Consider the following 64963-nt stretch of genomic DNA (forward strand, 5'->3'; position numbering starts at 1 on the left):
TGTTACTAGGAGCTCTGGTAGCAATGCCTAAGACACTTGACTGCTAACCAGAAGGCTGGCAGTTCAAACCCACCAGCCACTCCTCAGAAGGAAGGTTGGGCAATCTACTTCTGTAGTGATGCCGCCTCAGAAATCCAAGGAGGGGTCACTATGAGTCGGGTCCAACTCGACAGCTCATAACAAGAACTATGTTACTAAAATTCCCTGGCCCAACAGGCTCACCAAGCCTCCTCTAAAAGCCTATATATATATATATATATATATATATGCAACCTTGTAGGACAGAGTAGAATTGCCCCATGGGGTTTCCAAAGCTGTAAATCTTTATGGAAGCAGACTGCCTCCTCTTTCTTCTTCAGAGCAGCTGGTGAATTTGAACCTCTAAACTTTTGGTTAACAGCCACATACTTTAACCATTGCACCACCAGAGCTCCTTCTAAAAGCCTATAAAATTCAAACTCAAACTCACTGCCATAAAGTAAATTCCAACTCATAGCGACCTCCATTGGGTTTCCAAGGAGGTAAATCTTTATGGAAGTAGATTGCCTGGTCTTCCTTCCATGGAGTGGTTGGTGGGTTTGAACCACTAACCTTCCAGTTAGCAGTCAAATGCCTTAGGTGCTACACCACTAGAGCTCCTTCTAAGAACCTATATAGCACCTGGTATTCCCAGGCAGCCTCCTATCCAAGCACTAACCAGGACCAACCCTGCTTAGCTTCTGAGATCTGGTGAGACTGGGTGTGTCCAGGGTGGTATGGCCAATCAAGTATTTCTGCTCTGTGGTCTTTACTTGGTCCTCAGAAAGGTTCTCAATCAGGTTTGACCCTGTCACAGCCCTCACCTGGCCATTTTACACAAAGCATCATGAAGCTCACTCAGGGGTGGTGGGCATATGGGTCACATACAGGAAAGATGTCCAAGGGCAGGAATTAGTAAGTCAAGCAAAGAAAGAACCTTGCCTACCCAACTAACCAGAGGAAAAAAAAAAAAAAAACTCAAGCGTTGAAAGGGAAGTTGCCAGAATCCAAACCAAAAAAGTCATATGAGCCCCAAATAGCAGAGGGCTAAGTCCAAAATTTGCCTGGCTAATGGAATATTAAAGATTTAGTTACCCCACCCAAACTAGAAAAAAGAATTACAGAAGTCCATATACTTAGGAGAGTTGTCATATGCTGGTGAAAGAATGGCAAGTCAATGAGCACCATTTGCTTTGAAGTCAAGATGATCTTTCAGCCTGGGTGGAGAACGAAATGAGCCATATTGTCAACTCACAAGAGAAAAAGAAAAAAAAAAAAAAAGGTTTTTTTTTTTCCAATTGAAATTTTCCTATTACTGCTTATATAATGAAAACTATAAAAGACTGTTGAAAGAGATTAAAGAAGACTTAAATAAATGGAAAGATGTTCCATGTTCATGGATTAGAAGACTTATTATTGTTAAGATGTCAATACTACCAAAAATGATCTATAGATCCAAAGTAATCGTGATCACAATTCAACATCCTTCTTTACAGAAATAGAAAAACTAATTTTCAACTTTATATGGACTAGAAAGAGGCCCCAGATAAAACAATGTTGAAAGAGAGGAACAAAGTAGGAGGACTCACTTCTTGATTTTAGAACATTCTATACAGCTACAGTAATTAAAATAGCCTGGTACTGGTATAACAATAGACACATAGAGCAATGGAATAGATTTGAGAGCCCCAAAATAAGCCCATATATCTATGGTCAACTGATTTTTGATAAGAGTGCTAAGTTTGTTCAATGGGGAAAAAACAATCTTCTCAATAAATGCTGCTGGGAAAATTGGATTTCTATATGCAGATAAATAAAACAGGATCCATGTCTCACACTGTGCACAAAACAAATTCAAAATAGATTAAGGATCTAAATGTGCAAATTAAAATATAGGATTCTTAGAAGAACAAACAGGAGCAACACTGTCAGGCCTAGCTTTCAACAATGGATTATCTAATATAATAACAAAAGCACAAACAGCAAAAGACAAAATAAATTTCATAAAAGTTAAAAACTTCTGTTTATCAAAAGACTTTACCAAAAATTTGAAAAGACAAGCTACTGACTAGGAGAACATCTTTGGAAATCCTATCTCCAACAAGGATCTAATAACCAAAATATATATAAAACTTCAACCACTTAACAGCAAAAAGACAACCCAATCATAAAACAGGCAAAGGATCTGAAGAGACATTTCACCAAAGAGAACATTCAAATGGCCACCAAACACATGAAAAACATGATCAGCATCATTAGCCATCCAAAACTAAAATCTATTGCCCTCAAATCAGTTCTGACTCATAGTGACCCTGTAGAACAGAGCAGAACTGCCCCATAGGGTTTCCAAGCCTAAAGACTGCCACATCTCTCTCCAACGGAGCAACCAGTGGGTTCGAATCACCAACCTTTCAGTCAGAAGCTGAGTGCTTTAACCACTGCAACACCAGGGCTCCTCTCATTGGCCATCAGAGAGATGTGAATCAAAACCACAATGAGATACCACTTCACTTCCACTAGGATGACTGATTTAATAAATAATGTTGGCAAGGTTGTGGGGAAACTGGAACCCTTATCCATTGCTAGTGGGAATACAAAATGCTACAGCCACTATGGAAACAATGTGGCACTTCCTCAAAAACCCAAAAATAGAGCTACCATTTGACCTAGCAAGTCCTAGACTTGAAAGCAGAGTCTCAAAAAGAGACCTGTACACCAATGTTCATTGCAGCACTATTCACAATAGCCAAAAGGTGGAAACAGCCTAAATGCCCATCAACGTAAACAAAATGTGGTACATACATATAATGGAATACTACTCAGCCAGTAGGAGGAATGAGGTCTTGATACCTGCTACTGTATGGATGGAGATTGAAGACATTATGCTGAGCTAAATAAGCAAAGCACAAAAGAACAAATATTACATGACCTCATTTATATAAAAAGACAAGAAAAGGCAAATGTATAGAGACCAAAGTTTATTAGTGGTTTCCAGAGGCAGGAGGGAGTGGGGGAATGGGTGTTAATGGTGATGGAAAAATTGAATTGATTAAGGATAAGGTTGCACAGCTGGTTATTATAATAACTGTCAATAAGTTGTACACCTATAAAAAGTTGAATTGGCAAAAGTTGTGTGATAGATATATTTATAACAAAGACAAAAAGAGAGAGAGAGAGAAGTAGCTGCCAAGGCTGCTGGATGTACAAACACCTCATGGGATTTGGTTCCTTAGTTTGAAGGTTTAGGGTCATGGTTTCATGGGACATCCCAGTTAACCGGCCTAATAATGTGTTTAGTGCTTCTGTTCTACCTCCTAGTTTGTTGCATAGTGCCTGGGGTCTTAAATGCTTGCAAGTGGCCATTGAAAGCACAAAATTGGTTTCTACTCACCCGGAGTAGTGGAGGAAGAAGAAGAGTCAGGAATAGAAGGAGGATATAGAATGTGTGGCTAATTGCTTCCATGAACAACTGCCTCCTCTGCCATGAGACCAGAAGAACTGGATGGTGCTCAGCTACCATAACTAAACATGTTGATCAAAGTTTCCCTAGAAGAATCCTGATCAAAAGGGGGGCAATGCAGAACAGGATTTAAAATTCTCATGGACTTTAGACTTTCTGGAGCCATGGAGGGTAGATGAGATCCTAAAACTATTACCCTGAGATAATCTGTAAATCCTAAACCAAAAATATCCCCAGTTTTCTTAAAACTGAACAATAGTTTAGCTTAGATTAGTAAAAAAAGAAAAGAAAGAAACAAAAAAGAAAAGAAAAAAAGGTCTGCTTTGAGCATTATGCTCTTTTAAGTCCTTTCTATATGGGATCAAATTGACAACAGCAACTCAAAAGATTAAATAGGAACCTTAGGGAGCAATGAGTTTATGTTAATGAGGGAAAAACAACTCAGAATAGGAGCTTAAGAACGGTTGCACAACTTGAAGAATATAATCAGTGTCTCTAAATTGTACACGTAAAAACTATTGAATTGGTGTATGTTTTGCTGTGTATATTCTCAGCAGCAACAAGAAAATAAATAAAATTTAAGAAAAAAATTTGCCCATTAGCAATTACCTACAGACAAAAATCTCCCAAAACTGCATCTCTTAGCAAAAATAAAGCCATGATCTGAGTCTCCCCTGAAATTAGCCAAGCCATGACAGGGACGGGAGACATTGTGCCTCCAAGGTGAGGCCACTAAAATGCCAGTCCCACAGCTCTGCCACCAACATCAGCATAGGCTCCTACTCAGACAAGCCTTGGCTTGGAAAGTGGCCTGACCTCCAGCATCTGCTTGTATCCTCTTCCTCACAAACATACTGCATGGACCATGGAGCTCCTGTTCCTGTGGCTTCCTGGCAGATACTCTCTCCATGTTCTAGGAGGACTAAGGTCCTGAAGTTGCTTCAGGGTCACCAAAGGACACTGACTTCATTGCCTCTGGGTTTTGCCCCTCTCCACTCTAGACAGAATTTCCCCTGAGAATGCCTAGGTCTGACTCCTGACAGTCCCTCTGGCCTTCTCCAACTTCCAACAAACAATGGCTTCCAGCAGTCTTGGCTTTTTGGGGGCATGGAGAGCCTGGAAGTAGGCTGGTCAGAGGACCCAAATCTGATCTTTGGCTCTGTGAACTTGGAAGGGTTGAGAATCAGGATCTCTAAGCAGGAAGAGAAGCGCAGCAGAGTGAGCTGGTTGTGGATCACTCTCCTTGCCCAGAAAAGTCTCTGCAAATTATTTGCGCAGATCACTCTCCTTGACCAGAGAACCTGAAGCAGACTGCAGCTGCCTCACAGTTTTCCCAAGCAGAACTTAGGATGCAGATCAAAGTGGTGCAGAGGGTAGGCTCTGAAGTGGGTATCTTCTTAAACCTGTCAGTGAGACCTGAGCCAGATGATGTAACTGGTCTCTGCACAGCCCTCAGTCCAGTCAAGAATACCATGTCATTCAGAGCACTCTCACAGTGGCCACCTAAGTCAACATCAGGAAAGGGGGTGTGAAAACAACTACCCTGAAAACCGTTAGAACCCGAATAGGCACCAATTGAGACCTATAGCCTCTAGAAGCCTCCATTACCCTGACCATGGTGGATGCCTCTGTCACAGCAGAATAAACAAAGGCAAACAGTGACAGTCTTTGGCTGTGATGGACCAGAGATCATAGGCCTGCTGTATGTCAGAACCCCTCTCACTTCTTTTACTTACTTATAAGCCCAAGAGTTCAGAAACATACATTGCTCTTGAGCCCTGGACAGTGAAGGGTGAGAAAGGTCTGTCTCCTCAGCAGAAAGAATCCACCAAAGAAGTCCAGTCCTCCCGAGCCTGACCAGGCTTGGTCTTGTCTAGAGGACTCTACACGTCTGATTATTCCGGTAATAGGCAACACCTCCCACTTTGCTGTTTATTACTGAAATCTCTGTAGTGGATGCAGTATGGCTCCCAAATAAATGTAGAATCAAACGGCAAAGAAGAGCACTACACAGCTTGACAAGACTCGTCTCACACCCACAACCTGAAGAGAATGAGCTGAAAGGTGGGAAGGAATGGTCCACAGGATGAGGCACTAACTGCCAGTGCTCGGTCTCCTTCCAACTCTCACACCTGAGAGATGCTGTTGGTTAGGCGGAATGACATCCTTTTTGTTCTCTCATTCTCCTGAAAAGAAAAAATATATATATTTGGAATTGGAATGGCCACACGTAGAATTTATTAAGGTGAAAAGGCTAAATGCTGAGATGAGAATTTCCCAGAGTCAAAATGCTCTGGTAGCATAGTGGCTAAGGCATTTGACTGCTAACCAGAAGGCTGGCGGTTCAAACCCACCAGCCACTCCTCAGAAGGACGGTTGGGCATTCCTACTTCCATAGTGATACTGCCTCGGAAACCCAAGGAGGGGTCGCTATGAGTTGAGGCCGACTCGATGGCAAACAACAACAACAACAACAACCAGAAATGCAATAGCAAAACTCACAGAAGCCACTAACCAATGTCTGATAAACAACTGGGGATGGCTGGTCAAGCCCAGCCAAACAGTAGGCAGGTAATAAATGTCAGTGTGATTAATTATACAGCATTGAATTGGTGTCTACACAGGTGGGATCAGGATCAGCCAAAAGGCCAAAGGATCTCTCTTTGCTACAAATAACACATCTCCTTCCTTCCCTCCACCAAGGAGCAGGAAAAGATCCCTTCCTTTCTCCCTCAAAGCCAAATAGAGACCAAGAACTAAGACCAGATGTTTCTCTTTATGGCCATCATGGCCATAGTATAATAAGCACTGAGCTGGGAAGTGAGGCCTGGTTTCTCACCCTAGTTCTCTCATTAATTTGCTGGATGACTGTATGGATGGCATTGTGTCCCCCATTTGGGAATGGGTTGTCTCTGTTATGTTAATGAAGCAGAACTAGTATAGGGTATACAGTGAGTCAATCTCTTGAAATATAAATGAGATTAAACAAGAAAGCAGAGCAGAGATGGGGAAAGAGGGATGCCAAGCCACATGAAGATTGCTCAGGAGCAGAAGCTCAGAAGAGACAAGGACTTTCCTCCAGAACCAACAGAGAGGGAACCTTGTCCCCTAGAGCTGGCACCCTGAATTTGGACTTCTAGCCTCCTAAGCTGTGAGAAAAAAAGTTTCGGTTTGTTAAAGCCACCCATTTGTGGTATTTCTGTTATAGCAACATTAAGACAGTGACCTTGGGCATGCACATTCACCTCTCTCACTTCCAATCCTCATTGGAAACTGGAACTGATGATGCTTGCATTACCCTGCCTTTCTACAGGCTGAAGGATTGGAAGTGAGGGTTCACTGTTACCACTATCTCTCGTGCCACCTCAGCCACTTTACATTAGGTTGCTCTGGACATGTCGCTCAAATGCCCACTGACTGCCCACCCCCACCCTGTTTGCCAGCTGGCAGCAATTCTTTACCATATGACGCCGCCGCCTTTTGGGCTGGATGCCCTCTTGTATGTAGTGTGGCCATGGGAAGCCCTGGGGAGTGGAACATCCACTCTCACTAGACACCTCCTCAGAGTCTGAGTCCTCCTGCCTTGGCTGGGCAAACCGTTTATCTGGGTAGATCTCCTTCAACCAGCCCTCAAAGAACACTTCCAGGCAGCGGCCAGCCTCTGCAACCTCTGAGTCAGGCTGAGGGAAGAGAACAGCAATGATGGTCACCTCCTCCAGATGGCTCAAACCCTGGGCTGAGATTGATGGGACACCCGGAAGTTGGCGTTTTCACCTCAGGTCTCAAGATAACCATTTTGGCATCAGCTCTAAAAGCAGAAGTGACCCTGACAGATGGCCCAATCACTAGCCCCTCCCCATCTTTGCCCTGAGTCCATGAGATTCCCAAGTGTAGGAGAGAGCTTTTAAGCCCATAGCAGCCCAGGACCCAACCTGACTCCTCATCTAGCTGGGACAGTCTCCAAGCCACTGGGGAGTAGAGGCGAGGGAAGCAGGGCAGGACCTACGTAATTGAACTTAGCACAGTTCCAGAACATGAGGCGCACATCTGACACCACCTCCTCTGGGGTGGTGTAATGAGCTGGGTCCTTCTTTTGCAGCTTCCTTCGGATGATTGACAGATCCATGGGCCTCTTGATAATCTGGTAATAATGCCGGGCCTCGTAAAGAGAGAAGGGAAAGAGGAAGACAAAAGTGAAGGTACAAATGTGAAGGAAAAATGGGTGGAGAATGAGTTGGAATAGAACAAATGGAAGAAAGAAACAGTAAGAAGCAGCAGGAAATAAAAAAGAGAAAGAAGACAGAGAGAAAGGGCAAAGGAGGAATGGGTCACTTGACAAGTCAGGTCTGATGCTGTAGCAGTTGGGAGTATGGAGTGACCATGGTTCCCAGCTCCCCTGGACCATCCACAAATTAGTATTACTTCCAGAGGCCATGCTCTGAGTCTACCCAGGGAACCACAGTGACCCTACCAATGTCCTTGGGTCCTCTGAGCAAAAAGGACAGTAGCAGACAGAAACGGTGGGGTCTTCCTTACCAGGGGGCTGACGGGTTCATGGAAGGGCAGGCTGAGGCTATTGCAGCACAGGGACAGCACCAGCTTCTCACACTTCTGCAGAAATCAGAATTGGTGACAGTGTTATTTTGTTCTGGCCCTGTCTCAATAAGAACTAAAGCTGGTGACTCTGATAACTTTAGAAGGCTTGGCTGTCCCACAGGGTGTGAACCACCACACTAAGACACAGTGTAGGTTCCCAGGCCAGAGAAAAACAGTTAGCAGAAGGAAAATCATGGCAACCCCTCATGAGCCAAGTTGCTAGGCAGAGGCCAAAAGAGAGGTGCCAGAAAAGGCCTTCCGTTCCCTCGGAGAAGCCTCAGTCCCTATAGGCATAGGAAGGGCTGCCCTGAGCAGGAGACCCTGCTCCCAAAGACTCTTCCCTACCTTCTGGTCATACATGCTCAGTCCAGGAGGTGCCCTCACTCCAGGCTGGTTGTAGCGGGCATTCTCACAGTCGTATTCCATCTCAGGCTGGGTCAGGCTGCGGCATAAGGTACATACCCACTCCCCCCTGCATAGACAGATGAGGCCAAGGCAGGCCAAGTTGGTGTTAACAGCACCACCATTCCCTGTCCCTCTGCCTTAAGAGAGACATGGTAGCAGTGGCATGGGAAACTGAGTCCCTAGACCTGCCCTATAGGGAATGGATTCCTAGACACAAGCTTGAAAGAAATTCAATAATTCAGTGTTTAGTGAATCCAGAAAAACAGGAGTTATGAAAGGAGCTGGGGCAGGAGTAAGGGGACAAATCTATGTGCAGGAAGAAGCTGGGAACAGAGAAGGAAGCGACGACAACCAAATATCAAACATCCACCTGTCTGTGTGCAGAAGGCACACAGCTGTAAGGCCCACCAATTCACACATCTCAAATCCTGAAGGCCTGGAAAGGGGAGATAAGCTTGTCCTGGGGAGCTGTGTGGGGCTTGGCCTGGAATAATAATCACTGAGAGATAACTCTGCTTGCCAGGCAATGGCCCTGGGCTGGTATGACTCACCCTGGAAAGCTGAGCAAGGCAGGCACATGGCAGGAGAGGTGGTACACTTTCGGGCAGCGATCACAGCACAGCAACTCTCCCCCATTGAGGCACACAGCACAGAAGTCTTCATTCTCTATGGGTGCTGGGGGGCCCTTCTTGGCTACAGGGTTTCGAGGAATGAGTCTGTGTTCCTCAGAAGCTGCACTCTCCACATCCGGTGGCCTCTGCCCAGCCAGAGAAGTGACGGTGACCTTTCTTCCCCCGAGACTTGGGGCTTGGATGGCATCAGGCAGGTTGTCCTGGCTGACCTTGGAGAAGATGTGAGTCTGAGTGATTGGAGCACAACACCTACTATTTGTTGGGGGAGGGAAGGAGAACAGCAGGCCCTGAGCACCTACTGTGAGAACCACTTATTCCAGGACCCCAAGCCAGCCACACCCCATGAATTCTGGGACACCTCATTCATAATGTACATCTTACAGGCTCCTTGCAGTAAGGACAAAATCTGACCAAGCCGCAGCCCCACTCGGGGCCTTAGGCCAAGGCCCCTGAGCCAGAATTCTGGCAGCAGCAGAGAAAAAGGAGAGATTCGTGTGTTGGGTCATGGTTGAAGGCCAAGGCAGAGCAAAGTGGTACCCAGGGCTTTGAACCCGTTCAAACCGATTCAGTCATGGACAATGAAGTGAAATTGGAACAGATCAAAATTTTTGAAGTTTGAGTGAGGTAGAATGATAACCAGAATGGGAAAAATTATAGGTCAAAGCCCTGGAATGGGAGACTTGGAAGAAGCATAGTGAGCCCTTTCAAGGGGCTGACATGGGAGATTGGATTATTGCCAGGATTATGAAGAGCAACACACATTCAAAGTGGCCATAGTCAGCTGCCATCTTTGACTGAGGCACCATTGTTTCCTACTGTGCTGTTCAAGAGACTTAGTTGCTATGCAACATGCACACTGCCCTTGTTTTCTAGGAGGGAGATTAAGTTTCTAGCAAGACATTGACTTGTAATTTTTCCCATTCTAGTTTTGTTCTAGTTCACAGATATTTTACAAATTTGGATTCATTCTGGTTTCTCTTCATCAGCCATGACTTAACTGGAAGAACTGGTGGTACCTTAATAGACATGCTGGAGGACTCAGTGCCACACTCAATGATCAGCAGGAAGCTCCCATCCTGATCATTCTTCTGTGGTTTCAGCTTGAATACAGGCATCTCTCCCGAGGAGGCGGCACAAATCTTGAGTCGCTCCAGTCGCACATAGGGAATCTTGGGCTCACTGTTTAAGGCTCTGTGGGTAAAGAAACACCCCTGAGTCTTGGTGGGAGCCTTCTCAGTCTCTAAGCTAAACAAGAGAGTTCCCTGAAGAGGGAGGAGTGCACACAGAGTGCCCATCACACGGGGCAGGAGCCAGGATGCCCTCCTACAATCATCCAAGACATTCAATCACACACACTTGAAGGTCTAGGGGTTAAAGAAAGCAGTTAGAGGGAAATTTCTCTTTTCAGTTAAGTCATCAAAGATGCTTATTTTCTCTGCCAATCTCCCAAGACATGAAAGTTGAGGGTGAGGGAAGTTGGGCCAAGAGTTTGTTACCTGATGCTCTGGTTCTCATTTGTATCCAGCTCTAGGGTTCCTTGTTCAAAATTCTCATACTCTAAGGACAAAGACAAATACCTGTGCCATATATTTGTGACAATACATCTGCCACCCATACCTGTAATCACTTGTTAACACAGTTTAAAACCAAAAACCAAAAGCAAAAACTCACTGCTGTTGAATCAGTACCGACTCATAGCGACCCCTCCTTGGGCTTCTGAGGTGGTATCACTACGGAAGTAGATTGTCCCATCTTCCTTCCGAGGAGTGGTAGGTGGGTTTGAACTGCCAGCCTTCTGGTTAGCAGTCAAATGCCTTAGGCACTATGCCACCAGAGCTCTGTTTACCCATAACTGAACTAATAAAGCTGTAATCACATACCTTTCACTACTCCTGTCACCCATACCTGCTACTCATTTCTACTACTCACACTTTTAGCCACATACCTGATACACTACTATGACTCATTCTATAATCATCGGTAGTGGTGACCATGCTACCATGGGTCTCCTTGAGAGGGGAGTATGGCTACCTTGTTTTAAAAAGATGAACACTCAAAGGCTGGGTTGGGTCAGGCACAGAGGGGCCAGATTCTCACTCTTGAAATGAGCTAGAAGTCATTTATTCCCAGTGCTTGGGCATTGCCTGCTCTCGGGAGTCATCCTGTCTGGCCTCTGCCTTTTCTGTCAGGTACTGGGATTCTAGCAATGCCTGAATCCAGCTCACACACCATAGGCAATAGGGAGCCCAGCTGGTGCAGTCTGTATAGATGGGCAAGAGGTAATGGTAAGGAGAGAAGGGGGAACTAACAGTTATGTAGCACCCACTCAGCTCCAGGCAAAACCCTAGGCACTTTACAAGTGATACAGTAAAATCCAGCATATGGACAACCAAAGTCCAAAAATTGTAATTGCATAAAACGCATGTTTACATTATTGTACAGTTATTAAGAACAATAATTGTTCAAATGATCTTTCAGGCAGTGTAAGGAAAAAAAAAAAAAGGATCATTACAACAAACTAAACAGACATCAAACACTAAACTGGAAAAGCCCCAAATCATCACCAGGCAGTTGCTTCCTATCTCCCCAATTAGTCCTCACCTTCCACAGAAGAAGGAAAACTTAGCCCTGCTCCCTAGAGAAGGGGCGTGAATAACTGAGCAGATCACAGCCAATCTCCAATCCTCCAAATTCCCTTTACTATGGGCACAACGCAAATCCACACTACTGCCAGTGCAAGGCAAATTCTTGTTACTACAGAGTCAGTTACCAAGTGGTTTTACTATACTAATTTGTCCCAGTAGCCTATGAAGTAGACATGATTAGCCCCATTTAGAGAGAAAGAAAGGAGCTCTGGTAGCATAGTGCCTAAAGCATTTGACTGCTAACCAAAAGGCTGGCGGTTCAAACCAACCAGCCACTCCTCGGAAGGAAGGTTGGGCAATCTACTTCCGTAGTGATACCACCTCAGAAACCCAAGGAGTGGTCGGTATGAGTCGGATCTGACTTGACAGCAGTGTGTTGCGTTTAGAGAGAAAGTTACTGCGTTTAGAGAGAAAGAAACCAGTTCAGAGAGGTTAAGTATCTTACCTAGGATTGAACATAAAGAGAAAGAACTGGTTTTTAAATCAGAGTTGTCTGACTTCAAGGTTCATGTTGTTTGCCCTGTATTATTTTGCCAAGGCTAGCCCTTCTGGGGTGAGTTTTCCTGTTCCCCTCTACCTATAACCCAGACTTTCAGGAGTTCTTGCAAAGGGGACATCACAAGAAGGCCAAGTCCTGACCATGGCTGCATTAGCTGAGGCTACAGTGAGGAAAGTAGAACAGCTATTTACAAGTCAGTTCTGGAGAGGAGAACTGAATTAGCCGTAGAGACAAATGCTGCTCTCCAGGCTCAGAGCCTGTCTACTGGCCTGTCTTGTTTAGGAAGTGCAGAGTCCATCTGCTCAAGTCCATGGCCAGTGCAAAAGGCAGACTGCTTACTCGAGCCTCACCTTTTGGGTTCCGGTACTGCTGCAGAGCCATGGATGTGTTGACTGGTGGGGCCAATGGAGGTCTTTTCACTGACAGGTTAATTGGTTCCTCAAGTTCTGAGGGGACACTCAAGTCCTTGGGAGCATCCAGACTATGGATCGTGGGGCCTTGCACCAGAGAGTCAGTGAAGCGGGCGGGCTCCTCACTTTCCATCTTTCAAAAGTAAAAGGCCAACAAGAATCAAAGAAGTGAGATATTTTGCATTGTAAGTCTAAGAGCTGTTAAGCTAAGGCCAGAATAAGGCCAACCTTTTGCCCAGTGATAAGTAGAGGGAGCCGGATGTATTTTGCCAAGACTTACCTTACACAGGGCATTTCCCCGGGAGCGGTCTGCCTCATCCGTGGGGACCAGCGGCACAGCTCGGCAGGAGCCAGAGCTGGAGCTGGATCCAGTTTCTGGCTGCGTGTCAGAAGTTGGAGGCATGTTCTGTAGAGGGCAAGATGCCAGGCTAGGCACAGCCTGGGTGTGACCAGACATTAGGCTGGGCCTGGCCTGAGAGTGATCACTTGCCAGGCTTTTGGTTGCCTGAGGGGGTTCACTCATCAGATTAGGCATGGATTGATGGGTGCTACGCACCAGGCTGGGCACGGTCTGTAGGTGGTTAGTTGTCAGGCTAGATATGGGCTGGCTCTGACCACTTGTCAGGGACCCACTCAGAAGACTTGGTACTGCCTGGGGAGGGCCAGCTGTCAGGCTGCTTACGCTCTGGATCTGGGGGTCAAGGGTCCTTGTCAGCCTGGGAGATGACACCTCCATCTCCAGAGTATTAGAAAAGCCCATAATGCTCACCGAGGTGGAGTGCTGCAGGAACAGAGGCAAGGATAAAGTTAGGCTGTTATCTGAGAAGGGTGGGAAGGAGAGGAGAGACCCAACCCACAAAAGCTCCCAGGCTCAGATTTCACTCTGGCCTCAGTCTCATAGCTGCAGAGAATTCAGGTAGCACATGAAGTCCTGTTCCTATTACCTAGCACCAAAGAGGTTGCCAGACAACAATACAGAGAGGCAGACACAGGCTGAAAACATTGGTAAGTGTGTGTGTACGTGTGTATATGTGAGAGGGAGAGAGACAGAGAGCCTACTGCCTGGCCTGTGGTATTTGAGTTACACACTCATATACATCACCATCATCATCAGTAGCAGCAGCAGCAGCGGCAGCTATATCCCCAACCCCTAATCCAGTATCTAATCAAAGGATTGGACTGTGAGACTGCCCTCCCATTTCACATTCCCCTCTGGCTGTACCACTAGTGGTTTATCTTCCCTTCAGGAAGGCCCACTAGGTGATTTCTGTTACATACAGTGGCAAGGAGTTAAGAAGGCTCATACTCTGATCTACCTCAGACCTCCTTTGAGAGAATGCCAAGGCTTAGGTAGTCCCAAACAGTCCTGAGAAGCCTGGGTCAACTCCAAGGTCTTCTCACAGATTTATTCCCATCAACTCATCAGCATTGGATGAGGGCTTTATGATGATCTTAAGGTCTTGTCTAGCCCTGATGGACCTGCCAAAGCCCTTCCAGACCAGAGGCAGAGTAGCTCAGAGCAGCCAGGTTTTAATATCACCCAGTCTGTGCAATCACTGGGTGAGGCAATAATGTTCCAAGCCCAGGAATTCGAAAAGAATTCCTAACTACTTAGCAACATCTAACTACTTAGCAACCTAAGGAGAAGACACTTAAAAATTTTATTGAAAAAAGAATAAGTTGAAGCCATATAGACTTCTGTACTGAATCCATTTATGTTCTTTTCGATGAAAAATAAAACAGATTTGATGGAGGGGAGGGGGGGGAGGGGGAGTGGTTCTAAATGCAATCTTCAGGATTTTGAAGTTGGACAGCCCTTCTTCTTCTTCATTTAAAGGCTAAAGATATAACAATATGACCTCTTTTTAAAGTCAAAGGGAAAACAAGTAAGCATCTCTAAGCTTCCAACATCAAGTGTCCTAAACCTGTCATTCCTTTCCCCATGACTAAGATGTTCAAATTTCCACAGGAAAATAAATATGTCAAATACGCAAAATGCAAACTGCCGTAGAGTCGGATCTGACTCACAGCAACCCCTCCTTGGATTTCCAAAGTGGTATCACTATGGAAGTACATTGCTCAATCTTCCTTCTGAGGAGTGGCTGGTGGGTTTGAACCACCAGCCTTCTGGTTAGCAGTCAAGTGCCTTAGGCACTATGCCACCAGAGCTCCTAAATATGTCAAATATACTCTCAAATTTCAATAACAAGTAGACAAACTATTTTTCAGTGAAGAAAAGACTGTCCTTGTGTCAATGAATGTCATGTCTGTTCACCCAGTCCTGAAGTCAGATCGTAGGAGGCACCAGCACTACATCCCTCCTCCCTGGTCCAAGCTAACACCAAATCCCATCAATTCTATTGCTTAAATACCTCTCAAATACACTCACTAATTCCTCTTTTTACTGCTCTCACTCTAGCCTAACCTACTTTCATACCTTTCCAGACTACAGTAATAGCCTCCTCAGTGGAGAAATATTTCAAAACACAAATCTGATCATCTCATTCCCTTGCATAAAGCCCCGAGCGTACTCTATGGCTCTTAGGAAAACTTCAGAAATGCTTGACAAGGTTCTGAAGGCCCTGATGACCTGACCCCTGTCCTCCTTTGCAGCCATGGCTCATTCACTGAGCTCCAGCCGCTCAAATTTTTCAGCTCCCGAAACATGCCGAACTCTCCCTCTACCTACGACCCGCATCCCTTTCAGACTGCTTCCTCTACTGGTAACATTCTCCTACTCCTGCCACTTGATCTGCTTGTCCTTCTTCAGAACTCAACTCCAATGTCACTGTTTTACAGCAAAGCCATCACTCACTCTCTACGCCAGACCAGGTTCTCCTCTTTCATGCTTTCCTAACTCCTTACACCTCACTCTCACAGAACAATTTGTGATTATCATTTGCCCAATGTCCACTTCCCTCACTAAATTTTAAGCTCCATTAGGGTATGGATCGTGTCTATTTTGCTTACCCACTGTATACCTAGATTCAAGAAAAATGCCTGGATGAATGAATGAATGAAGGAGCTATTTAAAATATAAACACGTGACTGTTCACTTTAAAGATCTTAAGCCAAATGAGCAGCAGCTTAGTTCTACTAACAACTGAGTCTATGAGTCCCCTCTAATAAATGTTTTTATTACTAAAATAATTGAGAATTTATTATACGCAAAACCGTTTTCTAGGTATTTTACACACATAAGCTCATTTAATTCTCACAAGAACCATTAAAGGATCATTGTGAAGGTTAAAAGAGATAATCCGTAGAAACATTTAGAACAATAGCTAGCACATTGTATAGGTGCTCAACAAACCTAAGCTGTCACTCTGCTGTTATTGTTATTGTTATTATTGTTGTTGCCCTAATTTTACACTTGAGAAAAATGAGCTTCCGAAAAGCATAAGAAATTTCTTTATATTATTATAAAGGGCATCATTTTATAAATTTGTTTTCTTTACTTGTGCTCAGAAATAGAAATGCAATTGACTTTTATATATTGACCTTGTACTCAGAGATCTTGCTAAAATATATTAATTTCAATGGTAGTTTGTTTCAGATTTTGTGTGTACACAAATCATGTCACCAGTGAATAATGAGTTTTGTTATTCTTTTCCAGTCCATCCTTACATTTGTTTTTCTTGCCTTACTCTACTTCCTAAAACCTCCGGTGAGGTGTTGAATAGAAATAGTAATAACAGCCATCTTAGTCACATTGCTGATTTCAGGGTGGTGCTGTCAGTATTTCACCAATAGAGATGATAGTTAAGGTAGGTTTTTTGGATTCAGAATCCAGCTCTCTGGCACTGAACCCACATCTTGATTCTGGCTTGTTTCTGCCTCTCTCTGTGCTTACTCCTTTCCCCTGTCTCTCCTGACCTCTGTTCTTCAATCATTTTCTCTCTCTCTTCTTTCCTATTTTCCTTTCTCCTCATCATGTTTCTCTTCTCTTACCATCCTTTCCCTTATTATTCAACGGCTTTAATATAGCCTATATTTTCTAGTCTCAATTTTAAAAGCAGCTGAGTTGAGTGCCTTCTGTTTCTCTTTCCAAAGAAAGGCTTGCTTTTGAATTTTCCTTGGTAGTTTGATAATGTTCAATAGAAAGGCTCCAATTTGCTAAGTCCCAAAGTAAGAGAAATTGAAAAGATGGAGATGTGGAGAGAATCAACCCAAAATGAACAATAAACTACATGGGGACCCCAGCTTGAGGGACTGAGGCAGAAATCAATGGTTATCTATCTCAAACATGCCCTAGTCTATACTTCTTGGAATTCCCTTGTTGTTCTGCTTAGACACTGCCACAGCTTTCTAATGTCCTATATTTCCTTATCTATGGACAAGAATATACAATGAGTATTGCATTCCCTTTTGTAATATATGACAATGTAATCCTTAGGAGCTCTGGTAGCATGGTGCCTAAGGCACTTGACTGCTAACCAGAAGGCTGGCGGTTCAAACCCACCAGCCACTCCTTGGAAGGAAGGTCGGGCAATCCTACTCCTGTAGTGATACTGCCTAGGAAACCCAAGGAGGGGTCGCTATGAGTCAGGGCTGACTCAATGGCACATAACAACAACAACAACCCTTTGAGCTGGATTCTTTCACCTTTGCACTATCTGACACATTTAATGCAGTTCTGATGTTCACTGTATCTACTGATGCTTGACTTTGAGAACGGCATATGTGGTTTTCAATGAGCTCCTTGGTGCCGAGCATTTAGAACCAGCAAAATCCATCTGGGCACATCCTAGTGATAATGGACAGGTGCTATATGTCACAAGACATACACAAGATACAATTCCTAAGGACAAAATTTTCCAAATTGAGATTAGAGATCACATTTGCCCATTTGTCCTAAGTACTTACTGCATATCATAAAATGTTGGTTAATATAATGATAAAGGAGAGGAGTGCATGCAGACTAAGCAGTTTGTGGAAACTCTGTCAGAGTTTATTTTGACCTAGGCCTGCTGGATCTGCTCCCATAATACCCAGTAGACAGTATGTGGGCAGTCAAAAGCCTTAAGATACTGTGGACTGATCTCTTTCAGCTACAGATCTACAGCCAATTCCAAGAAGGCCAAGGCTATTGGAAGGTGGGATGAAGCTCTGTATGGTAACAAGAACCTGGGAAACTTCTATGGGAGAATTCTGAGAAGGAATCAGAGACAGTGCCATGGGTAAGCCAGCCCCAACCCCATTTCTACAAGATATACAAATGCAATGACATTTCTGGAACTTTTATATGCTCTGGGTTAGCTATTCTTGGTAATTTATCTGGTGCTCTGGAGTGAAGGGTTAGAAAATCTTTAAACAAAAGGTACTATAATTAATGCACAGAAAGAGAGAGGTGTCAGCCTCCACCCTACTGGGTTGCCAGTTCTTCTAGGTGAGTGGGGAAAAGAATAGGACCAAATTTCAGGGGCAGGAAAGAAGACTGAGTCTCTAGGGCATCGAGTAAAGGAAAGGGCTCAGGAACATGCTAAGGTTAGAGAAGAACTTGGGAATGTGGCCACGATACTGACACTAGTAGCTTCACACATGGAAGGAGCTTATCTTTCAATGGAGAGGATACTTCCTGCCTGTCTTGCACCCAGGATTGTCAAGAGGTCAGATGAGAGAATGTGAAAGTGTTTTTGCCTGCTGTAAAGTCTGTTTAGGGCTATTCATGACACTTCTGAGCTGTCAACTACATAATCAACATCTTAACTTCATCGTCACATGCAAAACTTTGAGATTGAGGGAAAATACATATATATTGAGACTTGCAAGTGAAAATAAACTATTGTCTAGTTCAGAGAGGAAGAGTAGTCAAGATGCCAAAAACATTGACTCTGATAATCAGTTCAGGTCATCTTTGGACTGTAACGGGGGATTCCCTTGAGCCTAGAGTCCCCTCTTATTTCTTATTCTTCTCACTTGCTCTTAATTTTCTCTCCTTCTCCAAATTATGTTGTTTCTATTTCCTCATTTCCTCCTCTTACCTCTATCTCTGCCTGACCTGTGACCTGCCTGACTTATATGAATTACCTCACCTCTACCCTTTTTGATTCTATCTGTCCATACCACCTGATTCCACAACTTGTCTGACCTGGGACCTCCCAAAATTGTCTGATTTTCAACATCTTCTGCTTGTCAGCTTTGCAACACTTTACTCACCTGACCTGTCATCTGCCTGACCTGCTACTCTCCCTCTCCCCATTGTCATCACCCAGATCTTTTTCTCAAGAGTTCAATGTGCTTACATTATAATTCTAATGATCGCCACAAGGTGTCAACATTCAAAGGAAGAAGGACTGTTCTTTCTCACATTCACAGGAAGAGAAATTGAGACACAGAGTAATTACTCAGATTTCCCAGTCATACAGGTCTAAGATTAGGCATCCTGGCTCAGGCTTGAAAGCTTGCTAGCTGGTTTTAATTTTGTGCCATTACCTAGAAATGTAGTACCCTAGTAAGAAGTGATTCAGAAGTCAATAAACAGACACTTAGTGCACATCCCTGAGTTTAATATAAATTTTAGTTTCTTACAGCAAGATAATATTGCTGGGATAAAGTAATGCAGATAGAGTGGTGTTCCACATAAATTAATTTTCAGATATCTGAAACATATCTATTTAAGTAACAAAATACAGTTGGCATAAAACATTGTTTTGAATGGGAGTACTTCTAAAACACCTTACATACTATCCTATCTTAATAAACAGAGAACACGGAGCCTAAAGAGACTATTTCTTAGTGATGACAAGGAACTTTGTTGACCTCTATTGTTGGGTGAGCTATAGTCTAGTTATGCTTTCAGGAACTTATAAGAATGTAGTACTTAGCTTGTTCTTTCATTAAATGCCCTCACAATGTAGTGCTTTTCCAGGTGGTTTCTTTACTTTTCTCATCGTCAGCTGTCATTTCTAGAAGTCTTGATGCCCTACTTCTTTTTGCTTACCACTATAATACAGAACAAAATGAACATTTCCAAAGTAGTCATGTAACTAAGTCAGTTAGGTCAAGAATGCTGACTATATACCTGAGTGTGGGCTTTTACTCTCTTACAGAATAAAACACATAGGTTTTATGGCATCTATTTTCGTTGCTGCTCCAAAGCTTTGTCTGCTCACTTCTGGTTTCAGGTTTTTGTTCCAGTGGTTAAAAGTGTCAAAGACTGAGCACTATGTAAGTATGCAGTAAAAGAAAGGGCCAGTGACTAAGGAGTTGTGTCTCAGGAACACATTGAAGGTCTTTATTCTGGCTGAAGGAAACAAATAAGGAGAGAGGTGAAGGATTTGTGAATTAACTCCTTGGAATATTTCAGTGGTTTAACAGCTTCAATTAGGTAATTGGTTTAACAGTACTAGATCTTGAAACAACTGCACCAAATGCTGAGATAACTGAGGAAGGAACTAACTTTTCCAGTAAGTGGTTTCACATGTTGTTTTTTAATAGTGACGCTGCTCTTGTTGACAGCGCTCCTCCATTTCAATGAAAAGCTCTTGTACTGATTAAGGCTGTGCCTATCCTATGGATATAACTATGCTGATATATGCTAACTGGCCACAGTCAAGTGGGAAAGGGTCCATGGGTAGTGAAGAGAGAAGAACTGAAGAGCACCCAATGCCCTGATGATCCAGGGAGAACCGAGAAACAAAAAGGATGCCAGAGTTGGAGGTGGAAGAAAGAAAGAAGTGGATTCTAGCAAATCTGAAGTGAAAGAAAGAATGAATGGAACCCTCAAAAACTGAGCCTTTGAGAACTAGGCCAGTGGTATTTTGCCCAGGCCAGCAGCCCAAGGCCTAGAAGCAAGGCCCTATTTTCTCCCAGACCAAGAGACCCAGACAAAGACCTTGGGTTTGTTCTGTGAGTGAAAGCAAAAAAGAACTAAATAGACTGGCTTCCCAGAGGGTGCTGAATTCAGGACACCAAACCTGAGAGTTTGGTTTGACTTCTGAGTAGAACAGAGTGGATCTCTGTATGGTTCTGCAGGTGTTGATCCAGAAGCACGCTGTACCCTAAGAAAGCCTCAACAGGCTCTGGAAAAATCCTGAGAAGAGCTACTGTCAGGGCCAAGCTATAAGGAAAGATATTTGGTGAGATTGAGGACCCATGTTCTAGTCTATAGCAGTAGATTTGGAGACTATGATGGTAAGTTATCTAGTGTGTCCTCACATGTGTCAGAGCTTGGTTATGAGCTTAAGCATGTAATTTCCCATCTCTGGGCTTCAATTTCCTCCCCCACAAGCTACTGCAGATATCACTGATTTGCATTAGATCACCTAGTGGAAGCAAATTAAGAGCTTAGCAGTGAATGTGCTTTGATAATGGAGTAACTGTTATTTTTCTGAGTTATTAGTCTGTTCTTCTTCCTTACTCTTAATAATCTGAATCACAGGAATGCCTACAGCTTCTGTTTTGAAATTACATCCCAGAATCCTCCCAAGCCATAAGGTGATGGCCTAAAGTCCTTCGTTGAATATCTGGGGCTACACGATGTGAAGAAAAGAGGCTCCTTTCATAGATGAACCGGGGCTCAGGTCTCTTTCCTTCATTCCATGAGAGCTTTGAGGAAAGGATTCTGTGTGGTTTTCACCAGTCAACTAGTTCAGAAGTACGGAATGAAGCCATCAAAATGTCTTCCTGTTTCACTTAAAACATAAGGGGTTGGTTCTCTTGTAGAGTTGAAACCAAGGTCTTTTTTTTTGGAGTAGCTGGAGCAAGATGAGGAAGCTCAGGCAACAGCAACTGTCAGACAAATGTCAGTGTTCATTCAGAAAAATCCTGCTGGATCCAGATACTGTGATGGGATAAGCTGCTCCTGAGATGGCAGAGCTCAGGCTACTAGAAAACCCATTCTAGAATTTTTATATCTCATTTCAGTGGCAATCTCTCTTTTCACCATTAGCTCATTTAACACCAGCCCCAATGTACTTGTGCATGGCTGCTCTGTTTTAACAAAAGTCCTTCTTTTATCTCAATAAATTCAGTGAGTGGCTCAGAGCATGAATGAGACCCTGGGGAACATGCAGAGAGGTGCCCAGCGCCATCCATAGGTTCCTCCGGTTGTGACCTTCAGATAGACTTCTGACTTCCCTGGAATTCACAGGCCAGCAAAGGGCGCAAGGGGGCTAGCCTCCAAAACATCTTTACCAGATAAAGATAACTGAAACCAAACTAGCCTGGGTCCCAAGACTTCTCCCCAGAAAAGCCCCAATCTACTTTCAAAGACAGGAAAATCCAGCAGGTGAGAGGCCAAATGGAGTCCTACCTCTCCCACCACAGTGCGCAAAGAGAGGCAATTAGCCTAGTCATTGAACACAGGAACTTGTGCTCAACCTAACATTGCCTATGGCCAGCTATATAACCCTTAGGTGGTGACTTAACCTCTCTGTATCTCAGTTTCCATATCTTTCAAAGGGAAAAAAGAAAGTGGCTTCCTCATAGTATTGCTAGGATAAACCAATAGATAAAATGGAATAATCCATGTAAAAAACTTATGGGGCTAGGGGGTGAGGGAAATGGAAACATTACAGTATTACCATTCAAAAAGAAGATGCTCAAAATGTTGTTTGGCATCTCTAAGCTTCACACCTTCTACCCTACCCAACTCCAGCTTCAAGGCAACAAATTCCCTCAAAAAGAAAGCCCTTTTTCTTACTGAAATTGCTTTGCATATAACCTGTACTCTTTTTTTAGTCAGGTAGACTAAGAGGTTCCTCAAGTCAAAATGTCAATCTCAGGATCCTTTTCCTGGGCATTCAAGCCATGAAGAAGCCTAAAGCATCTGAGAAATGCTAGGCCTCCTGCCCCCACAAACCTCTGCATGAACCTCTGTTAATACGGGTCAGGGGAAGCTCAAAAGGAGAAATTAGGGTTTCTGGAATCTTCACTAACCCCACTGCCAAGAATTCAGCCACACAGGTGGGCAGCAGAGAGCCCTCTGGGCCACCCACACAGGCAATGCATACTCCAGCTTGTATGAAGCTCACCTCCTTTCCTCTCTAACTGAAAAAAAACTGCACTGCCATCGAGTGAATTCTGACTCACAGTGACCCCCTTTGGGTTTCTGAGGCTAAAGATTCTGTAAATCTTTACAGAAGTAGATTGCCCAGTCTTCCTTCCACAGAATAGCTGGTGGGTTTGAACCATCAACCTTCTGGTTAGCTGTCAAATACCTTAGGCACTACACTATCAGAGCTCCTTTCTTCTCTACTGGGTATAGAACTGAGAGTCGTTTAACAAGGAGCTTTTTCTTTGTGGTTTCTGCCACCACTGGGAATAGCCATACCTTCTTCTCAACTACTGACATCTATAGCTAACTGCCTTCTGGTCATCTTCTAACATATCTTCCACAAGAGAACATTAACAATTCAAAATTTAACTTCTTCTTCTCCCAAAATATGCTCTTCTTCCTATGTTCCCATCTCAGTGAATGACAACCCAGTGAGCCAAGACAAGCTGGAGTGTCAAGCCAAAGGACTTCTCTATCACTTTCTATTGTCTATCGAATATCAACTCCTGAACATCCCTTGAAAGCTTTACCTCCTCTTCATTACCATCATTACTGGTTTAATTCAACCTCTCCCACTTCTCCTTTGTATTATTCTGGTCTCTCTCACCACAGCTAAGGCAATCTTGGTAAAATTTAATTCAAACCATGTCCCTCCTTGCTGGAAATCTTTCATTCATTCCTCACAGTCTCCAGGATTGACTCTCAACCCCAGAGTATAATTTATAAGGTCTTCCAACCTTTCTGGTTGCAATCATTTCCATTCCCAGTGTATCTCCTGCTCCTGCCAAGCCAAGTTGTTTGAAGCCCCCTAACTGCCCCAGGCTTTTTCTTCCTTCTGAACTTTTCTCGTGTCATCCCACCCTTCTTCCCCTTCATTAACCTAACTTCTCCTCCTTCAAATCTCAGTTTAAAATGATTTCCTGTATACAGTAAGCTTTCTGTGAAGAGCCTTCTCTCTCAGGATTACGTGCCCCTTCCAAACGATCATAGCACTTTATCACACTTTGTTACTGCTGCTTTAATTGTCTCCCCCACTAAACTGTAATCTCCATTTTAGAGTTGAGATTCTTCTTACTCACCAATGCCCGGCACCTAGCAGAATATTTGGCATATATTAGAAGATCAATACATTTATTTTGAATATTAAATGAATTAAATGGATGGACAAGTGGCCTGCCTAAATATAGATTAAACTATTAAGAGCCACAAAAGTCCTATTTACAACACTTCCAAGGCTTCTAGGCCAAACTATATTCAACGGGGTAAGACAGGGAAGACATAGACAAAAAGTCACTAATACCAGAGGCTTGCCAGACTTCAGAAGTCACCAGGAATTTCTAACTTAACATTTCAATTTTGTTATCCTTTCCTTTTCTAAACTCTCTTCTCAAATATCACTGAGCCAGACTGACATAAGCCATCCACGGCAATGATGATCCTGGAGGAAACTTGGTGGGGGGTTAGGCACAGAGCAAGTACCAAGGCTGGGACTGCAGGGCCAGAGGGATGCTGCAGGGCTGAAGGTGCAGCAGTGTACTGAGCTTCAAGTACAGGGTTAGGTGGAGGCACTGGGAGGGCTGAGGGCACCAAGCCAGAGAAGGCAATAGGAAAAGTAGAACAGGGTCAAAAGACAAAGGGAGGGGTGGGTGCAGGGCATGGCACAGGACTAAGATTTCAGCTGGAAGAATGATATGGGAGGAAGCAGAGGTGGGGTGGGGTAGAGGAGGGTAGCTGAGTTGTTATGCGACTCTGGTTTATTGCCAGGGTAAGTGAACACTTCCAGCAAGCTGGTGGGTGAGTAGGTAGTCGAGCCCACAATAGCTCATCTTCAAGAGATCTCAGGGTTCCTAGACGCTTAGCTGCATCTACAGGACATGTAGACCACTCATCCAACAAACTCTATTGATTCCTATTCTAAGGCCAACTAACTTTTTGGGTTGTGGAGGCCTATGAGCTCTTTCCTCCATTTTCATTGCAGAGAGAAAAATGTTCAGGCTTTGGATTCTAACACAGTTTTGAATAAACTTCAGCTCTGTCATCTACTAGCTGTAGGGCCCCGGACCTCAGTTCCTTTAGCTATAAAATGGGAATAAACCCCATAGAACTGTTGGGAGGGTTAAGTGAGAAAATGCTTGTGAAGCACCATGCACAGTCCCAGGCACAGAGTAAGTATTCAAAAAATTGGCTGTCTTTCCCTTTCCACTTCTACTCTAAACGAAGCCCAGTTGGTTCCAATTTAAATGTATATGTGGGAGCAGAAATGGGGGTGAGGAGAACCTATGTCACTGACTGCTTAGGACAGAAGGCATGAGTCAGGGCTGTGTAACATCCAGGGATGAAACAAGGACACTCCTCCCCCCACCCAATTATCCTCATCCGGATCCCTAGGGTCTTGGCTGGCGGTGGATCCCATGTGGTCAGGGAAGGCAGGCTCCATTAGTACCTTTCTCACCACAGTTGGAGAGGAGTGCTGGATGGTGCTGTCCAGTGGGGGGACACTGGGAGGGGTTTCTTCCCCAGATGCCTGGGTCAAGGCAGCAGTAGTATTCTTGTCAAGAGGGAGAGATGGCTTTGGGCCCTCAGATGCTGGAGGTTCATCTGTAGCCTGGAGAAGAAAATAAGAACCTGGGTAGGTTTCACTACAAAGACTACCAACAACACCAGCAGCAGCTGGAAGTGCCCAACCTGTCCTGCTCATTGTCACTACCTACACATTGTGAACTACTTACAATTTTTTAAGAAATACAGTTACATAAATTATTCTTAAGACCATGTTCTAATATGATAGTCTTAGATTAGAACCCAAACTGAGAATTTTGAACTAATTGTCACATTCCCCTTAGTGATCATCATACACTTTTGACTTAAAGTTAGCTTATGGTCCTCTATGAACCCTAGACTCATCTCTGCCATAATGAGAATTATTCCCTATCCCCTCAAAGGAACTGAGTCTCATGGGAAGACATTTGAACTGTGATCTGAAGTTGTCAGTGCTAAAGCATAAATGTGAGGTATTAACATTTTATAATAAAGTAAGAGTCTGTAGAGTTGCTTTGAAGATGTAACTGTGATTACAGATTTAAAGGAAACACCACTATGAAAGACTGAAGAAGAGTAGGGTAAAGGGGTGTAACAAGAGGCTCTGGCAAAAAAAAAAAAAAAAAGCAGGAGCTGAGAATGGAGATGTGGAATCCAGCGAAGATTCCAGAAGTACAAACTGCACCTCTTTACCTGACTTTTAGTAGAGATAAAAGAGGAGCAGCTTTCATAGGGACAGAACAAAGCCTCCTCTGTGGCATTACAGAAAAGTCAGCAGACATGGATCTCAGTGTTGGCTCTACTAGTCAATATTGTATGACCACCAGGTAAAGTGCTTACCCTCTCTGAACCACTACTTCTGCACCTATAAAATACAGATGGTAATGCCTAATAACATCATGGGTAGTGCATATAAAACACACTTATCTTAATAGACTTGAAACAAATGTGAATTCCGTATCTGTGCAGTGTGATAAAAGTGCTCCCCACCAGCATCTGAGACATAGCTTCACTCTACTCCTTAAGCTCTCCTCTTCCCCCATCTGGGATTTCTAAGTTCACAGCAGGGTACTTGGCAGGTTACAAAGATAAAAGACAGCTTCACTTCCATCCTAGCACTGGCAAGAGTCTAGCACAGCTTATAAGATACCATCCATTGGCAAGGTCGCTAGTGTCTCACAGTAGGACAGGATGGAGTGGAAGTGTTGAGCCTAGATCTATTTTGGGACCAGGAACTATGTTCTCTATAGCTTTCCTAAGATGAGAGGTGAGCAGTTCAAGGCTACCCTAAGATGAAGAAATTGTGTTTCTGTGCCACCCTGTGCCTGGGGAAGCTGTGTTCCCTGAGCTGTTCTATGATGGGGAAAATATGTGCCCTAAGTCACCCCAAGGCTCACCTGTAGGGTGTCCTCCTGGCTTTGGGACTGGACAGGTGCTGGCTGCCTCACGATGTAGTTGATCTGCCCCACAATAGTTTGCTGAAGATGCTGAGGAGATTTGGTCTGACTTAGTTGCAGGCTAGGCTGTTGAGCCTGAAGGAGAAGCTCCAGGTCCTTCTGCATTTCCTCCAGCTCAAACTTGTGGTGCATTATGTCCACGTTCTGGGAACAGGCAGGCCCAGGAGGGTTCTCATGCTGACTAGGAGCCAGATGCTGGGATGGAGGTGGGGGTGGCTGCTGCTGGGGTGGAGGTGGTGGAGGTGGTGGAGGTGGCAGCTGCTGTTGTGGCTGCTGCTGAAAGTGGCTAAGCTTTAGCTTCTGGTGGTGGCCAAACTGGACTTGGATAGAGGGTGTCTGTAAGGTGGGCTGTGCCTGGACTCCTTGCTGAACATCCTGCGGGGGTACAATGCATACAGGCTGGGAAGTCAGCTGCTGCCCCAGCCTCTGGGATGTGCTCTCCTGCTCCACAGGGGGCTGAGTTTCCAGCCAGGGCTGCATCAGCTTTGGTGGATGAGGACTGCAGGCCAGCTCTTTCTCCCTAGGCAGCAGGGTAGAGCATTGCAGTGGCCCCAGCTGCTGAGGCACCATCTCAGAGGGCTGCCTAAAGCTGTGGGCTGGGTGTATGCTGGGTGGAGGGGCCTGACCTTTGAGGGAGGGTGAGACTGGGGAGCAGTGGGAGCAGCACACAGATGAGGAACACAGTGCTGGGGGCTGGAACTTGTGTGAGGGGTGGCTAAGGGCCTCTTGCTGAGCCACTGGGGACTGGTGGCTTTGATAAAAGGATGATGGCCCCTGTAAGCCTCCGTAAGCTGGAGTATCTGCCCGGGACAGTTGTCCGCCTTCAGTAGTGATGCAGCCTGCAAATTTAGAATAGAGTTTTTCAATCTGCAGTTGTTCCCCCCTTGCTACTTCCTGCACCTGAGACCAAAGGACATCACTCAACAAAGCTATATTAGATATAAAGATTAATAAATGCAATCCCTGATCTCTAAGACTCAGTCCTAGAATGCTGCCAGTAGGAACAGCTGTGGGTGTATATACCTGCTTTGTATATTCCTGGGAGATTTGAGAAATTAGTTCAGCTTTTAACAGATGCTTGACCCTGACACTTCTTCTTGACTTCTTCACTAGAGAAACCATGGGCTCCATTAGATAGAACCCATTCCTTTTTTTTAACAGGACAGTCCAACAGAGACTCTGATAAAGAGAATAACTATTAGGGGCAAGGGACAAAATCAAGGGTGTGAAAGAATGCACTGGAAAGTAGCAACAGGCAGAGACTGGGGAAAATGAGCAAATCTCCAATAGAGGGCTGGGCAAGTACTGGGTAAGCAGGATGAAAGAGAGTGGGGGAGCTCCAAAGCCAAGTCAGTGCCAGGCACCAGTGCTACCCTCCCGGGTCTCTGGGCCCCTGTGTATGAGTGGATTGTATCTATTGATATCTCAGTATGATGGATCCTTCAGCTTATTGTTCTGATGAAGCTTAATTAGGGGAAGACTGAGCTCCTTAAGGGGAAGAGATGTGACTTATTCACCTTTGATTACTTAGTGCCCAGTATAGGTCCTAACTTGGAGTGAGTGCCCATCAAAGGTCTCTCAAATTAATAAAAGGGGATATGGAAGCCAAGAACAAACTTAAACATTATTCATCTGTGGTAGTTAAAGTTGTATGTCAACTTGGCTAGGCCTGGTTGAGTGGCTGGACAGCTGGATGTAGTATTCCCCATAATGAGAGTGGTAATCAACTCCATGATGGACTCTACTGTGAGCAGCTGAGCTGCTGCCTTTGAGTATGTGGTCTGCTTCCTGTATATAAGGAGAAGCTTTGGAAACAGTCTCTGGTTTATGGTATGCTTGAACCCTGCGTGTAGCCGTGTCGCTATTCAGCAGCTTGTTATGCTCTGCTGACCTTGGGACTTACAATGGACTTAAGTTAATGGCCTGCCATGTGGTTTGGTAACATCGGGCCTGTGCCTTTTTACTTGTCAACCTTGAGTTTGTCAGCCTCAGCAGCCAATAGCTGTCTGAGTGAAGAAATGTCTCTAGCTCCAGTGTGCCAGGAGAAGGAGGCAGAGCTGGACCTTAAGGTTGAGGGACTTTCACCCAGCCCCTAGAGCCTGGCACTTTGAACTTGGACTTAAAGCCTCCAATTTGTAAGAGAATAAACTCCTGTTAGTTAAGGCCATCCCATTTGTGGTATATTCTTGTCAGAGCAGCACTGGGTAACCAGAACATCATCACTTTGCCAAGTTCAGCAAACAAATAAGATTGACAGCTCCAAGTGAAGGCAGCAGTTGGTCATTAATTTAAGAAAGCTACCATTGAGTTCTCAACACAGGCACAACTTTAGTTGTTTACATTGTGCCTAATACTGAATGCCATCAAATTACTGCAGCAGGAAAGAAAAATGCACAAAGTCATGAATTATCTGCTTACATCTCCAATCAACAGATGTATGGAACACACACACATCTCACTTTGCTGAGACACCTGTAACTGTGCCACACACATGTACACCCCTGTATGACCACAGAAACACAGGTTCATCTGCACTGCCATGATGCTTGCTGGAGAGCAGGGCCACTGTCTCCTCTCCAGAAATGAAACCAAGGTAACAGTGATATTTAGGCAAAATGAAAAGCTCAGATTTAATCTAGTCCTGTATATTGCTATTGCTATCTAACACTCCTCACTTCCCTTAAGAAAAAAAAAAAAAAGGTTTGCTGGATGACTCCGTGACCACTGGCAGCCTCAGGAAGTGCTTACTCTTGGGTATATGCTGGCCTACCCCCTAATAAAAGTGTTGTTGTTGTTGTTGTTGTGTGCCATCGAGTCAGACCCGACTCATAGAGACCCCTTCTTGGGTTTCCGAGGCAGTATCACTATGGAAGTAGATTGCCTCATCTTCCTTCCCAGGAGTGGCTGGTGGGTTTGAACCGCCAGCCTTCTGATTATCAGTAAAGTGCCTCATTCTTAGCAGTTATGTAAAAGCCCACACAGTGGGTCCCAGCTCACCAAGGGAAGCCAGCTGCTTGGTCCAGAAGTTAGGTTCCCAGGTGAATCTGATACTCCAAGGGGAACCAGGATCTGTATTACAACTTGTCTCCAGCAATCGCTGCATCTGAAACACAATCTGACAACAGCACCAAAGGTCATTTCTTTGGGCATCCTGTGTCTTGATGACAACTCCCTCTCCCTCACCCTTTAGATAGACTGAAGAGCTCAAAGTCATGGCCCTTTAGCCTCTGTTCTTCCCCCATATGCTTATTTCCTTGCAACTTAATACCTCCCCTTCTCATCCATCCCAACAGGCCTCCCATAGCTGACCCCATCAAGGCTTCTCAGACCCTTACATCCTTATCTCTCCTAGACCTCAAGTGACTTAGAATTCTCCCTCAGGATATCACTTCTCTAGCAGCCCTCTTGAGGGTGTTCTATTCATTCTCCCATAACTTGAATTTTCAAGCCTGTAAGTGGACATTCTGTGAGCTTGCATTGCTGCTCTTTCACCACCATGTAAAACACCCATCCATCCTACTCACTTGACCTCTTCCTTCCTCACTCAATTTACGACTTAATTAGGACTTTAGAAAGTGTTCACTTTAATCCTGCCATCACCAAGGGAACTAATGTACCAATCAACATGTTGGCTTCTTACTTCCTTGAGCTGTTAAGTGTCAATCACCTTCACCTCTATTTTCAGTTCAGTCACCATACCTAGATCTCTATCATCAGCTAGAACAATTCAGAGCTTAAACTCCAACAACCTACTCCCTGACCAACTAGCTCTAGCTCTTTCAGGGCATGCTCTTCAACTTTCCAAGTCCTGCTCCAGCAGTCCATAGAGCATTCCCAGCTTCCTATAATTTTCAATAACAAGCACTAGTGTCTTAATGCTCTCCACCTCACCATTTCCTAAACTTAGGTCAATCCATCCACCCCAAAGCCACGTTATCTAAGGCTGTTTTGGGGGCACCCCTCAGTCCTCCCCCCCCCCTTTTTTTTTTTGTCACTGGTGAGCCTCCTCTTTCACTGTCCTTAATGACTATTTAAAATCTGCACTTGTCTCCTTGATGTCACTTACTTAATGTCTAACATTTTCATTCTCATCTCCTTTCACAGAGACCATAAAGAGCAAACTCCCATCAACTTATATCCTTTCTACCTTTGAACTTATCTATATTATACTGATACCTTCCTGTCCTCGTATCTCAGAGGAAAGAAGTGTCCCTTAAGTTTAAGATCAATCCATTCATTTCAGATCCCACTTCCTCCTACCTTCTCAGTATGCTAACTCTACCACGTATCTCTTCTCAAGCTACCTTCTTATTTCCCTTCTTTGAGTCCTCTACTTTATGGAATGTCTTTCAAAACAATCACTGGTGGTGGTTGGCAGGGTTGGAACATCACCAGAGATTTCCTGATTCCAAGATCTCAAGGCTTCTCTTCACTATTCATCTTCTTTCATCTACATAGAATTGATGACCACAGACCACTTGAAGTTTGGAACTCTGTTAGTTCCTGTATACCATACTCTCCAGTTCTCCTCTGACCTCTAAATATTGCTCTTCACTCACTGCTTTTCCTCTTCTGCTATTTATGCGGAGTATTATGGTATTTCTCTAGGTTCCAGAATTATTATTCTCTTCTTCCTCCACACACTTTTCCAAGGTGATATCACCAACATCCCTGTGACTCCCAAATCTTTCTCTCACCCTAACCTTTATTCTGACTTCCAGGCCCATATATCAAAACAGGTTTTAGACATCTCTGCTCCAATGACCTATAGGTACTTTAGATCTAATATATCCAAATATAAATCCCATCAACATCTCTCAGAAATCTTACTCCTACCCCTGGGCATCCTCATCCTCCCAAGGCCAGAATTTCAACATCATCCTCAATACTCCTCTTTTCCCACCACTACTCCGTTCAATCCCCAACAACTTTCTATTGGATATACAGCACACTTCTAGGATAATGACTGAATCCATGACCTGAGACCAAGAACTGCAGACTTTCCCAGGTGAGCTACCTGGGGAGAAAGCAGGATCATTTTAGCACCTAGGATATGTTGCGTTTCACTCTATAACTCAAGAATGTGTCTGAAATTGCAGGATGGATGGGGCTGCTACCTTACCCATCCATTCATTCTAAAGAATGACTTCCAGGGACAGCCTCACTGACCCTAGGATAGAGGTGATGTTCTGTGCAGGTGCAAGTACAGGCTGAGGAGTTTGAGGTTTCTCTTACCAGCTCTTTGCTGAAAAGGAAAGGGACACTGGTTTTGCTGCAGACAGCCCAATTGATGAAATTCTGCACATGCTCAAACTGACGGTTGAGAACCATGATGCTCTGTAGCTGCTGCTCCAGCTTCCGCTTCCTCTCATTAGTAATGCCCTGGGTACAGAGAAGACAGATTCCCTGACCTTCTTCTTATATTAAGGAGCTCTGGTGATGCAGTGCCTAAGGCATTTGACTGCTAACCAGAAGGTTGGTGGTTCAAATCCACCAGCTACTCTGTGGAAGAAAGATGGGGCAATCTACTTCCATAAAGGTTGACTACCTTGGAAACCTAATAGGGGTTGCTATGAGTTGGAATCGACTTGATGGCAGTGGGTTTGATTTGTTTGTTTATTTATTTATTTATTTTGGTTCTTATATTGCCATCCACCTGTTTGGGAAGCCATCTGACATGTTGTGTGCCAGTGTGAACACTGACTGAAAGGGGATAGCAGGACTGAGAATGATGCCATGGGCAGTGATAGAGGGTGGGAGGGAAGAAGTGTGTGTAGATTTTATAAGGAAAACATGGAACAAGTGACAAGAAGGAAGAAATAAATGAATGTCAACATCTCTTGGGCATAACTTGCTGAAGGAAGTGGGGTGTTTTGTGCCTTTCTCTTCCAAGGCTATGAACCTGCATGGCCCAGGAGGGCAGTGCCTGAAAAGAATAGCACTGATGAGAGTTTGAACTGATTTTCCAGCCCTTAATGAACCACCCTCCCAAAATGAAACTGGGCATTTTAAGACAGAGGTTGCAGCAGGAAGCTAAGGAATTGCACATATGAATTCCAGACGAGGCTTCTCTGGGTACAGGGACTAGTTTGATATGTGCCTGGTTTCTGGCCCCCATCCATCTGACTCATCTGCCCACATATACCTCCAACTCCTCTATGAGTCCATTGGCCTGTTTGTTCAGCTCATTCATCAGCACCATTTTGGCCATTTTGATCTGGTTTTCCACCTTCCTGTGCTGATGTTTCACTTCGAAAATCCTGTAAGCCAAGTGGAAAAGAACGTGGTGAGTCCTTCACTCCAGGCCTACTGCAGGCCTAGAGATAGCAGACATAAGAGCCAATGACTTAAAGGCTGCTTATTGAGATCAGGGCCTGGCAGACAACAAGTGGAAAAAGAAGAGACTCATCCTCCTACCACCCATCCTTTGCACAACCCAGCCCACTTGATCAAAGAGAAACAATGCCCAGTTTGGTTTTCTCTCGGTAATCCTCAAGTCCATAGCCCATTGGCTTCACACAGTACTAGAAGCAGGGCTGGAGACACTGATTTGTTTCATTCAGATTTCATATAATTTATTGTCTTAAGAAAGTTGTTCTAAAAACCACTGCCATGCAGTAGGAAGCGCATGGGAGAAACAGACAGGAGTTTAGTGGATGCCAGGACCAAAGGGTGTTGGAGGGAATGAGAAGTGACTGCTAGTGTGTATGAGTTTCTTTCTGGAGTGATGAAAATATTCTAAAATTAGACAGTGGTGATGGTTACAACTCTGTGAATATACTAAAACCCACTGAATTATATACTTTCAAAAAGTGAGTTTTATGGTATGTAAGTTACATAGCAACAAGCATTATTTAAAAAAAAAAAAAAAGTACATGGGCTTTGAAGTCACATAGACCTAACTTCTAAGCCCAGCTCATTGACCAGCTGTGTGATCTCAGACAAGTCACCTCACTTCTCTGAACCTCAGTCTCTCAACCATAAAATGGAGATAATTCCTGCCTCAAAGAATTATAATATTTGAACAAACTAATAATATATAATGCCCAACTCAGTGTCTGGCACATAAGTTCTTAGTACTTACAAATTCCTCTTCCTATCTAAAATACCCATGGTATCATGTCATTTGTAGATTTACATGAAAAACATTAGAAGGGACTGGTAAAGGGCAGACTGCCACTGGCTACTGCACCCTCGTGATTAAAAGCAATTTCTTCCCCAATATGAGCTCTGGTAGCATAGTGGCTAAGTCACTTGCCTGCTAACCAGACGGCTGGCGGTTCAAACCCACCAGCCACTCCTCGGAAGGAAGGTTGGGCAATCCTACTTCCGTAGTGATACTGCCTCGGAAACCCAAGGAGGGGGCGCTATGAGTCGGGGCCGACTCGACGGCACATAACAACAACAACTCTTATTCTCAGCCACCTACCTTTGGCTAGTTCATGATTGCTTGCAAAAGACAAATGCTTTGGCCCAAACTTACTCTGATTATCCCAACCAAGGTTGGCCTTAGTTATGATGATCCTAAGATCCCCTCACTGGCCCTGGGACCTCTAAGGCTGAGACATACACCCTCTAGAACATTTGCCCTCATTTGCTTAACTGCATGTCCTCTTCATAATCCCTACAACTGATGACCTGGTATTGGAAGGATGTGAGGAAACAGCATTCCCAGTACTGGCAAGGAGTTGGCCTGTGCTACCTGTCCTCAATCTGCTTTGCAGATGTCTGTAGACTGGATTTCTTATGTGCCACTTGTGTAGTCACACTTTCCAGAAGCATCCTCTGGTTTTGCAAAACTTCTTCAAGATGTCTGCACCTAGAGAAGGAGGCATTACAAAAAAGCTGAGAAGCATTGTATCCCAGCCTGCATATGCTGGCCAAGCACAAACTTGTGTGTCTCAGTCAGGCTCATGGGCACTGTGATACATCTACAGAAACTCAGAGATACTGCAGGCTCTTGGCCCATTAGGCCTTCTCCAAAGAAGTCCCACAACAGGAGCAGAGAAAAACTTCAGATAAGCCCAGGGATGCAGGTTGGCTTGGACAGGAACAGGAGTTTGATGTGCTGGGAGCCCAGAGCTCTCACGACTAAAGTATCCAGAGCCCTCCCAAGCCCCTTTCAGGCAGCCAGCAGCCAGCCCCACCTGTGTTCCTTGTGTTCCACCATGAGGCAGCTATGGCATGTAAGCACATCACAGGTCTCGCAGAACAGCTTGAGCACTTCCTGTGTGTGTAGAGGGCAGTACAAAGCGAAGTCCCCAGAACCACCATTCACTCCTGCCAGAGAAGATGGAGAAAGAGGGCTTCTCTAGCACAGGTAGGCCTCTTACTTAGCTCCACTGAGTAACCCTCAGCCCTCAATGGGTACAGAGGAAATATAGAACTTGGAGGAAAGATGGCACAAACAGGAGATGACTCTGTCTAAGCCAGTGAGGCTCCAGAGGCAGCCTTAGAAGAAGGCAGGCTTAGACTGATGTGTCTGGCTGTCCAGAGAAAACCACCATCATGGCCCAGGCATTCCACAGTCCAACCCAAACCTGCTCATTGACCAAGATTCTGTTGCAATGAGGCTGAAACCAGTCACCCAGACTTGCCAGGTTCTGGTCTATGGACACATACATAGGTCATGAAAGCTGATTCAAACAGGTTGGACAAAGGAGAAACCCCTTCCATAGTTCAAGGAACTTGGGAAAAGACTTTCAAGAAGATTGTCATTTAAAACAAATGGTGCTGAATGGACAAATGGACAAGCCCTAATCCAGGCAGTAAAGTACTTCACTAACTAAATAGAAGTGAACCATAATTGCTCTAAATAGAAGTAAAAGAATGGGAACTCATCTAGCTTCCATGATAATACAAAACTATTCCTAGGACATTTCCAGATAAGCAGAAATTAAGGGAATTTGTTAAATCCACACCAAGCTTACAAGAGATGCTAAAGGGAGTCCTTTGGACAGAGAAGCAACAATAGTCAACAACAACTGACCATTAACACACATGATGATATAACCCAGAAACCAACCCAGCTATGAAAGTATCCAAAGTAAATAAGTCAACAAGATTGTAAACAGGGAACCAGAGACATCAATTGACAAATGAGGACAACTACAAACCAAAAAGAGGGAACAAACTGTGTTGTTACAGAACTTCCAGATGGTAGAGATGTCAAGACAACTACAAGATAAAACGGACTGTTCTAAACTTGGGAAGAAAACTATAAATCACAGGGCAACCTCAAAGAAAAATGATAAACCTTCATATCAAAATAAAAAAGAGGACCAGCACAAGTATTTAGCAAATACTAAAACAATAGCAACAAAGGAACTGATAACACAAATCATAAACAAAACGAGCTCAGCATAGAAAATTATACGGAACAAAGAAATCGACACCACGAAAAAACACATAACAAAAATGACAGGAACAAATTCATATTTGCTGATAATCACATATCTGGCAAGGGACTTATCTTTAAGATTTATAGACAACTCCAACACCTCAACACCAAAGAATTAACAATCCAGTTGAAAAATGGGCAGAAGACATGAATAGACACTTCACCAAGAAGGATATTCAGGTGGCCAGCTAATACATGAAGAGATGCTCACAATCATTGGTCATCAGAGAGATGCAAATCAAAACGACGATGAGATACCATCTCACCCCCTAGCACTGATTGCCAGGTTCAACAAGACAGAAAATAACAAACGCTGGCAAGGATGTGGAGAGATTAGGACTCTCATACACTGCTGGTGGGACTATGAAGTGATGCAACCACTGTGGAAAGCAATATGGTGATTCCTTAGAAAGCTGGAAGTGGAGATACCATTTGACCCAGCAATCCCATTACTAGGTATATATCCTAGAGAGGTGAGAGCCAGGACAGGAACAGATACATGCACGCTCACGTTCATCACAGCACTATTTACAATAGCAAAAAGTGGAAATAACCTACCTACCCATCAGCAGAAGAGTGGATGACCAAACTAGGGTACATACACATAACAGAATGCTATGCAGCACTAAAGAATAATGTAGAGTCTGCAAAACACCGCATAATATGGATGAATTTGGAGAACATTATGCTGAGTGAAATAAGTCATTCACAGAAGGACAAATATAGTATTAGTTCGTTGTTGTGGAGGGTCAAGGAAATGTTTATATATGGAGGGAAACTTTCTTTTTTGGTTACTAGGGGTGGGAGGGGAGGGGAGGGGAGGGGAGGGAACATGGCAAAACAAAAAAAAATGCATTGACCCATGGGGGAAAAAAAAAAACTATTCCTTGGGATAAGCTCTGAGACTAGCCCATCCTCAATCCCAGCAGGAAAACAAGGCCAGAGAGCTCCAGGGGTTTTAGAGTTCTTCACTTTGAGGCATGTAAACTTGTGAGGAGAGGGAGGCTTGGTACCTGAAGATCCCTTCTGGGCCCGGGGAAAGAGCGGGCCCCCTGGGGCAGGGCCATGCCGGTGTTCCTCAGTGCAGGAGCTGCACAACCAGCGGTTGCAGTAGGTGCAGAGTATGTGTGCCGCCCTCTTCTCCTTGCATTCCGAGCAGCTCTAGAAGCAGAGAGTTCTGGGGTTACTGACAATATCCTCATTTGGGCCTACCCATAGGGCAGCAAATGCTCTGGGGTCCTGTAGGGTCATTCCTCCACTATTTTAGAGGTGTTGCAATAGAAGAACAATCAAAGTGGGACACCTAACCCAGCCTGAGGGGTATCAGGGAAGAATTCTCAAATGAAGTAATGCTTAGAATGAGTAGGAATACGCTACAGTGTGAAGACGGAAGGGCACTGTGGAAAAAGAAAACGTGTAAAAGCCTGAAGGTATAAGCATACTCGGCAGTTATCATGTCTGGAAAACGAGGTGTCAGGAGGGTGAAGTAGAAGATGAAGATGAAACTTAGGTGTCAGTTTTGCCTTGAGGGGCAGTCAGCAGGATGCCCACGCTTGCCTACTAGTGGCTTTCAAGCTGTGCTTGGGAACCACCTCAGGCCCAAAAGGAAAAACCAAACCCACTGCAATCAAGTCGATTCTGACCCATAGAGATGCTATAGGACAGAGTAGAACTGCCTCACAGGGTTTCCAAGGCTATAAATGTTTACAGTAGCTGACAGCTATATCTTTATCCTGCATAGCAGCTGGTGATGGGTTTGAACCACTGACCTTTGGTTAGCAGCCCAGTGCTTTAACCACAGCACAACTAGAGCTCTTTTCCTCAGGGACAAAACCAAACTCACTGCCATCAAGTTGATTCTGACTCTTAGTGACCCCCATCGGGTTTCCAAGGCTGTAAATTTTTATGGAAGCATATAGCCTTTTATTTCTTCCAGAGAGCAGCTGCTGGGTTCAAACCACCACCCTCTTGGTTAGCAGCCAAATGCCCTAACCACTGTACCATCAGAGTGCCTCTCTTCAGGGACAAGAAGGGGCTAGAAAGGCAGAGAAGTTCATCTGTTTTATCTCTTGTTCACATAAGACATACCTAAAGAAGAGCTTTAATTACAGAGTTTGAAAACCACTGATGTAAGTCATAATTCAATCAGAAAGCCCAATAAGCATATCAAACATAGCACTGTGTGCTGTTTGAAAGGCAAAACAGTCATTTTGGACAAAGTACACTGGGCCAATGACCACGTGTTTCTTCTCTTCTTTTGACTTTAAAACACAGAATAAAGCACAGAAAGACTAGAAGGCTCCACTAACACTTCCTGCCACCAAATGTGTAACTCCACAAATTCAGTCCAAATCAAATAGGTCACCAAATTGATGTGGATTCTGAGAACTTTGTCTTCAGACTGGCATCTGACAAAACTATGGCAAGGGATGTGGGGCAGGAGAAATACAAGTTTTACTAATTATAATTAAACTGTTTGAGGTTAAAGAACATGAGTCTCTATCTCCTTAGCACCCAGCACAGTGCCCAGCAAATGTCAGGCATTCGGTAAGAATTATATATAGGAACAAGTAAGTAAATAAGCACATTAATAAAATGCAGTGGCAAGGATACCCTGATGGAGATGAAACGGAGGAGTACCAGTCAGTACCTAATGTGCCGTTTCAGGAACTCAGGAAAAGGATATGAAATTAAAATTTATTTTAAATATAGGCAAGATTGATGAGCTCTTTAATCCAGGCTGGTGGAAGTAAAGGAAATAAAAGCTCAGTATTTGTATTTTTCAATAAGAACTGTAAGAGAGGGAAAAACACCTAGATACATTACAAAGGAAAATCCTTACCTTATGCTCAAAGCATCGACACAAAAGACAAAAAGACAGTAATTGTCACTTAATAGAAAACACACATTTTGGTTTCCTCAACTCAAAATATTTTGTTTCTCTTCTGGATAGAAGGGTGGATGGATGGATGAATGAGTAGACAAATTGGTGGAGGGGTAAAAAGTCATTTGGAGAGATGAGTGGGTAGACAGACTTATGGACAGAGGCTCCACAGATTTCTGAAAGGGCTCAACTGCTTCTTTCCTTATCTCAACTTACCCTGGCCATCTTGGGTTGGCCAGTAGGAAAGCACTGCAGAAAAAAATGTTCAGTTACATCCCTGGTAAGGTACACTCGCTTACATCCAGGACAGGAAATGAGTTCTGGGAGAAAAAGAAAAAAAAAAAAAAAAGACAGCAGAGTCAGAACAACATGGCAAACTATACATAAGGCCTTGTTGTTGTTGTTGTTATGCACCGTCGAGTCAGACCCAACTCATAGCGACCCTCCTTGGGTTTCCGAGGCAGTATCACTACGGAAGTAGATTGCCCCATCTTCCTTCCGAGGAGTGGCTGGTGGGTTTGAACCACCAGCCTTCTAGTTAGCAGTCAAGTGCCTTAGGCACTATGCTACCAGAGCTCCCATACATAAGGCCTAGACACACAGATTTCTAATACACAGCAGCAAGGTATGCACCAATATCCACTTGTGGTGGTTAAAGTTGTGTGCCAACTTGGTTGGGCCTGGTTGTGTGGCTGGGCAGCTGGTGGTAGTTATTCCCCATGATGAAACTGGTAATCAGCTCCATAGTGGGATCTACCACAAGCAGCTGAGTGGTCTGCTTCCCGTATATAAACAGCAGCTCTGGGAGTGGTCTCTAGCTTATGGCATGCTTGAACCCTGCATGTAGCCATGTTGTTGTTCAGTACCCCGCCATGCTCTGCCGACCTTGGACTTTCAATGGACTTGAATTAATGGCCTGCCATGTGGTTTAGTAACATCAGAACTGTGCCTTTTTACTTGTCAACCTTGGGTTTGTCAGCCTCAGCAGCCAGCAGTTGTCTGAGTGAAGAAAAGCCCCTAGCTCCAGTGGGCTGGGAGCAGGAGGCAGAGCTGAAGCCCATGGTTGAGGGGCTTTCACCCAGCCCTTGAGCCTGGCACTTTGAACTCAGACATAAAGCCTCCAAACTGTAAGAGAATAAACTCCTGTTTGTTCAAGCACCCCATTTGTGGTATATTCCTGTCAGAGTGGCACTAGGTAACCAAAACACCACTGTACCAAAATGAGCTGTGTTTGATGCTATAACCTATCCTTTGTTGTTGTTAAGTGGTCTCTAGCTTATGGCATGCTTGAACCCTGCATGTAGCCATGTTGTTGTTCAGTACCCTGCCATGCTCTGCTGACCTTAGGACTTTCAATGGACTTGAATTAATGGCCTGCCATGTGGAGTCGGTTCCAATTCACATGACCCTATGTACAAGAGAGTGAAATACTGCCTAGTCCTGCACCATCCTCACAATTGTTCCTATGTTTGAACCCATTGTTGCAGCCATTGTGTCAATACATCTCGTTAAGGGTCTTCATTTTTGCTGACCCTCTACTATACTTACCACCTAGGTATTCAGGACATGACCATAGCTTTAGAAGCCTGCCCTATAAGCCCCTGTGCTCTCCTCTCATCCTTGTCCTTGCCTGACCCTACTTTCCTCCCCTCCCCATAAGCCATGCTACTATAGGCCCAGCCCTGCTCTGAGTCTGACAATCAGATGCCTTCCTGCTGCTCTTACCCCCAATTTCTTAGCTCTGAAAGCCTAGCTCCCACTGCTGGTCAAGCTCCAGATGTTCAATTTAGCTCAGGTGACAACTCCAGCCATTAAGAGTACCATGTAGCAGGTTTAACAATCCATGTAGACTACCCATACAAGTAACAATCCATACAAGTACCATGTAGACTAGTTTAACAATCTTGAACTCCATGGGCTTCTAGCAGGCTCTAGCCAGAGAAAATCAAGCCCTCTCTGCCTGTTCATAGGGCACAGAGATCACTTGCTAGGCTTCTCCACACAACACCTCCACACACACACACACACACCGTGAGTTCAAATTCAACAGACTCCAACACATTCCTCAGGCTAATGGGCTCCTGAGCCTCCTGAATAGGGCAAGGTGCCTATGCTCAGGGATAAGGATAACCTGGAAAGGGGCTGGCTATGGCAATGAGTGCAACTGTAACACCTCCATCTTCTCTGACTCAACTCATCAAAATAGAAAAGAACAAAACAATGGCAGTTGCTCTAGACTTGTAGTCAGAGAAACATAAGTCCAAAATATCAGATTTACCATCCAATGACCTTAGGCAAGTCATTTAACCATACTTAACTCTTCTGTGTCCCAGTTTCTGCATATGTAAAATAGAAAAGAAAAATAAGAGTTGTTTTGAGGATTAAATTAGATAGTACTTGTGAGCAGGCAATCTACTTCCATAGCGATACTGCCTCAGAAACCCAAGGAGGGGTCGCTATGAATCAGATCTAACTCGACAGCAGTGAGTTTGGGAGTTTTGTTTTGTTTTTGTGAAAGCACATGATCCCCCATGAATGTTAACTTTGACTTCAAAAGATTCTTCCTATCCTATTCATGGTAAAGCAATAACCGCAGTTATCAACTCTTTCTGGTTATTAAAGTAGGATAGCTTGGGTGGTTGATTTAAAAATTCTTCCCCTCCCTGCATCCATGTCTTTGTTATCCTCTCATCAAATGTGGAGTCTATTCTCTAGCTGTTGAATCTAGGCTGGCCTTGTGAGTTGCTTTGGCCAAAAGAATGCAACAAAAGTGACACTGAACAAGTTTCCAAGTCTAGACCTTAAGAGGCTTGGTATGATTCTTTTCTTGCTCTTAGAACTTTAAGACTAAACATTCCCAGGTTAGATTGCTGGAAAATAAGAGCCCATGTAGAGAAAGGTCTCAGAAGTCCCACCTGAGGCTGTCATAAACCAGCCAGGCACAGCTGACCCACCAGCTGAACACAGACACAGGCGAGAACACAGCTGAGATCAGCCAAGTCTAACTGTAACCAGAAGAACCACCCAGCCCAGCACAAATTGCCAACCTGTAGAATCACAAACTAAATAAATGGTGGTAAATGGTGGTTGTTTCAAACCCTAAGTTCTGGGGAAGTTTGCTCTGTAGCAAAAGCTAACTGATATGTGCTGTTGTTGTTATTTGCCATCGAGTCAGACCCGACTCATAGTGACCCCTCCTTGGGTTTCTGAGGCAGTATCGCTATGGAAGTAGATTGCCCAATCTTCCTTCCAAGGAGTGGCTGGTGGGTTTGAACCGCCAGCCTTCTGGTTAGCAGTCAAGTAGGCACTATGCTACCAGAGCTCCCAACATGCGAGGAAAGTCAAAATCTGAAAAATCATGCAAAATAATAGCTTAAAATAAACTCCACCCTCAAAATAAACTCTCTCAGCCTTCACAGAACGATGGACTTTAATGAAAGAACTGGATCTGGAATCTCTTGGATATTCTCCAGCTTGCCAGGAACAATGGCCAGAAATAGAGAGGGATACTCTCCATGGGTGGCATCATCCAGGGGAATCAGAAGGAATCTCCCTTCTGTTTGGTTGTCTCTAGGGAGACTCTCAAGGAGCTCTGGCAGCACACTGCCTAAGGCATCTGACTACTAACCAGAAGGTTGGTGGTTCAAACCCACCAGCCACTCCATGGAAGCAAGACTAGACAATCTACTTCTGTAAAGATTTACTGCCTCGGAAACCCAATGAGGGTTGCTTGCATCAGAATCAACCCAATGGCAGTGGGTTTGGTGTTTTTGGTTTTAGGGAGACCCTCCTCATCCACCTCTCCAGGACAGACATGCTGCTCCAATTATTAAAAATGATTTCTACAAGACTTCCAAATCCTTGGTACCAGATGTTCAAATATTAGGCACAGTAACATCCTCAGCAGCAGAATGGAAAAAAGAGAAAGAACTGACCAGGTCATACCTCGTCTTCTTCATCCTACATTCTCTACTTCCCCTGGCCTTAAAAGTCAAAATCCTTAGCTTTATATTCAAAGCCCTTTTCAAGATAGACTTTTCTCTTCTCTATTCTCATCTCTAGCTTCATATGCCATATACCCTGTCCTTACCATGCTGTCCTTGCCTCTGCTATCTCCTGAATACAGCAAACTCTTTGTCTTTGAAAATGCTGTTTCTCTTCTTCTGAAATATTCTCTCTTCCTCCCATCCCTTTCAGATAAATTCCTATTCATCCTTTCAAGACTACTCAAATATTTCACCTCTGAGAAACAGGGTCTATTTTCCCCAAGGTTGAATTTCCTCTTCTGGAGTCCCATGGCACCATGAACACCCTTCCAGTATAACAAATATCATATTGATTTTAAGAATCTTTTCATATATTTATATAATAAGTCATCCACAATTGGTATTAAAGGATATTGTATGAGTTTTAGCAGACCGGACAATTATGTTTCTTTTGGGTTTGTATATTCCATTTGTATTCCTTGCACTCACAGTCACTGAAAGTAGTAAAAACCCACGTGAAATCTTGCTGGATGATAGGAAAAAAGCCAGCCTGTGCTAAAAAAAGGTATCAGGTCTGATCCAGAGAAGAGTTAAGGTGCCTGGAAGGGCTTTGAACTGGGAGATATGGATTCCAGGCCCAGCACTGATACTATTTGACTATAACCTTGGGCAAGTCACCCCCTTTCAGTGAACTTCACTTTCTACATCCTTAAAATGAGAGGAACAGGAATATCAGAAAAGTATGGATTATCCAGCCCTTTCCCTCTGCCTATTACTGCCTGGCTTCAAAAATGTTCCTCTAGCAAGATAGGAAGGAGCTCTGGTAGCATAGTGCCTAAGGCACTTGACTGCTAACCAGAAGACGGGTGGTTCAAACCCACCAGCCACTCCTCGGAAGGAAGGTTGGGCAACCTATTTCCGTAGTGATACCACCTCGGAAACCCAAGGAAGGGTCACTATGAGTCAGGTCCGATTCGATAGCACACAACAACAACAACAGCAAGATAGGAAGGGACAGAAGTCAAACAGCACCTTGGCTGCCATCCTTGTCAGGAAGTCATGGGGCAGGCCTGTGGCTGAGGGGAGGCCCCTCGGAAGAGGGATGGCTGCAGCAGACAGCAGAGATGGAGAATCACGGCAGTGGGGCAAGCGTGCCCCGGGCAGCCTGTGGGTCCCCGAGCGGACACAGCAGACATGTGCTCGCCTGGTGTCATAAGGCCAAAAACTCCTCTCTTCTCCTCCCACAGAAGCTCCCTAACCCCTAGCAAGCTGTGCAAATTTGAACCTTTTTTTTTTTTTTTTAAGAGGATTCCCTGATTTTCAATGAGAAATTAAAAAAGGTTTTATTTTAAACAATTTGAATATATAAACTTTTAGGGCTGTGAATATACATAAAATAACCAAATATCTACTTACAACATATAATGTGAATTTAATTATAAATACACACTTAAATCACATATTATATAAAATATTATTTCGATATATTACCTTTTTCATATTTGAATGATTCAAGCAACAGCCTTAAGCTTGTATTTCATACACAGAAACATCAATTCTGAGAAATGCAAGCCAGGGCCTAAAGGTCCAACTACCATTCCCAGAGAAGGTGGGGCTTCTGCTTCCAGAATGAAGAGGTCATGGGCACCAGAGATGCTCCTGGGGGCTAGATACTACGGCGAACAGCTTTGAACACTGAGGACAGTCAGCGCCCCTGTCACCAGAGCCAGCTCCTCTGGTCCCTAGGAGGTCTTGGATAAATTTACTTCTGGTTACCACTACTTCTTGTACTAGGTATTTTACATATTTTATCATCAAATGATCTCTGAGAAGTAGGCATTGTCCCCATTTTAAAGTTGCAGAAACCAAGGCTCTAAGAAATTAGGTCACCTGTCAAAGATCTTAAAAAGGCAGGGGCAGAACTATGATAGGATATGAAGTCTGTCTGCCTCTAAAACCCATGCTTTTTCCACTATGCTATACTTCCCTCTAATTCAACTGTAAATAAATAATATAATTTATTTTAATGACTAGATAACTTGATTACAGATAAAATATCCCATAATAATGACCAGACTCTAGTGATGACCTGGATCTAGCTCTGGACTCTGGGAATCCAGAGGGAACTAGGAACCATGTCAACTGCACATAAAAGTTGTAAAAAATATAATCTTTGAGGAAAGGGCAAGTGAAATGGTTTTTTTCTTCCAGGAAAAAAAAAAAAAAAAAAATCTGGGGCAATTTCCTCCTTTAGAGCAGTGGTTCTCAAACTTTGCTGCATATTTGACTCCTGTGGAGATCTTTTAAACATCCTCTACATCTCATACCCATTAAATCAGAATTTTAGGGGATGGGGTCCAGGTATCAGTGTTTTTCAAAACTTCCCAGGTCATTACATGTAGTCTCAAGTTTGAGAGCAAGTGCTTTGAGAGAGCATCCCCTTGCCCTGTGGCTGAACCTGATAGCTCTGTCCTCAGTCTCATGCAGCTGAGAAAGGCAGGCTGCGGTGGTAGCACTTGCCCAGTTTTAAAAAGAGGCTCCAAGAAGTTAAGAAAGATTCTAACTGCAGTTGTGCTGTATTTCCTTTCTGGCAAAGAAAAGTAAAGGGCAGATTCCCAACAGACAGAAGTCTCCTGATACCCAAGTACCCTGGAGCTTGGCCTTACATTGGAGGACATAGCTTGCCTCTCTTAACTCCCACTTCAGAAACTGGAGCAGCCATGAGCAGGCTTCACGGTGACTGCTGCTGGGCCTGGAGAGGTGTGCTGAGCCCAGGAGCTAGTGAGACAAGGAATGGGGGCCTAGACTGGGGGAGTCCACCTTTCAGCCATGAAAAGCAAGGCCAAGGCAACCTGGGTGCTAGGGGGCTTGGATGGGAGACAAATCCCAAGGAGGGCTCAGAAAGCTGGCACTGGGTCAATTGCAGCACCCAGGTGAGAACACACACACCTCAGGTGCATAAGCCCAAGCCTAGCCCTGAGCAGCCCTGTGAGGGTTAGAAATCCCTTCATTCCACAGTTCTTGCCCAGGGCTCCAGGAAACCTGACAGCAAGGGCGTGAACTGCCCTGACAGAGCAGTGGCCTCCTCTGGAGCAGCCTGATGCTCCCTTGCAAGCTCCCACCTGTGGAACCAAAGCTGGACAGACCTTTACTGTCATCGAGCCACTTCCCTCACCATTCATTCCCATTGTGACATGGAGGCCCCGAGAGAGGGAGGGACTTAGCCAAAAATCACACAGCCCTCACAAAGCACAGGGGCTACCTAGGACCACTGAGCAGTCCGTGATGCCCTCCATGGCCACAGGTAAGACATTCTACCTCCCTCTGTCTTTGTCAGTTGATACTTAAGGAGAAAACCCACCCTAGTGTTATCCTCTGGCAGGCTGGCCTTCCTCACTAACCACTTCTGCCCTTCCACCCAAGGAAAGTCCCAAGTCTACTGGGCATCAGCCAAGGCCCCCACCACAGAAGCCCCTGAAGCCTTCCATAACTCAGAGCAACACCACCTTTGAGAAATACACTGTACCCACTCCCCGGTTACCCAGTCCCTGCTACAAAGACAGATTTTGATCCAAGACACCCTTAAGGTGACTGCTGCTCCTGTCCCTGGCTGCCAGCAGGCTTACCTGTGGCCCCTGCTGCCCTGGCAGAAAAGTCAGAAGAGCGACAGGTGAGACCACCACAGTCCCAGAGGACGGTGCTTATCAAGCACGCGGAATACCCACCCTGCACACTGCAGCCTCTCAGGCTGCAGGGCCTGAGCCTCAGGGAGCTGGGCTCTGGGTGGGGTAGGGAGAGAAGCCTGGCTCCTCTCCTCCTTTTCCTGAGGCTTCCTTAGCCAGGGCTGCATTTCTCCAGCTCACCTGAGATGCTCCTGCAAGAAAGGCCTTGGTTGGCTCCTCCTGTTCCTGTTTATCTTGAAGGCTCTGCAGCAATTTCCAAAACTGAACAGCAAGAGGGAGACCTCAAAGAGGCGACTCTCTTCCTAGCTGCAGCTCCCTCCTAATCCTCTGGGTGCCTTGGAATAGAAGCTCAGAAGAAAGAAAACGAGATTTTCAACTTTCAGGAACTAGCTCTGCCGCCCTCTGCACAGCTCAGGAGGCCATCACTCTCAGCTTTTTAGGACTCAATCCAAAAATCCTTCAGCCCTCCATGTTCCCCAAAATGACAGTGTTCATGTGTGGCTGGAGCCTGCCCCGATCCGTCAGCTCATTTAAATAGAGCTCATCACAACAACAGTGTTGGTGGAGAAGTGAGTAGCTGCAGGGCTCTGGGGACCCCCTGTTTATACGTAGGAAGAATGATGCAATCTGGGTATCAAAATAGCAATCCAGAATGGAATAACAGGCTCACGCGGCAGCGGTGCCTGCACAGCCAGAGCTCAAGTTGACACACTCTGTCAGCCCCACACTGCTGCAGCATGCAGATGCCAGGCACACACTCTCACCGCATCATTTTAAAAATCAGCAGGAGCCCGAGACATCCCTCCATGACCCGGCACTCAAGTGGGGGGGGAGGCCTTTGACAGACATTAAAATCTGTCTCCTACACACTCACCTGCTCCTGCCACTTCACCTGAAGTCCTTATCCTGTGACGTCACAGTCAGTTGCCATAGTGACCAACTGTCCGTCACAAACGGAGGATTAGAAGTTCAGATGGAGAAGACACTCATTCATGATGCACAAAGGTCCTGAGGGGTCCTCCTTAAGGGCACCTAACTCTACCCCCACCCCTGGGAAGCAAGGTCATATACAGCAGGAAGGAAAAAGAGAAAGAAAAATAGGATTGATTTGGAGGAAAGACATTAGGATGGAGCAAGAGTAAAAGTACAGGGTCATTTCAAAAGCACAGCACAATCAGAAAAGGGGGAGTGGCAGGAAATGAGCTTGGAGAGGTTGGCAGGAGAGTAAGGATCCCCGTGTGCTAAGCTAAGAAACGTGACCTTGATCCTAAAGGTTCTGGAGAGTGACAGAGCTGGGCTTTATAAATTATCTTGGTGGATTGGAGATAGGGCGGTCAGGGAGGAGGCTTGCCCAGCTGAGCATCAATGAGGATGCTAAATGAAAGCAGAAATGGAAAGAAAAGAGACTGAATAGGACATGACCCAGACAGGATGCTGGGGATAGTGGTCATCTGGGGGGGGGGGAGAGTTACATGGTGGGCTGTCATAAACAGAGAAAGGTCAGAGGAGGAAGATGAAGGCAGTGGCCAAATCCTATCATACCTGTGCCTTCCTTTCTCTGGCATCCATTCTCTCTTCAAGATTAAGCCTCATCCTCCCTAGCCTAGACCAGTGATTCCCAAATATGGAGTGTTTGTTTGAAATCCTGAATTAACCAAATCCAAATCTCTTCAGTGTGAGTATGAGACCAGCTATTTGTATTTTTCATAAGTTTCCCAAGTAATTCTTAGGTATCTGGACCACTCCAAGGACCAGCAATCAGGAAACAATGACCTAGAAAATTATAACAGTTTCTGGACAAGTCTTCTTGCATCCAGTGCCATCTCCTCCTATCATCCTTCTCATCAAGTCTGAATACCTTTCTAAAAATACAGATCATATTCCACTGATCAAAAACCTTCAATCGTTCCCCAATGTCTGTAGAAAAGTTTAAATTGATTGAGATCTTTCACAATTGGGCCTTAAATTTCCTCTCCAAAGATTCCTAAATTCCAGCCAAAATTTACTCCACCCTGTTCCTAATATTGTCTTTGCCTCTCCTCTTTGCACCTCAGCTTAATATTATTCCCTACCTGGAAGTCCCTCCTCCCATATCTTTCTGGCTGCTGCACAGATGTTCCTACTTGATGCCACCCACATCCCCAGAAGGAGCCTAAAGCAGGGGTCAGCGCCCTATGGTCTGCCTGTTTTTATAAATAAAGTTTTATTGAAACATACCCATTCATTTCAATATTGTCTATGGTTGCTTTCATGCTGCAGTGGGAGAGTTGCATAGTTGTGACGGAGACCATATGGCCTGCAAAAATGACAATATTTACTATCTGGCCCTTTACAGAAAATATTTGTAGACCCTTGGCCTAAACCAACAGTTGCTTAAAGTGTTCCTGCCTCACTCTCTGGGACTCAATTCTCGTAAGGAGGATACTGTGTGTTCTTAAGCCCAGTCCCTATCCCTGTGTGCTCTATCTCTATTAACTAGGTCACACTGGTGCTGGACCTTCAGATTTAGATAGGATGCTACTGCATTTCAGGGGAAGGGAATAGCAAAAATAGAGTATTACAGATGTCAAGTGTAATGCCTTTTGGGAAAAAAATTGGTATGGCTAGAACAGGTAGAGGACTGGCAGGAGATAGGGCTATAAAATCAGTTTGGGGCCAGATTGGAAAGAACCTTGAAGATTGTTCTGGTTACCTAGTGCTGCTCTGACAGGAATATGCCACAAATGGGATGGCTTGAACAAACAGGAACTTATTCTTACAATTTGGAGGCTTGAAGTCCAAGTTCAAAGTGCCAGGCTCTTGGGGCTGGGTGAAAGCCCCTCAACCTTGGGCTTCAGCTCTGCCTCCTGCTCCCAGCCCACTGAAGCTGGAGGCTTTTCTTCACTCAAATAGCTGCTGGCTGCTGAGGCTGACAAGCCCAAGGTTGACAAGTAAAAAGGCACAGTCCTGATGTTACCAAACCACATGGCAGGCCATTAATTCAAGTCCATTGAAAGTCCCAAGGTCGGCACAGCATGCCAGGGTACTGAACAACAACATGGCTACATGCAGGGTTCAAGCGTGCTATAGGCTAGATATTGTTCCTCAAGGCTTCTCCTTATATACTGGAAGCAGACCACATCCCTAATGGAGTTGATTACTGGTCTCATCATGGGAAATACTACATCCAGCTGCCCAGCCACTCAACCAGGCCCAGCCAAGTTGACACACAAACTTAACGACCACACAGATCATGCTAAAAAGTTTCCATTCTGAACTGCAAGCAATGTGGAGCTTTTAGATAGCTACAAGTGCAGGCCCAGAATGGGAAGGCATCATTAAGGCTAAAGCTAGAGGTTTTATGAGCATAGCCCATAGAAACAATAGCTGAGGTGAGATCAGGAAACATATCACTACAGGGAAGAATATAGAATAAACTGAGGTCAGACAGGGGGATCCAGGGACCGTTGGGCACAGCCAGGCAGCAGATATGAGCCAAGGGTCAGAATTAATCATGAGAGCCACAATGAGGCTGGAGATGGGTGCCTGATCTGTGACTTTCATGTTCCTGAGACCCACTCAGCTGTGAAACAGGCTTTCTGTGCATAAAAAGGAAACTACCCACAGTGAGATACAGAAGACACAGGTAAGATGAGTCTGTGTTCATCTCATCTGATGACCTTCACTGACCCAGGTGGAATCTGTATCTCCTTTCACCTCTGAACCCCAGAGTCAATGCAAAGATAGATACACTAACATACTCCACACAAGGCTGCTGACCCCATTTCCAACTGGGCCTGCACAGAGAGACAATGGGAGAATCAAGGGCAGCATCCTACTCTAGGTCTGCATTTTCCGTTGGTCCTCTCAAGCCAAGGCAAGACCTGCACTAAGTAGCAGTCAAGGGAGCTAAGTTTTTGTTCTGGCTTTGCGGATGATCAATTGCATGATCTTCACAGGATCTTGGTGCTTTCTGGCCTCTGGTAGGTTAGTGCCTAAGGCACTTGACTGCTATCCAGAAGGCTGGTGGTTCAAACCCACCAGCCACTCCTCGGAAGGAAGATGGGGCAATCTACTTCCGTAGCGATACTGCCTCGGAAACCCAAGGAGGGGTTGCTATGAGTCAGGTCTGACTCGACAGCACATAACAATAACAACAACAACAATGTCCCATTCAGGCAATGAGGGGTTGGAGATGAACTCTAAGGACTTTTCCCAGTTTTTAGTCCCCCTGAATGAGAGAGCTCCAGCAAATGAGAGGACCCTCCAAGACTCTGTCCATCAATCACAGCCACCTTGAACTCCCTTCCTCGGCAAGTCTGTTTTTGCTTTAGACTTCCAAGCAGTACTGGCAACACCAAGCACATCCCCAAGAACACAGTCTGCCTCCTTTCCATCACCAGGGGAATTGCTCTCCCAGTAACAGGTACTGTTCTGAGGTGCCAGTGCTACTCCCAGGGCCCCAGGGAGCCAATTAGGGTGAGGAAACTGTTCATGAGGAAAAAAGCCATCCGGCTGATGGAGCTCCAGAGCTCCAGCTTCTGCACCTGCTGCATACCCAGCTCAGCCCCATCCAGTGGCCTACCCTCCACCTGGGAGACCTAGGTCACTGCCCACAACAGACTCCCACAAGGCAGCCACACTGGTCAGCACCTGGAACCAGCACACAGCAGTCACCTCACCTTTAAGGCTCATGAGGCTGAGATCTCAGCCCCTGCCTCCCACTCTCACCCAAGGCCATTAGAGCCCCTCCAGCTGAGCTGCTCATTAAGAGTCATTTCTCTCTCTGACTCTGAGGTTGTAGCATCTTGCATCAGTTCCCTCTCTTTGGATCTTCCCAAAGCTCTAAGGCCTGCCTACTGAGGGACAGTGATTGCTCCTCCTTTCAGCATTAGTAGTGTGCAAGGGACATGCAGTCACCCTTCACTAGCTTTAGGTAGCATGAGGCTAATGAGATTATTTGGTTTTCTTGGAGTTCAACTCTAGCCCTGAGAGCCAGAGAAAGTCTGAGATCACCTAGTTATTAGTACTAGAGTCCAGATAAGCTCCAGGGGCTGTGACTTTCAGGGCAGGACTCCTATATTTTCATTCCTTCTCCACTATGAAAATGGGAAGAGTAAGACACTAAACAAGTAGTTTTTGGAATCTGGATCTCAGAATCAAGGTCTCCAAGACAGGATTTGTCTTTTAGTTGATTCAAAGGGAAAGAATAAATAAGGTTCCTTTTACTTGCATAAGACAGAAAATATCCCATTGCCTTCTCTTACCCCAAAAACAACAAATAAAACCATGGGGCCCTGAGCATTTCAAAAGACAGACCCAGCACACAAAAAAATGGAAGTTTTAGGGATGGGATATGCCAGCTCTCTATAGATCTAGCTACATTTACTTAATTACCACTTTGGGACCCCATAGCCAACTTTCCAACTAAGATTCAACATAGGAACACTTTCAATTAGGCTTACAAGCAAATATCCCCAAGCAGATATTCTCACTGACTGAGTAGACCCATTGCCACTATCCAGCCCTCCTGCACAGAGTCCGCAGCTCCAATCATCCCTCTGCAAGGCTAAGTCATTGTATGCTCAGCATACTCTGGCCTTGACTCTGGTCCCTATCACCAGCTTTCAAAGACCTTGCCCAGCTGTTCTCCTCAGAGCCTGAGACTTGATATAGACCCATTTTCTAGTGTACTGGAGTTGCTGGGGAGACTCTCAGCTAGGCTGTTGCTACATCAGTTAAAGATTTCCTCAAGATTCTCCATAGCGTCTCTCCAGGTAAGTATGGACTCTTTCCCTGAGTAAGGTGCCTAAGAAGCTGCAAAGATAGGTGAATCTGAGTTTGAATTTCTGTCCTGATATGAGTTGTAAAGACCTTAGACTATACATTTCCTAAGCCCTAGGCTCTTCATTTGTAAAATAGAAATAATATTACCCACCTTTCAGGGTTGTTGTAAAGTTAGAAAAGATAAAACAGGTACAAGTGCCCAGTACAATGTTTGTCAACCAGTAGGAGCTTGATAAATGTGCTTTGCACATCGAACTTGAAGAATGGAAAGGTCAGTGTCACAAATGAAAAAAGACTTCCCCCAGGAAAGAACCATAGGAGGTCTTCATGGATTCACTGATCGAAATATTTACTCAATATTCACTTAAGCCCTTGTGTGTGTCAGGTTCTGTGTTGCCTGTGAGGCTGTAGAGATGAAAGGCACAGTCTAGTTGATTCATAGCCTCCCCATATTTCTGAGCCCCACTGTAAGTGGATGGGCCTGGGGAGGCTCCACTGTGGGATTGGAATTGAAAACCAGCTGGACAGACTCTGAACCCAGGCACTGTCTCTTCCCTTCAACACAGCAACTGCTTGACCCTGACCAGCAGCCACAGGGAATAGGTTTCTAAAAATGGACTCATCCCCATGTAATGTGGCACCATCTGGCTGGAGGGATTGATGTTAGATGGACTTCTTCATTCCTCAGCTTCTACCTATCTCCCCTGCCAGCCCTCTACCTGCTCCCACATTTTACTTTAATAACTCAAGACTGGCAGAGAAAAAAAAAAAAAAAAAAGTGCCTTCTAGCAAGTCTGTGCTCCTACTTTGGTGAATAAAGTTGGAAGTACTGAAAGCTCTTTCCAAAGAACCAGACATCCAAAGCATAGCTTCTACAATCACAGATCATAAATCTGATTATGTTAGTGAGTAGCTCACTAAATATGCAAGAGACAGGTGGCAGCACTGCCTTCCACAGGTGACTCATTTCAGCAACATTATTTTTGTCATCCAGAAAGCATTTAGTAAGCAACTGACATTCACCAATATCAGGGATGATTGAAGACAGATTGCTCCCACTCTGGCCAATGGTATTCCACCTTCAAGAGACAGCTCAGTCAGGCCCTCCTGTGTGAAGCTATCCATGAACCTTCCAGAGTTACTGCTCCTTTGCTTGAACTTTAAGCAGTCTTCCATTCACATCCCTATTACAGTGTATTATCATAATCTGTTTACATTTCCGTCTCCTTCGTTAGATTATGAGCTCCTTGAAGGCAAGGGCCCTACCTATCTCTATACCCTAAATGTCATAGGACTTGATACACAGTGGTCAATAAGTACTTGCAGAAGAGACAGACATGCAAACCAACAATTATATACAGTGTCCATAAAATTCATTGCCACTGAGTTGATCTCGACTCATAGTGACCTTATAGGACAGAGTAGAACTGCTCCATAGCGTTTGCAAGGCTGCCTCTTTACAGAAGTAGATTGTCACATCTTTCCCTCTCCCGCAGAGCAGCTGGTGGGTTCAGATCACTACCTAGCAGTCAAGCACTCAACCACTGCACCACCAAAGCTCCTTTTACAGAGTGTGGAGTCCTAAAATCTTCTAGTACAGAGGAAGCTTATTTCACCCTTTGCCCATAAATGCAAATGCAAATGTGGAAGGTGATAATGGCCTCGTCCAATCATGTTAAAAATATAAGATGCCACATCTTCAAGAAATTATCTCTCTGGTTCCAGATCAAGCATGTGCCCATTTAACAGACTTTTGTTTTCCACTTCACAGTATCACAAGTTCTCATTAGCAGCATTTTTTTCATACTCCTCAGTCTCTTACTATATAGTAGGCATTTTAGAGGATGCTTTATTTGTATTATTTTATTTAATCCTCATAACAATCCTATCAGTTAGCATTATCATCAGCTCCATTTTGGGGCAAGAAAACTCAGACACAGACAGATGAGGTAACTTGTGCCAGTTATATGACTGTTAATAAGTAAGTGGCAAGCAGAGCAGGTCTCACATTCAGATAAACTGACAAGAAAACTAATGTCTTTATTCTTCACTGTACTTAAAATAACTTGGCACCAAAAAAAAACATGTTTCTAATAATTGTCATTAGTATGCTTTCTGTGTTCTGATTTGAGTCAAATAAAACTTTTAGAGACATGCATAACTGGTTTACTTTAAAAATCTTAAGTGAGCTGAATAAATTCAAATCAAAGCAGTGAAGGAAATTAGCTAGTCTTAGTGGGCATTTAGGGTAGCTCTGGTAGCGTAGAGCCTAAAGCATCTGACTGCTAATCAGAAAGCTGGTGGTTCAAACCCACCAGCCAGTCCTGAGAAGGAAGGTTGGGCAATCTACTTCTGTAGCGGTACCACCTCGGAAACCCAAGGAGGGTTCACTATGAGTTGGATCCAACTCAATGGCAGTGAGTTTGTGTTTTTTTTTTTTTTGTTTAGGTGGAACAAATAGTTAAGTGCTTGACTACTGGCCAAAAGGTTGATGGTTTGAACCTACCTAAAGGTGCCCAGGAAAGCCTGGCGATCTGCCTGTGAAAGGTCACAGCCTTGAAAACCCTGTGGAGCAGTTATACACTGTACACATGGGGTCACCGTGAGTCAGAACAGACTTGATGGCAAATAATAACAACATGATTTTAAAAACCCAGGAACAAGCTATAGTAGAATGGATACATAAACTCTAGTATATTCTTATACTGAAGTACAATATAGCAATTAGAATGAGCAAACTACAGCAGGCAATAAAATGAATGATTCTCACAAAAATAAAATTGAGCAATAAAAGCTAGACATGAAAAGAGTGCATACTGCATGAGTCTGTTTATGTATAGTTCAAAAAGAGGCCAAATTATTCAATTGTGGTTACCTTCCTTAGGTGGAGAGTATAAGGGAACATGTAAAGTTCTACTTCTCGAGGTGGTGGCTGGATACACAGCTTGTTCACTTTGTGAAGATTCATCAAATGGTACACTAAGCATTTGTGCACCCTTCTATATGGACTTTATATGTCAGTACAATTTTGATTTTGAAAAATGACAGGAATATGGATTATTCACTTTTTAAGTATAAATGGGGTTCATCATAGTCCATCAGCACCTGTGGTAAGCAAGAACCCTATGATCCAATGGAGGTCTCTCTGATTTTAAGTAACCTCAGTGCCTGGGGATAGAAATTTCAATTGCTTGAGATGATTTGTTTATTTCCTAGTTGGTGTTTTTTAACCCTGGAAAGATACGGAATTATGTATAGTATTAAATATTTGAGCTAATTACAAACAATTTGTAAATAGGTAGCATTTTAAGTACTTGGAATGTTTAAAAAGATTCTGACACGTTGTTGTTGTTAGGTGCCATCAAGTCAGCTCCAACTCATAGTGACCCTATGTACAACAAAAGGAAACACTGCGTGGTGGTGTGCTATCCTCACAATCCTTGTTATACTGGAGCCCGTCATTGCAGCCACAGTGTCAATCCACCTTGTTGAGGGCCTTCCCCTTCTTCATTGACCGTCTACTATATCAAGCATGATCTCCTTCTCCAGGGAATGATCCCTTCTGACAACATGACCAAAGTAGATGAGATGAAGTCTGACCATTCTCGTTTCCAGGGAGCATTCTGGCTGCACTTCTTCCAAGACAGATTTGTTCATCCTTCTGGCAGTCCATGGCTAAAAGATTAGCCTTGTGATCCCAATTTAAAATGCATAATTAAGTAATTGATTTAGACTTGTAATTTTAGTGAAAGGTATAAGAGAATTTATGTGTAAACAGTGCTAGAACTTTTTTTTATTATATATATTCTACCACAATTTTTTAAAGCTATGATTTATTAATGATGAGACAATTGATGATTAACAGTGCTGGAACTTTTAAGACATATTTAAGATTCACCACGTTCATAAATTTAACTTACTGGATTTCTAAGGGTTATTTCAATTATTAGGAAGCCCTATTTATTAGACAACTGCAGTACTTAAAAAGAAAATAAAAGACATTCAATTTATAAAACAATTATTAACTAAGTTTGTAAATTATTAATCAGACATTCTTTAAAAGCAACAGTTAAAATTTGGTCCATTTGTAAATAATATAATAAGACTTATGTTATAATTAAAAGCTTAAAGAAAAGCTAAGTTTTCAAGGAAGAATGAAGAAAACCAAAATTCATGGAAACAATTAGTCCTAGTGACTGGTACACCATCCGATCTGAAGCCTACACGACTGTGAGACCAGAAGAACTAGATGGTGCCCAGCTACCACTGTCATCCACTTGGAAGGGGATTTATGTAGGAGATCCTTGATAGAGAGGGAGAACAAAGGGGTACAAAACTCAAAATCATTTGGAGGAAAAAAAAAGGGGGGGGACCAGGTTTGCTGGTCTGATAGAGCCTGGTGGAACCACTGAGACTATGGCCCCTAATTGCCCTTCAGGTCTGGAATTGAACCCACACCTGTGGTTTCCAGCCAAACAAAATACAGGCATATGAGTTAAATATTTACCTCAAGTAGATACACTCCTTGGAGAGAACAATCATGGGAGAAAGAAGGGCTGCTTATGCACTAGGAGACAGCTCAGGGGGCAGGAGTGCATGGAGGGATGGACACAGGGAAGAGGTAACTATCAGGAGGAAGTGGGAGGGGAGCTGCTGCATTGTGGTAAACTGGGTCAATGTCATGAGACAAAATATATGTGAACTGATGTATGGAAAGTGAATTTGCTCTGTAAATCTTCATCCAAATCACAATAAAAAAAGAAAGAAAAGAAAAGTTAAGTCTTTTAAATATAATTTAAAAAATCAAATATAAATTTGAAAAATCAATGTAAACAGTATTTTTTCTGTACCCCAAACTCTCAACAGATTCAGAAGGTTAGGTAGCTTGCTTTAGGCCATAAAGTGCTCACCCAGGTCCAAAGCCCACAATGTTAACCACAATGTTACAGTGCCTCAAAGAGAGCCTAGACCTGTGCTACAAATCACTTTGGAAATACTAGAGAACAAAACAAACAAGATCAAAGATGATGTCCCTAAGCATTGCCAATTTATTTGACTTTCTCATTGTATAAGTTCATTCAACAGATATTCACTGTACCTCTATTACATGACCTGTGTTAAAATACAGAAATGAACAGACATGGATGCCATCCCCAAGGACTTCATGGTTCTCAATGCAATTGTTTCCTAGGAAACCTGACATTCACAAACCAGACACAGACTCCTCCCTGCTGGGCAGCATCTTAAATAATAAAGGGTTCACCAGTCAGCGTGATTCTGTTCAAAACCTGCTCCTGACCTACTCTAGGAGGCTAGCCGTTTTCCCTCTGCCTCAGAGGGCTAGTGTGCCCAGACATGTCCTCTCCATCTGCAGAGTCAGCTACACCTTAAATCAAAACCTTCCTGGGCTTCTTCGTTTGCTACCACTTTAAGGAAATCTCAAACATGAAAAGTCCCAGCTTACAAAACAAACGTATTAACATCAAGAGGATTTGCTTCATCTCACAGATTCCCCCAAAGAGTTCCTTTCAGCAATCAGTATCCCCTGGGCATTTAAATTCTGATTCTTTCTACACCTGATATTCAGTTCCTATGAAACAGGAAGGGACCTGTTGTGTAGAACGAGGTAAACCTATAGTGCTTCCGTAACTTACCATCTGAGACAGCCCCTTGAGCCTTGGTAACCTGTCCCAGCTCTTGGATCAAGCCCTGGAAGCAGTCCTTACAGAGCAAGTGCTGGCAAGGTAGAAGCCGGGAGCCCGCACCCCGCAGGTTCTGTCGGCACAATGAGCAGGTTAGTAGTACCATGGCCTCCATCTGTCGGCTCCCAGGACTGTGTCTCTGATCAGCTGTAAAGCTCACGTCCATGTCCTTGCCCATGCCTGTACCGGGGACCAGAGCTTTTCTGTTAATATCCTCAGGTGTGAAGCAGCGTGAAGAACGAGCAAGTTCCACTCCCTGTAAATGAACCACAAAGCACAGTGATTTATGTCGTTTGGGAGGAGGACGTTCCTGAACAGGCCAAAGAGGTCTCAGGGAACAAGGCTTCAGACGGTCAGGCCATGTTCCTCCCCAGAGACGGAGGCTCATCCCTACAACATGGCCCAGCCACATCCTTTCACTTGGGCCCAAAGAGAGGCCAGTGCCTCCGCTGACTTAGGCAAATTTTGTGTATTTTACAGGGTGTGTCTGCATTCACAAGAATCTCAGACCTACCTGTGCTTCTGCTTATTGATGGACAAGCTGGATCCAGATTTAATTTTGAAGGAACTTCATTAAGTGCCAAGTTTATGCCAGGTACTTTACACACTTTATCTCAACTTTCACCACCATCTTTGGAGATGATAGGGATTCTGATACTTTTGAAACTTAAGTAAAACCACAAGTGGCAGGCTGAGGAAACTGAGGCTAAGAGAGGTTGGGTAATTTGCCCAAGGATGTAGATAGTACCAGGGCAGTCTAATTCTAGACTCCACACTCCTAACCATCAAAACGTTTCTCAAACTGTAGAATGTTTCTCAAAATATGTTCTCAAACTACGCTTTCACGAATTCTCTCCAGTAATTTTTTAAAGTGAGTGTTTTATTCTGATAGTGTTGTTGTTGTTGTTATGTGCCATCGAGTCAGCCCCAACTCATAGCGACCCCTCCTTGGGTTGCCAAGGCAGTATCACTACGGAAGTAGATTGCCCAACCTTCCTTCCTAGGAGTGGCTGGTGGGTTTGAACCGCCAGCCTTCTGGTTAGCAGTCAAGTGCCTTAGGCACTATGCTACCAGAGCTCCTATTCTGATAGTAGAGCTTTAAAAAGTATGAATAGTCTGAATCATCTATATATCCACCATATGAGATTTCAAGCCCAGTGTTAAGAGCTTAGGAGTCTGAAGGGTCAGTGGATAAAGCACTTGGCTGCTAACCTAAAGGTCAGCGTTTGACCCCACCAGTTCCATGGGAGAAAGGCGAGGTAGTCTGCTTCTGAAAGATTCCCAGCCATGGCAACCCTATGAGACAGTTAGTTTTACATGTTCTAGAGGGTCCCTAGAACCAGAATAGACTGGATTGCAGTGGGTTTTGATTAAGAGTTTATGATCTATTTCATAACCAAGCAGTCTCAAGCTAATGAGAAGCAAGAGGCAGACTTATGTAAACAAACATTCGTGCCACATGAAGTCTAAATGACACTGTGGCACACAATGGTGAATGTCTCACAGTACTTACAGGAGAGAAAAGAGATGGGGAAGTTGAGTCATCATCACTGTGGCCTAAGTCTACCAAACAAACAGAGCCACAACGGTAGGCACAACATTTAAGTTGTAGTGGCAACTTAGTTCAGCAAAACATCGTCTATCGTATGAAATTAATATTGTTAATTTGTTTTGATTTTATAGATAGGAACTTTGTTCATAAATTGTATTTGGTTTTATAATTGTATAAGAGCTAAATACAAAGTGAATTTGTACCTAGTTTTACATTTATAGTTATTTAAAGAAACAAATAAAAATAATTTAATTCAACTTGGAATCTCTGTAATCATGTAAATTTGAGAAAAGTTTCACTCCGATACAAAGTCTTAGGGAGTCATAAACAGGTAGGTCTGGGTCCTTCTCAGTAGGAAGAAGAGTGATAGGGTTGGAAGAGGCCAGCTTGCTTGGGGGCCTGGCAATTTGCCACTACACCTCTGATTCCTTCCAGGGCTGTAAGGGCACTTATTTCCCAGAGAGCAGCTTAATGGCAGCCCCACTGGGCATGAGATCAGCCTCTACTAAACTAAAAACTCATTGCCGTCGAGTCAGACCAAACTCACAGTGACCCCTCCTTGGGTTTTTGAGGCAGTATCACTATGGAAGTAGATTGCCCAACCTTCCTTCCTTCCAAGGAGTGGCTGGTGGGTTTCAACGACCAGCCTTCTGGTTAGCAGTTAAATGCCTTAGGCACTACATCACCAGAACCCCCACAGCCTCTACTAGAAGGTTTAAATGTAGTCAAGTTTATTAAACTGGAGGTTTTCAAAGTTTCTGGTCTTGGAACACCTTTATATTTTTTAAGTACTGAGGACTTCAAAGAAATTTTACTTATGTGGGTATTTCTTTTTTTCTTTTTTCAACTTTTTATTGTGTTTTGGTTGAAAGTTTACACAGCAAATTGGTTTTCCATTCAACAATTCATACCCATTTTGTTCTGTGACATTGATCGCAATCCCCACAATTGCACTCTTTCCAATTCCTCCCTGGAGGAATTGTTTACCATTTGTCCTTCTTTCTTACTCCTTCTTCCTTCTGGACTTTATCCCTGGCAAATACTGCCCTTTTGCCCTCTGAGCTCATAGGGTTGATTGTTCTAAGGAGTGCATACCTTCCTGATGTTATCCTTCACCTTACAGGTCTACCTATTGTTTGGCTGAAAGCTGAGGCACAGGAGTGAGCTCAGGTCCAGATTTGAAGAGTGACTAAGCGCCACAGTCTCAGGAATTCCACCAGTCTCTGCCAGACCAGAAAGCCTGGTCCTTTTTATTATTTTGAAATTAGTTCCATATTTTTCTCCCACTCTGTCCAGGCCCTTCTATGGTGATCCCTTTCAGCACAGTCAGCAGTGGTAGCCAGGCATCATCTAGTTCTGGTCTGAGAGCAATGGAACCTGGGGTTCACATGGTTCAAAGTCCTTTGGATTACTTGTTTCCTTATGTCTTTGATTTTCTTCACTCTTCTTTGTTCCAGACAAGGGGAGACCGATAATTGAACCTTAGATGGCTGCTCACAAGCTTTTAAGACTAGATGGATTATTTCTATTGATATTTATCACACTAGAAATTAAAACCGAGGAAACTTAATAGTCTTTAATAATAAAATTACACATTTCATGAATAATTGCATGTTAATGTAAATAACATACTTTTTAGGAAAAAATGAACTATTTTCAAAGAAATACAGTTATTGAGAAAACTGACATTGTTTTTTCATTTTTGTAAATTTCTTTAATGTCTGCTTAATTGAAGACAGCTGGATTCTCATACCTGTTTCTGTTATAAGTTGTTCTGTTTGAAATATATGGAGAAAATCCAGTCTCAAACCAATATATAGTTGGAAAATATAGGAGTTTTTTAATATCTTTACTGATAATTGTGAATTTTATTTTATTATTCAACAAATAGTAGTATCTTAAAGGTCAGGTATAATGTGGAATCTGAAACCACATCAATGAAATTTTCTTACTCTATAAAATTCATATTCATTGGTCTTTCTTGCACTTTGAACTACTTTGTTCTCCATTTACTTCATAACACCAAACACAGGTCATTTGGAAAATACTGGCTCACTGACTTATGAAGATGACCCCAATATTGACACATTTTATTATACACTAACAAAAAATCCCACTCCTTAATAAAACCTCCAATCTCATCAGAAAAATAAGTATTGGGGAGCTGTCAATCTCATAGTGGCAGCTATCAGTTTTCCAAAATTCTGATTTTTGCTTAAAAAGTTGAATTGTACCATTGGCAACAAATATACTGTCAGTTTTTTTCCTTGAGATGACAAATATCACTTCATTTTTGGGAAAATGTCTGCCAAATTCTCATGTTTGAATAATCACAGTTTGTAAGTTGTTCTTTCAAATAAAACTGGAGTCCCATGAGAATGGGAAAAAAAAAAAGCTAATCCAGCTTGCAACTCAAATAATAATGCAGTAGCTGTTCATCATTAACAAGCAGATGTAACTTCTTGCGTGCTTCCAATTTCCTTCCCTCCTTCAAGTGACCCTATAGGACAGAGTAGAACTGTCCCATAGAGCCTCCAAGATAGATTGTCACATCTTTCTCCCACTGAGTGGCTGATAGGTTTGAACTGCTGACCTTTTGGTTATCAGCCAAGCACTTAACCACCGTGTCACCAGGGCTTCCACATTTCCTTCATGCAGAATATTAAAAAGAACTATGTTTAAGGAGCAAGATTTAATAACTTTTTTACTGCTTCAGCATAGCCATTCTTTAAGTGAAGAAACTGGCTTTTTTTTTTTTTTATTTTTATTTTTACTTGGAGTGCCTGGCAGTGAAGACTACAAGCACTAGTATCAATTTGGTGCCTAAAGCACTCAGTACTGCTTTGGCACCGTCAGTGCAATAGCAACCCAGTGAAAAATGCAACAAATAGTATTATTATAAAAATAGTTTTGACCTTATAGACTCTCTGAAAAGACTTCAGGGACCCCCATAGGCCTACAGACCACACTGTGAGACAGCTGCATTTGCTTGCACATAACAATCCTGGCAATCCAGTAGTTTAGCATGGCTTTCCACCACCAGTGGGCCCAACACAGGACAAGAATATAAAGAAGTATATTCCATTTCTGTCTTAGAAGAGCAACTGAAACAACCCCATTAAGGCAAAATGTTACAGTAAAGGCACAAACACTGAGCCTCTGATCTAAGGACAAAGGAGGCAGGTCAAAGGACCCTTACCCTTTAGTACCCCCTTCTCCAGCTGCTTTCCACCATGACTGAGCTCTTCCCTCCTTTCTGGTCTTGGAACACCTTTATATTTTTTAAGTACTGGAAGAGTGGAGGGGAAGGATTGTGGGAAAATACATGTGTTGGTTCTCTAGTGCTGCTCTAACAGAAAAATACCACAAATGGATGGCTTAACCAACAGGGATTTACTCTCTTACAGTTTAAGAGGTTAGAAGTCCATGCTCAGAGTGCCAGCTCTAGGGGCTGGGTGAAGGGCCCTAGACCTTGGGCTTCAGCTCTGCCTCTTGCTCCCGGCCCACTGGAACTAGAGGCATCTCTTAACTTAGACAGCTTCTGGCTGCTGAGACTGACAAATCCAAGGTCAACAGGTAAATTGGCACAGTTCCAAGATTATCAAGCAACATGACAGGCCACTAGTTCAAGTCCAGAAATAGTCTCAAGATCGGCAGACAACACAGCAGGCCACTCATTGATGACTCGGCCAAATGCAGGATCCACAAATGTGCCAAGAAGCTCAGAGACCTTTCTCAAAGCATCTTCTTATATACTGGAAGTAGACCACATCCCTAAGGCTCACAGCATATTCCATCATGGAGCTGATTACCAGTCGCATCATGGGAAATAACTATATCCAGCTGACTGCCCACTCAAAACCAGGCCCAGTCAAAATGGCACACATACCTTAACTACCACAATACATTTAAGCCAGAGGTAGCAAATTCAAATACCTCCTAAAAAAAAAAAAAAAAATGGGGATCCTGTGGTGCCAAATCTTACATTTTTCATGGCACCAGAAATCCAGTCATTTATTAGAATTAAAAAATGCTGGCAACTAATTAAATGTAAAAGCATAACAAAACACCATGAGTTCAACAACATACGGCAGCAGCAGCCAGTCTGTGACCTCTGCTTTAAGTCATGAAGAAATCTGGTCTAAACGACACAGCAACTGAAATTTGGGAAGATGGGACACCTCACATACAACACTGCTTTGCCATGTCCTTACACATCCCACATCTGGATCTAAGAGAAGGGAAATGCTTACCTGAATTTCTTTAACCAAGCCGAGGAATGACACAGCAAGTCATTCCACACCAAATTGGAGTAAGAATTTCAAAGACTGTTTGCACAGGTTGTTGTTATTAGTTGCTATGGAATCAATTCCAACTCATGACGACCCCATGCAATTCAGAGTAGAACTGTGTTCCATAGGGTTTTCAAAGCTGTGATCTTTCAGAAGCAGAAGACCAGCCCTGTCTTCCTAGGCACATCTGTCTGCATGGTGTGGTGCAGTGAATTATTTGGTATGACTTTTCTAGCCATAGTCTTTGTAACTCCCACCAGATTAGTGGATGGGACCATGCAAATAAGGTGTGTAGAACTCTAATGTGAGGATTGGTTAGTTTAGTTATGCTGCTAGGCTTAAAATGACCCCTCCTAGAAGCAGAAGTGGGGATCTCACTGCCATCAGGAGAGGAGAGCTGGAGTTAGAGTGTCGTGTATCGTTGGACCCGAGATCCCTGCGCTGGACCTCCTTGGAAGAGACGCCCCAGCAGAGATGCCCAGGCTGAGCGATGGCAGCACTGAAACCAGGAAGCACAAGACAGAGTGGCAGGACTACCTGGCCCACGGAGCAAAAAAGCTGAGTGCCTTTGGGCAGGAGCCTTGCTTGCCTAGTGGGGTGCATGTAGGTGTACCTGTCAGCAGAGCTTAAAGAGCTTCATAACACTTGCCCAAGCAGGGCAGAGGCCAGGCCAAGAGGCCAAGGGCCAGAGAGGTGTGTCTGAGGGCACAGCAGTGAGAAGATTGTCTTGATGGAAGAACTGTATCCTGATGGAAGAATTGTGCCCTGAGCACATTCCTGAACCTGACTTGTAGCCTGTTAACTTCTCTAATAAACCCCATAATCATGACTATTGTCTGTGAGTTCTGTGTAGTCATTGCAACGAATTATCAAATGCAGTAGAAAAGTAGTAAATGCCATGGGAGGGATGGTTGGTGTCAGAATTGGTAAAAAGCGGAGGTGGGGCAAGATGGAGGACTAGGCAGAAGGATTGCACAGACCCTCTTCAACAAAGAAAAGGGAAACCAATTAACACAGACACAGAAGATAATCTTGGAC

The 64963-nt window shown here is 44.0% G+C and overlaps 1 protein-coding gene and 1 pseudogene across 1 annotated transcript; both read right to left on the minus strand.

Moving 5' to 3' along the window:
• Nucleotides 1-648: 648 nt before the first annotated feature.
• Nucleotides 649-767, minus strand: LOC122151637 (annotated as a pseudogene).
• Nucleotides 768-5604: 4837 nt separating this feature from the next.
• TRIM66 (tripartite motif containing 66) lies at nucleotides 5605-58331 on the minus strand. The gene is made up of 20 exons (XM_042782835.1): nucleotides 58034-58331; nucleotides 39161-39264; nucleotides 37074-37221; nucleotides 34808-34940; nucleotides 34363-34479; nucleotides 32806-32920; nucleotides 31896-32042; nucleotides 29658-29775; nucleotides 26601-27499; nucleotides 25109-25270; nucleotides 12946-13446; nucleotides 12606-12798; nucleotides 10608-10668; nucleotides 10128-10302; nucleotides 9031-9320; nucleotides 8420-8546; nucleotides 8015-8089; nucleotides 7485-7637; nucleotides 6940-7158; nucleotides 5605-5664 (listed from the first exon to the last, which is right to left on the minus strand). The coding sequence occupies exons 1-20, from the start codon at nucleotides 58257-58259 to the stop codon at nucleotides 5605-5607; spliced, it is 4023 nt and encodes a 1340-aa protein (XP_042638769.1). The 5' UTR covers nucleotides 58260-58331.
• Between the last annotated feature and the right edge of the window lie 6632 nt (nucleotides 58332-64963).

Source organism: Orycteropus afer, unplaced genomic scaffold (assembly GCF_000298275.1).
Source record: "Orycteropus afer afer isolate SDZICR_OR568_19922 unplaced genomic scaffold, OryAfe1.0 scaffold00014, whole genome shotgun sequence".
NCBI classification, from domain to species: Eukaryota; Metazoa; Chordata; class Mammalia; order Tubulidentata; family Orycteropodidae; genus Orycteropus; species Orycteropus afer.

Bases quoted from the DNA above. Each gene is read 5' to 3' on its own strand.
- TRIM66 (XM_042782835.1), bottom strand. From the start codon at position 58,259: ATGGGCAAGGACATGGACGTGAGCTTTACAGCTGATCAGAGACACAGT. The intron at 29,776-31,895 runs GTAAGAGAAACC...TGCTGTTGTCAG, and splicing joins TCCTTTTCAGCAAAGAGCTG to ATTGTGTTTCAGATGCAGCG. The intron at 12,799-12,945 runs GTAAGTCTTGGC...TACTTTTGAAAG, and splicing joins GGGGAAATGCCCTGTGTAAG to ATGGAAAGTGAGGAGCCCGC.